This window comes from Corvus kubaryi, unplaced genomic scaffold (genome assembly GCF_017639235.1).
Source record: "Corvus kubaryi isolate FWS band 111438036 unplaced genomic scaffold, C.kubaryi_AGA036_p1.0 37391, whole genome shotgun sequence".
NCBI lineage: Eukaryota > Metazoa > Chordata > Aves > Passeriformes > Corvidae > Corvus > Corvus kubaryi.
In genome coordinates, this window is record NW_024581130.1 from 242892 (window position 1) to 314980 (window position 72089).

Sequence of the window (72089 nt, forward strand, 5' to 3'; positions counted from 1 at the left end):
TGTGCTCCATAAAAATGTTTTGCATTTCTGTCTGGCTTTATTCTAAGGATTTTAACATTAATTTTATCTTCGTAGTGAAAAGGTGCTGACATTAAACAGAAAAGTGTGACAGAGATTAAATCTGATTTGCCTGGTTCCAACAGCTTTATTGAGAAGTGGAATCCACATTTGTGTCCCAAGAAAGACAGTCCTATTAATTTATGTGGAATTTACTTTCTACTAAGTCACTTATTTCCCTGTTTTATTTTTTCCACACGCTATTGCTGAAGTAATTGTTCCTTTCACCCACCGGAGGGCAGCAAGAAGTTTAAAATCCCATATGTTACATACTTTTGCTATAGCAGGGAGCTAGTCAAATTTCCAAGTTACATTGCAAGGAAAATTCCATTCAAAACTCTTCCTCACAAAACATGATGAGAAATTAAAGAATCTTTCTTCCTTAAATTATTTTATTCCTTGAGAAAACTGAATTTAAAATGTTGAAATATTATATTCTGTCTTGGTGCAACATTTTCTCCCTGAAACACAGATGTCATAGTCTGAGCGCTTGGAGTCAGTCTTCCATTTGGAATAGATATTCTGAGTTTTAGTTCCATGGTGTTTATAGGAAAAGAGATGCAACCAATGCAGGTAAGACCATCTCACAGCTACACCATAAAGGCCAACAGAAGCACAGAAACACAGGCCTGCCTATCTCAATGAATTTCATCAGGTAGCACAAAATGGATTATTAAAAAATACCTGAGAATCAAAAATATCTTAGTTCAGTCTGTTCCAACATATCATTAAATATTTTCTTGAGAAGCAATTTCAAAATGGAAGAAAAAGTGTTACTTAAAGAAAGCTTCAATCAGTGAAAAGTGTCCTGCTCATGGAAAAATACAATTATATGAAATTCCTAAAGATGTCCATTAGAGAAGATGGCTTTCACCAATATTAACCTAGCTGAGAGCTTTGCAAAGGCTGAGATCATCGATGTACAGGTTTATTTTAATAAATGTACATTAATAATTCCTATTCATACTGTTGCACTAATGTAAAGGAAGAAATTGAGATATTATGGCATGCAGAGATAAAAGGTTTAATCCACTCGGGATTATAAAATATCCTCAGTTATACATACATGCTTTTTAAGGAAAATTAGACTGACAGAGGGTTGTGAAAATGGCTTAGACTACAGTTTTTATTTGCATCTAATTACTTCAGGGTTATGTGGCATTTTTAATGAAACAGTATTTGCTTTACTGCTTCTGATAAATCAGAAATTATAGATCATGATATAGCTCAGTCAAGGCATAGCTCAGTCTAGCTCAGCTTCCTACCATTGGTGCCTCTTATTTTTGTCAGGAAGTTGAGGCAAAGTAACTTAAGATAAACCTGAAGGAACACTGGTGGCTTTTCAGAATCAAAATCCACGTCATAAGTATTTCAGAGTGCTATCAAATCACTTATTCAGTCAATAAGTACACAAGTTAGAAAGGCTTTGGCTTATATATTCTTCATTATTATCCAAACAAATATTCTGTGAATTCCACTGGAAATGAGATCACTCCTCAAATAAGGATGGTAGAAACTGAGGTACAATTCCTATACCTCTTTAAAAATCTGTTTTTCTGTTTGGTTGCTGAGCTTTAGAAAAGTCACAAACTATATTAATTCATCTGCTTGAACAGGAGGGACTCTTCCTGTTTTTTACAGGTCTTTCTCTCATATAACGTGTTTTAAAGTCCAGTCCTATTCTGGAGTATGGTCAGCACAGCAGAGACCTCACCATGTATTCCAAAATATTGTATGTCCAAGTGTGTCCATATGTGAGTCTACTCCCTTAATATTTCAGCTACACTTTGAACTGCCTCCTCAGCACCTGCACTCAGAGATGTGAAAAACATTTCCATCTATTCATGAGCTCCTCTGTTCACTGTGGAAAGCTGTGATTTGTCCTTCAGCTTGGGCTGACAGCGCAGACTTGGTGGAAGGGTTCTGAAACAAAATGACATTGTTTAGTAGTTCGTTTCTCATTGTGAATTGCTTAATGTGGTGCCTGAAGCCATCCTACAGGACAATACAGTGGCTGTGTGCTTTGTTTTCATTGGAGCAATAGTCCAGTTCCTCACTCTGCCTGATTGCATATCATATTTTGGTGGCAAAACATCTCCTTGTCCTTCTAGCATTTGGGATCAATTTTGTTAAATAATCCAAAGATAAGATTTGGCTTTGGGAACCCATCAGAAGAAAAAGCATTACTACAAGAAGGTCATTGAGGGGCTGGGAGTGTGTTCAGAGAAGGGCAGTGGAGCTCAGGAAAGGTTTGGAGCCCAAGTCCTATGATGAGCAGCTGAGGGAGCTGGGGAATCTCAGCCTGGAGAAAAGGAGGCTGAGGGGGTACCTTATCACTCTCTACAACTCCCTGACAGGAGGCTGGAGCCAGGTGGGAGTCAGGCTCTTCTCCCAGGCAACCAGTGACAAGACAAGAGGACACGGCCTTAGGTTGCAGCAGGGGAGGTTCAGGTTGGACATCAGGAAGAATTTCTTCACTGAAAGGGTTATCAAGCTTTGGCTGCCCCAGGAGGTGGTGGAGTCACCCACCCCTGGAAGTGTTCAAGAAACAACTGGATGTGGCATTTAGTGCCATGGTCTATTTGCCAAAGGTGGTAACCAGTCAGATGTTGGACTCAATGATCTGAGATGTCTTTTCCAACCTCGGTGATTCTCTGATTCTGCTATCTCCTCAGTTTCCCTTGTTATTTATAAACTGACATAGAGGCACCTAAGGGGCACAATTAATTTCTTAGGAGCACGCACATTGCTTATAATTAATTTTGCAGCTGTTGACACAGAATTTTCACTCTGGCAAGCATGGTTGGACTTTTTATGTCTGAACATCTTCCTTATTCACCTCTAGGTTCCATCACTGTGTGTGGGGAATGCCCAGCCCCTGCCCTGGAGGGACATCTGCTGAGATAAGGAGATTGAGCAATCTCCCAGCAGGACTCCCTGGAAAGGCAACCACTTTGGTCACGGCGAGGAAAGGCAGACCCACAATCCTTTGGGAGACACTATGCAGATCATTCTGTAACCCACTGGTGTGTCCCCAGACCCTCTGTAATCCATTGGTCCCTTGCTGATCCCCTGTATCCCTATAAAAGCAAGCTCTATGGGGCCCCTCCCAGAGAGAGGGTTCTCATCCCTGGCTCCCCCCTTCGCTGGAGGGGACACACAATAAAGCTACCTCTGTGTGGAACCAACCACACGGGCCTCTCGTCTCTCTCCCTGGTCTGGCCTGGAGGCTGCCCTGCAGAGCTGAGCTGGAATCACGAGCTGATATCACTAAAGAGCTGACAGCCCCTGCAAGGGCCCCCCTGCCAGCAGCTGAGGGAAGACACCGGGCCTCGGGAAGGCAATTCCTTTCGGGACCATCTCCCCGGACCGGTCATCTCTTCCTGGGTCAGAGCCGCTGACCCCCTCCACCAGCTGTAATAACTGTGTAGTGTTAGATTTCTTTTTTCTATCGTTCTATACCCAAACAAATACATAACATGTTTTTTGACAAGTTTGTCTGTACACTGGAAGAAAAACAGCAGGACATGTGGGGTTTTTTCTGATTGGTAACGACAGCCTGGATCCCCGAATCGCCGCCAAGCAACAAGTGTGGTGGCCAGAGAACCTACGTTACAAATGACAGAGAGTTCTCAGTAAGACAAGTCCCCAGTACCACAAGAACCACTTTATGTTAGGGTGACCAGAAAGGCTTCTCCCAGGATGCTTGTTCTGTTATGTTAATCTGTCCCAGTTTGGATTCCCCAGTTGGCTGTCAGCCTCTACCCCTCATCACTCCCCCAGAGCTTCCCCACTGGGTCCCCGTTCCCTAGTCCTGCCTTTTCCCTGCCCCTGGATAAAACCCCTGAGTTCAGCATTGTTCTCGCTTTTGCCTCTGGACCCTTTCACAGTGGGGAAGCAATAAACTGCTCCTGTGGAATGCCACGCAAAGACCCTTCCCATCTGTTTTGTCACCGACTTTATACTGAAGCTAGCCGAGCGTTTGTGCATGCACACGTGTGAGCCACAGAGCTGGACAGAGCAGTAATAACGAGAACACATATTTGCTGTGCTTGGATCGATATTTCTTAGTTTAGACAGCAGCATTTGAGGCTGCATTGTCAGTGGGAAGTACAAAAAGCTTAACTCAGAAAGTGCTAAGCCCTTTTAATGAGCCCTCAAGGATGTCACACCTTGTTTGTCCAGCTCTCAGACGCACACTCTGACATATCAAAAAGCTGGTACTTTTGTCAAAACAGCCAACTCAAGTCCCCACGGGCCTTTCACGTCACAGTGTCAGTACTTGGCTCCAAGTGTGCAGGAGCTGCCACAGCACATCAAACACGGTCTGTGTGTCTGGTCACACAGCCTGTCCCTGGCACTACCTGGCATTGGTGGCCTTGGAGGAGTCTCTGTGGTGGGCAGTCACCAGGAATCTCTCCAGCAAGGGCGTCTCCTGACCACTTGAGCATGAGGGGCTAACTGTATGGGTCCATATGTCCCAGACACAGAAGGAGTTTGAGGTTTGCCGGTTGTTTTAATCTCCTTTAATGTAACTTGTGGTTCATTTTGTTCTCCTGTTTTTAAATAAGTTGCATAAATGTCTGCACACTACGGTATCTTTTGGCAAGAAGTTCCATATAATGCTCTCTATGTGTGTGATCTGCTTGCTAATTTTAAACCATCATGATTTATTTTAGGGGAGGGGAAGTTTCTATATGCTTTGTATATCCTATATGCCGTTCTTTATTATACATTATGCTTTTGTCCAGCCTTCTCCCATTGTCCTGGGTTGCAGTGTATTCTATTACCATCCTCATGAGCTGTTGAAATCAGGTGGGGCAGTGTTTCCTTGCCTCCTCCCCCCAGACTATCTTTCTGTTAATGGCCCATCATTGTCCTGCCGCATGACTCAGAGATAACTCCCTCCAGACTATCTTCTGTTAATGAGCCTAATCAACACTTGGCCTCATGACTCATTACCCCATTGTGAGATGCTCCACCCAGAGGGAGGAACCAAGCATCCAATCGTGGATATAATCTGAGATTCTGAACACCAGAGACAACCTTTCCACTGGATTCCCAGAGGACAGGAGATACACAGCCACCACTGGACCTTCTGAGGAAGAGCAGACCCCTTTACTACAGGATCACCGCTTCAACAGAACCACATCCATCACTTCAGGAGGACTGCAGCCACCATTTTATTGGACTGCCACCACCACCCTGACTAACAGGGTGTCAGGTTGTATCCTGACTCTGTCAGTTTAACCCAGTGTTTTCTGCCTTTATCTTTTTGATTTCCCTATTAAATTGTTATTCTGACTTGGTGCCTCCCACTGGTTTGTTTTCAAACTAGTACACCCATTTGCTGTGCAGTGTGAAACATCTGACCTATTCTTTCCCTCCCTGAAAAAATTGTCATTAAATAATTAAGCATCTTGATCAATTTTGCTGTAATTCTTCATATTTTTATTTTCAATTTTTCATTTGCTTTTTTTTTTAATTTTGACAATGCGACTAGAAGTCAGAAGAAAACTTGGGATGGCTTAAGCAGAAATGATGAAGACCATGGATCTATATATAGAGCTAACTTACAGATGGAGATAAATTTTATAATTTAGCTGTTCTGAAAGAATAAAAGGCCTAGTCTGTCTTCACTGCTGCTCTTATTCTTGTTCCTCAAATTGATGGCCATTCTTTCTGACTCTTTAGTCCTCATTCTTTCTGCTTCAGAGATAAACTCTCAGCTCTATTAAAACCAAAGGAGTTTTGCAATTCAGCAGAGCGAGGACTTGACACTTAGGATGAAGATGCTGAAGAAACTGGAACATCAACTGTGGCTCAACAGATAGAAGCAGATGTGTTGACACTTAAAGGAAATATTATGTATAAATAAAATATACATTCTCTAGTCAATAGCCTTTTGAAGTACCAAGACACCTAGTTCCAGGGCACCTAAGCCACACCTGGGCCTGCAACTGCCTGAGGTTTGGCAGTATTGTGCAAATAAGCACCCCAGACTAAAGGTGAGCCAGTGACATGCTATTGGGCTACTAAACAAAAGAAACTTAATGTATCTGCCTCCTTACATGCACTTTATATAATAGTCTCCTCTTCATAAAGTAGGGACCTTGGAGAGAGCTGGAAAAGGCAGAATCACACCCATGAAACACAGAATAAATTGTTTAAGGCCAAGATAAGAGCAGACCTGCTCATTTTTCAGTGTTTTCTTTGTCTGTTTCCTGCTCTGCATGCATTGGTATCACCTTGGGTATCTAATTCTTCTCATGCATCACAGAGGAATCCTAAAATCCTAGCCCTGGACTGTGATTTTACTGGGACAGACCAGGTGCCCTCAAGGTTATATGTAGCACTACTCCGCACTGTACAATCAGATGCACATTTCTATTTCTAGCTTTTAACTTGCTTGAAGTCATAATAGTAATAAAAATAGTAACATATAATAATAATTACACATAGAAGAAGCCAGCTTTTATTAAATGAACTTATATGGCTAGGGAAAAAAGGCCAAAATTCCAGATCCATAAGTTCTCCTAGTCTAATGTATTCCTTCTCTTTATAAATATTGATGAATATATTCTTAGCTTTAGTGCATTTTTACCAGGAGAATTGGAATGGATCTAAAAAAAGACATTTATCATTCTCTTTTAAGCAAGCTGGGCACAGACAGGTTCTCCCCTAGCATGCAGCTTTATCACATTCCTGGATGCTGTAACATAGCCCATCTTATGAGGTCTGATACTAGAGAAAAAGCACTTTGCTTTTGCTGTCAGGTATACAATAGTTAATCCTTTCTACAGAGGTCTTGCATTTCTCCCCAGACTAATTACCATCAACTGAAATTTGCTGCAAGGTAACTCGCGGTGCAGAAATAACGTGCCTGAATGGCCGGGACGTAATTTAGTTACGTCTACAGCATGTGAGCAATGCTCAACCCCAAGAGCAGCACGCTCCAAATGTACTGCACAGTACAAAATAATTCTATGGATAGTTTGGATCAAGCTCTGCTTGCATTCGCATCATTTTTGGAATGGTGACATCCTTGCATGAGAACAAGTCAGAGCCGATTCTTCTGTGAGGAGAACGTATCTGCTGTGAGATGATTAGCAATAAACAAACTCAGCCCGGGTATGATCATTATGCTGTCATTCATCAAATGCCTATGAAGGAACATTTGCATTTGAGCCAAGATCTTTACTTGAATGAAAAAGTATCCCCACTGGAATCAAACAAGGCTATTTGACATAAGTACAGAAATCAATTTAGTATCTCTCTCTGCCAAGGGACTCTGGGCCTAAGCCTGCTGCTGTTGAACTCATCAGATAGATAGAGCTCATTATCCTTGTAGGAGATTAAGGACCACTTCTACAGTCCAGCAGAAGGCTTCTCATCAGCATTAAGACTTAAATATCCTCATATGTGACTTTCATTCCTGCACAGGCATAAGGTTGCAAATACTTCTAGTGGTATTTCCAGTGCCAGAGGAAAATCCTGCTCTCAGACTTTCAGACTATAGGGTCATGCTGTGGCTGTATGAGGAGGGTGTAACCTCAGTATGAAATTTTTCTCTTCCCACTGTTTCGGTGAGGAGAAATTGCAATTAATATACTTCAGTTTCAAAAGAGAAAAAAAGTAATTACAAAAATTACAGTAATTGGGGCATTCAGCTGCACTTCAAAGGATATTCATTTCTTTAGCATCCTTGCTGAAATGTACTTTCAGATTTCCTAAAGAAATGTCCTCCCTCCATCATTAGTCTTCTGTAAAAATGAATCCTAAACAAATATTATGGCATGAATATGAGGTCACTGAAATCAAAGCATACAAGTCAATGACTTGTTATATTTAAAAGTCCTTGATCTTAAGGGAAAAAACAGCAAGGGATTACATAAAATTAAATCCATATAGTTGATATTGTAAATGAAAATATGTTTGAGTTTTGGACAATGCTCTCAGGCACATGGTGGGATTCTTGGGCTGTCCTGAGCAGGGCCAGCAGTTGGACTCGTGATCCTGATTGGCCCCTTCCAACTCAGGATATTCTGTGGTTCTACTATCTAGGTAAAATTGCAGTCATACCATACAAAGACAAACAAGGACAAAAAGCATGGGCATAGCCACCTGGTCATTGGAAAGCATGCTGTTACACCTAAAATACATGTAGACTAAGCTTCAGGTAGGCCAAGACAAGTTTAAACTAAAGAAATCTGACAAGTCTTCATCCTGAGGTCTTGCAAAATCTGTACAATTCCTGTGACCAGTTACTAGCAGTAGTTTTTACCAAACTACTACGCTGCAGTACAGTCACTGTAACCTTTTGTCTGTAGAAACCAAGGTAAGATGCAGAAAAGGAAGTAGTTAATTTCCTTTGTGAGTTGTCTTTTTTCTTTACCGTAGTTCTATACATATCTTTCATTTGTGTCTTTCTGTGGGGGAAAAAAAAGCGATTAAAATGTTGGCACAGGTAGGAAGCCAGTCTGAGTACAAAAGAGAAAACAATGTCTAACAGAGGCCTCAGAGGCATGGAAATGAGGCATAGAAATGCCAGAAATCACTGCAGCCCTTCTCCTCAGTTTTCCTTACATTTAGGGTTTGCAGGTTCCCAGTCAGCCACACTCTCCTGTTTCACCTGCAGGTGCTGCTCCCTGGTTTCACAGAGGTGCCACAAAACATCAGAGACTTCCTCTGGGAGCTGCAGAACTTACTGGGCCCCACTCAAGTACCTTCCTAGATCCACACAAGGAGCAGCTGAGGTCTCTTGGTTTGTTCAGCCTGGAGAAGAGGAGATTGAGGGGAGACCTCATTGGGGTCTGCAGCTTTCTCACAAGGAGAAAAGGAGGGGCAGACACTGATCTCTGCTCTGTGCCCAGTGACAGGGCCCAAGGAAATGGCCTGAAGCTGTGTCAGCGGAGGATTAGATTGGATATCAGGAAAAGGTTCTTCACCCAAAGGGAGGTTGGGCCCTAGAACAAGCTCACAGGGAAGTGGTCACAGCACCAAACCTGACTGAGTTCAAGAAGTGTTTGGACAACACTCTCAGGCACATGGTAGGATTCTTGGAGCTGTTCTGTGCAGGGCCAGGAGCTGGACTTTGGTGACCCTTAAGGGTCCCTTCCCACTCAGCATATTCTGTGATTCTGTGTTCCAAATTTTTCACACGTTACTTTATAACCCAGACCACATGGGTCATGTCTGAGCCTGACAAATGATCCACATTCCAGAGAGATGCAGGATGACCAGGGAAGAGACAGCAGGAAAAGCCATGAGCTGTCCCTGGATTGCTTTAGGACTGCGGGCAGGCTACTGCAGCCTAGAAAAGGCTGTGGGGGCTCAGGTGTGCCTAGAGGTGTTTGGAAACACAGCAAAATTCTCCAGCATGTGAGAGCATGTGCATCGCATGATCACGCTCTAAGGAGTCAGTGGGAACAGCAGCCAACCTTCCTCTCCCAGCGTGCCAATCCCCATAACTTCCACTGCCAGTGGGCCTGGCTTTTCTCACACCCAGACACCAGCCAAGATGCCATTGCCTGAGCTGTGTTTAGCCATTCTGTGGCTGATCCATGGCACTCACTGGCTGCTTTCTGCTCCACATCAGGCAGTGGGATCTTCCCTTTGAAACAGAATCATCAAATGGCCTGGGTTGGAAGGGACCTCAAAGACCAGCTAGTTACAACCCCACTGCCATGGGCAGAGACACCTTCCTCTAGACCAGGTTGCTCAGAGCCCCAGGTTGCTCAGAGCCCCATCCAACCTGACCTTGAACACTTGAACCCACAAGGATGGGGCAGCCACAGCTTCTCTGGACAACCTGTGCCGGGGTCTCACCACCGTCACAGGGAAGAATTTCTTCTTCATATCTAATCTAAACCTACTCTCTGTCAGTTTGAAGACATTTCCCCTTGTCCTGTCACTCCAGGCCCTTGTAAATAGTCCCTCTCCTCATGGTCCAGCACCTCGGGTACTACCAGGTGGGTGTTCCAAAGGGAGGCACCACCATGGAAAAGCCATGGGCAAAATGCTCCCCAGAGGCTGAGTCCTTGAAGAGACCTTTGAATTAGGAGGGCATTGCAACTGCATCCTACTGATCCCATTTCCATAATTGAGAGACAGATCTGTTGGCCCTTAATACGGATTTTTATGCTAATCCTTCGCAAAGACTAAGGCAGTTGGACAAACACTTTAGGAAGATGAGGGCAAGGGAACTGCTCTGGGAGAGATCCCTGGCAGAAAAAGGCTGCGTGTTTCCTTGGCATCTATTTCATTCCCTACCTGGATGCGCTGATCTGTTTACCCACTGCTTTTCTGATCCCATATCCACCTTCCTGCTTTCCCCTGCCCCCAGCCCTGGCCACTCCCTCGGACTCTCCCTATTGGTTCCTGTACCCCAACCCCGCCCATGGACCGCCCCTGAGCCCCTGACAAAACCCCCCTGCACCCGGATCACGAGGTCTCTCTGCCTCTGAGGGTTGCCAGGATAAGATATAACTATTAAAGGATCCTCTTAAACCCTTTTGAGAGACCCTTCTCGCCTCCTTCGCCGTCACTGGTTGTAGCGCTGCAAGCTGCCGGAGTGAAACCGCGGAGCCGTCCGAAATGGACTGCGGGAGGGCGACACGGTCACACTGCCCTGAGCAGCTCCACTGAGCTCTCAGGAAAGCTGCAGCCTGCTAAACTAAACCTAGCACTACAACAACTGGAATGTATTTAAGGACTAATAAGAAATAAACATAGTTATGGGAGGGAGCAGTTGACTGTGAAAATGTTTAAAAGTAATAGACACAGGTTTCCATGGCCTTTTGTGAGATGTGAGTAACATTGTTGAGTCTTCCCGCATCCTCAGAAGATCCATTTAGACTAAGAGTGAGCTCCCTGCAGTTTTATGGGCTCAAAAACCTCATCTCTAAAACTAGTGAATTACCAATTAAAAGAGATAGTGGTAACTGCAGCAAAGAAGCCATGACAGATAGTAATAAGATCTTTTGTGTTTAAAGAAGAAAATGAAAAGTGCATTTGCTTTCAAGAAATGGTGATTCTCATAAGGCATTAAGAACAGCTTACCTCAAGCTCCATGTGGAGCAGATGGAAAGAAAAATAATACTTTAGATTTGGGAATGAGTCCCCTGTGGGGCTGGTCAACTGAAAGATCTAGTTCATTATCTGTGGAAATGTAAATGTTATGTCACCACTACCGGGAAAAAAAATGGAGTGGGCTTCTGTTTTAAAAGTCAGAGCCTTGCATTTTATTTAATTTAGCTGCAGTAAGATTATTTGCGATCTTAATTCCCTCTTATAAAGTGGTGCTCCAAAATCTAGGTTTTTATCTAAACCAGCAGATTACATTTCTGCACCGCTGCTGCGAAGAAAGTCTTCAAAATGTCACCTTATCTGAACCAATAGACTATCACTGTCCTTAAGCAGAAAATTATTTGAAAAAACAAAGCCCATTTCCAGTTTTACTGATGTTTTTTCACACTGCTGAGGTGTTGTAAAGGTTCCTCAAAGGGCAAGGACATGGTCTGTGCACAGATGATTTCCTGTTTTGACCTCCGCTGTTTTCTGCCGACTTTGCCTCTGTCACCTGTGTCAGCTGCAGAACTAAAGCACAGTGCGCAACAACAAAGCCACTTCCAGGGGCCCACAGGAATTTCTTTAGCAAATAGGTATCACTAACCACACCACTGTTAACATTTCCTGTACATAGAACATTAATTGAAATAAGATTTGGATGTTCTTGTCTCTTGCTGCAGTTCTTTCCCCCAAAACTGTTTACCACAGTCTGCACTTCAGCAGCTTCAGAACAAAATAAATGATTCCATTGGTCTGTCTACTCTTGTAACTTATGCTACCAATTAACAGGGCAGTTAAGTGGAAGTTAATGACCAATTTTGAAATGTAATAATCACTTCTCCTGTGCTCTTATTTTTATTCACTATATTGTACATAAAATGTCTATATGAATTTGTACATCATTTTCACGGGCAATTTGATGTAAATTTATCACTGTAAAGTAGAAATTGACATATAAAAATTCAGCTCAGAGTTTCCTGATGACCATTTACTTTAAATTCCCTCATAATAAGCTTTCTGTTTAATGACATGTGATGCTGTTTAGGCAATTAATTTTCATTTCTCCAAGAAGGCCATATTCGTAAAAGGATGTTTATTGCGTCCCCAGCCTGGTGCCATGCAGAATTGGAGGAGGACAGTATGAGTGACAATTGTAGTGTTATGCTTACAGGAAAACACTATAAATAGAGCAGCTAAACTTAGGGACACACCTGCTGTGCTCTCAGAATTTAATCCTCACACAAGGTGCTGAGCACCATGAAGCAGAAAGCTTAGAGAAATCACTAGGCATTAAGGTGATCCATCCACTGCAGAGTGGGGCACGGGTGACAGAAATGCAAGTGTTGCTGCAAAACCCCCATAGTGTGTTTTTTCTGAGCATATTGAAACATTGTGTGCAGAACTTTCATGGCATGGATACATGCTAAAACATAAAAGACCAGAGGATGACTAATGAGCCACACCATCATCTCCAGTGTAATGTAAGGGGTGCATAAATGTGAATTTCTCCCATAGTGCTTCCAAAAGTACCAGCTCTTCCCAAGAGTAAGCTCTCTGGGTAACTGCCAGGGAGGAAATTCTCTCAGAACCAACATTTAAAGCCACTGTGTAGATCTTTGTGGGAAAATGCCCATCTAGGTACCTTCAACAGTTTCAAATCTTTTTTTCTTGCATGCCTGTTTTTCAACCAGTGCAGTGCACTCATGCTCTTAACAGGGATTTGTGAGCCTGCCCTTTAGCTAAAAGAAAAATCAATGTCATGTACATTCAGGGAATTGGGAATTAAATAAAAATGTCACATGGTGTGAAAAATTGAGGCTGAAATGTGAAAAACTGGTGAAAGGGAAACATATATTGCCTGCATCATAGCTTCATCTCCATTTGTGTTTTTTATATGTGTACAACATTATCACAGAATCATAGAAGGGCCTGGGCTGGAAGGGACCTCAAAGATCACCTCATTCCAACCCTCCTGCCATGGGCAGGGACGCCTTCCACTAGACCAGGTTGCTCAAAGCTCCTGGCCCTGAACACTTCCAGGGATGGGACATCCACAGCTTCTCTGGGCAACCTGTGCCAGTGCCTCATCACCCTCACAGTAAAGAATTTTTCCTCATATCTGATCTAAACCTACTCTTTGTCAGTTTGAAGCCATTCCCCCTTGTCCTGTCACTCCAGGCCCTTGTCAATAGTCTCTCTCCATCTTTCCTGTGGGCTCCCTTCAGGTACTGAAAGGCCATAATTAGGTCACCCCAGAGCCTTCTCTTTTCCAGGCTGAACAATCCCAGTTCTCTCAGCCTTTCCTCATAGCAGAGCTGTTCCATCTCTCTGATCACCTTGGTGGCCTCATCTGGACTGGCTCCAACAGCTCCATGTCCTTCCATGAGGATATTTAGGACAAAGGACCTCAGAAATAAGACAAGAATGGAAAATTTCAGTCAGTCCAGCATGCTGCTCTCACAGATATTAATATAATTTCTTCCATAAACTTTAGAAACACCCATCTGAAAGCTGTCTAGATTTCTCATCACACTGCTTCAAGAACCTTATTTTTCCTGATTATTAGGACATTTTGCTAGGTTTCAAGATGAACTGTGCCAGCTTATATACATTTGTTTCTATATCCCCACCATTCTTCAGTGTTTGAGCTTTTTCCATCCCATTCATCTTCTCAGTGCACTAAAAAAGAGCAATCATATCCCTTCAGGCCTTCCTGCTACAAGCTGAACAGAACAAAAGCTTACCTTCATACTTTTAGAGAAAGAATGGTATAATTAATAGGAAAAGAGACACATAGGGAAAAATCCCAGTTCTGCCTGGAATAAGGACAAAACTATTGTTCATTTATCCATCACAGACAGAGATGTCCAGAAAACACTTCTAAGTCATATAATCAAAGAGGGACAAGCCAGAGGGAATGTTAAATGCAGAGTAACATCTTATTATGAGGTTGTGATTAGTTGTTTCTAGGTGTATGAAAGGAGAGTTTTCTGCTAAGTCAGAGGCTAAAACCTTTGTGAACCATACAAGATGAGGGGGCTGAGAATGCTTTGTGTGAGTTTTTTCCCAGGATGGAAGCAGGGTTGGGATTTTTCATTTTCAAAAGAAGATAAGGGATGGGTACAGGTGGTTCTGTTTGGAGAATGTGTTACCAACATGTGCGAGGCCCACAACAACCAATTCAGTCATAGATTCTGCTCAAGCTTGAGCTACAGGCAATGTAAATGCACTGAGCTCATCACCAGCTCCAAACATAATCATTTTGCTTTATCTTCTATTATTTTTATTTAAAAAGCACAGAATTTTCAATACCTTATAGTTTTGGTTTGTAAAAAAAAAAAAAGAAGAGCTGAAAAACGTCTTGCATCTGCCATAAACAGAGAGTGGCACGCTCCAAATAGCTGATGAATTATTGCATGCAAATATTCCATAAATAATAATGTCAGCTTTCCAAATCTAGTTTTCTTTTCTTCCATTTCCTCTGATCTTTACTGCAGTAATGGAGATTGCCACTAGGAACTGTAAATTCACTCAGGAGCTAAAGAGTGTCTGAGAGATTTGCAATATTGACTGGAGGGATATTATGTGGCAATCACTAGTATATCAACCCAAACAGCTATTATGCCTTCCATGGGTCCCATGAAGCCTACCTGGAAGTTTGTGGAGTTCTCACTTCCTAAGATGAAAGAAATTGCATTTAGAAGAAACTCACAAGGGACTTCCAAACTCAAGAAAATAGCACAAGTCAGGCAGTTAAGAAATAAAGCCAGAAAAGGTGGCCATAAATAAAAAGCTGCTGGCAGACCTGGGTGCTCCACTGAGAGCTTCCCAGGGAGAGATAATTTTGCATGGCAGGTCAGAGTTGAAGGAGGAAGACAAGGTGGGTTTCTTAGGCTGCCATCCCACGAGTGTGCATGTGTCATCTCGATTTAAAATTAACATCATTTGAGGAGATTAACTTGTAAGTTACACAGTGCTTTATACTAATCAAAATATGTGAAGAAAATTAACACCAAGTCCTCAGTTCTCCTCAAGGGAGACATTTTTTAGCATTGTTTCCAGTTGATTTAGCCTTTAAATGAGTAAGGTTATAATTGGTAATTAAGCTTGCTGCATTTTGGGCATAAAAATGAAGACAAAAAGTGGAGTTGCAGCTTCTAAGGGGAAAATGAGAGTAAGCATAAAGGAAGCTAATGAGGCTAATATGACACAATTCACAGCTTCATTAACATCAGCATGCAAGTCAGGCAGGCTCCCTTGGACGTTAACACTTCACTTGCTGAACTTCAGCATCAGGTGTTCTGTAACAAGCCTAAAGAAAGTAAAGAGGTAAAACAGATATGAGATGAGAAAGTGATGAAACACAAAATATCCTCAGGCCTCACTCATGCTTTTAAGTGTAAAGATAAGCCAGAGTCACACTACTGAGTTGTGGAAGAGGATCTGGAGCTCTCTATAACTTAGAAAATATATCAATCAGGTTTGTCTGCTAAAGATATAAAGCTGCTTTGGATATCACTGTTCATTGCATTTTGTAAAATAAACCATTTCAATTTTTTGGATTTGGCCATATCTTCTGTATTAGCACATTGGTTGAGTATCCAATGGATTTGCAGCAAGAAACAGGAAGTTTCTATACATCCAAGTGACAGAGCATATGGAAAACTGAGAAAGACAACAACTGAATGGACAACTACCCTTTGGGCCAAAACCCACTGAAATGTCTAGGAATCCTTCAATTGAATTAGTGAAGTTTTATGTGAGTGAGCTGTATAACTACATGGTAGCACCAAAATTTGGGATACTCATGATAGAGGTCACTTCCCAATAGCAGACTGTGATTTTCCCTTTCTTCCAGCTGTATATTACTAGTCCTTCCAACTAACAGCTTTGGTTGCTTCTGCCTCTATTCATCCAGGCAGTTCCCTCCAGATTTTGGCATTAATGTCTCTTGGGTGCTTTTCTCAATGTGCGCAGTCAGAAACAGCTGCATTCAGGATCATGCAATGTGCAAAAACTGCTGCAGTTCAAAAGAGAAACATGCTACCTTGGCCTCTCCTACACTCAGCAGTAATTTAATTCTACTTATGAAAGAGCTTTCTAAATACTTGAGCTCCAGAAAACCTCTAGGTCAACAATCTTTCTCTGCTAGGATTTTTATAGCTGGTACAAAAATGTGCCTTTGATAAATATATCAGGAAGGATAGAGAATGAGTGAACCAATTTTTCTTAAAAACAGTAACCAGAAATATTAAAAGCTGACAGAGCATTTGGCAGACTTGTGAAATGTTAGTTCTAAATTCTGTATGTCTTGTGAATGTAAACATCATCTAAGCAAACCTGCACTGAAAAGCAAGTTTCATCCAGACTGCTCAAGATTTCATCAAGACTGTTGTTACCTTTGCCTTCAACAAATGAGTAGCAGTGCTATTTGACGCACCTGTTCACCAGCTTACTTTGCCAAGAAACATCCTAAGGAATAAATTTCTAACAGTTTCTCATAGCAAGACCATTCCTTATGGCCAGAATACATCATTCCACTTTTTTCTTTTCCTTCCCAATGAAGCTATGCTTTAAGGGTTTTTGATGTGTGGGCAGATGGAAGAGAGAAAGAGTAGCAAAGAGAGATGGCAGGTAGAGTGAGGGAGTCGGAGAGTTAATGAAAATACCTCCCCTCTGCAGATATTTGTGTCTGCTTTTTGCAGCCAATGTCCTTGGCTGGCAGAAAATTGGCTTTCAATTAGTAGGCATTGCATCAGTGTGATGTAAGAGGCGGCTTTGTGGGCTGGAGATAAAGTCAGAAGTTAATAACTGCATTGCCAAAAGATATGTCTGGTCATTCAGTGTCTCAAATTACATTCCAGTTTGGGAGGTCACACACTGTTTTGCTGAAATAGAGCCAGAGCTGCATGCTGGTTGCACACAGCGTGCTCAAGTAGGTCAGCACTGCTGTGCTGCCAGGGTGGCGTGTCTGTCCTTTCGCTGCTCTGCTCCATGGATCGTAGCTTTTTTGTACTGAAACACGACTTTATACCTGACACATATTTACAGGTGGAAACCTCCTGTAGTTCCAGCCACTTTTAAGTCTTCTGATAATCATGACAGCCCATCATTTGCAAACTTGTATTCTTTTCTCAATGTTATGAGAAACAATCATATCACAGTATCATAGAGAACTGCTAAGCTTTTGTTTCATCTGTCCAAAAAACATTTTGCCTTTTAGGCTGTTGCACAGAAGAAGGAAGAATCATTCAAACTACATGGAAAAGTAGCAATGATTTGGTATGATGGTAAATACTTTTATGCAAGTCACTGATCCCAAGATGCAAAGCCTGAAATGCATGAAAAATACAAAAATTGGTCTGCTGACAAGTGTGTGGTGAAGTGACTGAATGCACTGGCCTTATTTACCTGATCTTTAGTGTCACAAGCTTCCTATTCATGACATCAGGTCTTATTAGGACATCAGGTATTTTGCAAATATGCTACTGCAAGTATTTTGCTATTGAGGGAATTCTTTGGGCTGACTGTATACATAAATAGGCTGCCCTGGCTTGAAAACTGAACAAATAAACCAACAGAGGATGATGAGAATGTCTAGGCTGAAGAGAATTGAACAAATTATTACTGCAAGCATTCCCTTACGTAGACACCTGTTTATGTATATGTATATGTAGATGTATATGTATATGTACTTTTTAATTAAGGCTCTACCATTTTAACATGTTCTATGTTATTTTAACAAATTTCCAGATATCATCCAAGATAAAGACATTTTGGGGAATGAGGATATTTTTTTCCCCAGGAATTCTGAAGCAGACAGAAAATTAATATAGTCGATGCTGAGAGAATAAACAGTACTAGGATAATAGCTGATGTCTACATTGAATAACAGAATTTACATAAATATACTTTTGTTTCCCCTAATGTCATTATATAGCTATCAGAACAATATCAAGCTAATATTGATAATCAATAGAATTGGGTCACTATTTCTTCATTATCCTGGATTCTGTGTGAGCATTGCTATCAAGGGATATAAACGTTGCTAAATTAAAATGGTACACAACACACTGTCGTGGTTTGATACTCATTCTGCTGACATTGCCTTTGGCACAGGGTAATGAAAAATGCCCCTCCTTAGCCTCTGTTAATAGTTTTTAGACCTTTCTCCAATTTTAGCCTTATTTGGCAGTGAGACAAAAGTGCCAATATTTTTTTTGCAAATTTAATGGAAGTGGGCACATAGGGTGGAGAGATCTTGACAGAGCATCTACACAGGAAAAGAGTGCAGTGTGAGTGTATAAAATATTTATTGAATACTAAAGATGTGTGAAGAGAAAGATGTTTTTAATGTCTCAGCTCAAAGACAATCTCCCATACCTTTATTTCTTCCTACACACCAGAGTTTACTCACAAGGTACAAATCTGTAGGAAATTTCATTAGTACCAGTGCTCACAGGACTCTATGCTAATTCAATTTTCTGTGTATTTTCATATGAATGAAGTTCAGTGTGTGGTTTGGCAGTAAATATGGTAGTTAGCAATCCATCATTGGTCCAGCTATAGAAGCAAATACCTTAACAGAATTGATAAAAAACAAAATAATTTTTTTAAAGCAGAATACTGTTATAGAAATTAAAATATTTTAGGGCTAAAAAAGAAACAGACATAATGCTCATTAAATGGAACCAGCAGGTGTCTGATTTGAAATGGGATTAGTTCTCCAATCCTGCTGTGCTGTTTTCATGTACATGGATGGATTAACAAAACAGGTTGTGTTTGAGCTTTTTTTCTTTTCCCCTTATTTCAGATCAGGACTATCAGCCACTACTTTTTCCTGACTTTGCAGACTAAAACTTTTAATGACTCCATCAATGGAAACTAGGCCACTGTCAATAATGAGCCTAATACTAACTGGCACTCTTCGGAGATTAAGGCTCGGCCAGCACATACAGTGATGTGTCATTTTAATTTTAACTAAGTAAAAAGACACAACTAAACACAGCCTTTGCTTCTCATTAAGTTTATTAGAGACAACATGTATGTTGAGCAGCTGCAGGGGGTACCACCTGCATTTTTCAGAGGCTGATAAATGGAATCAATAAGATAGGAATCTGGTATGTCCAGGGTTAGGGTCAGGAAATCCAACAACCAACGGGTTGCTGTGTCTGGTGAGGGATGTGAAAGGCAAAAAGAGCTCCTACAGGTGCATCAGTAGCAAAAAGAGGACCAGGAAAAATGTGAGCTCACTATTTAACAGCGTAAGGGATCTGGTGACACAGGACATGGAAAAGGCCATGGTATAGGATGCCTTTGATTAAGACTAAAACCAGCCTGCAGAAATCCCAGGCCCATGAGACCTGGGACCTTGTGGAAAAATCTGGAGCAAGGAGGGCTTAACCCTCATTGGGCGAGAACCACTTAGAGAGCATATAAACAACCTGGACATACCCAAAGCCCTGACACCTGATGGGACCCACCTATGACTGCTGAGGGAGCTGCACAATGTCACTGTGAGGCCACTCTCCATCCTGTTTGAAAGGCTGTGGCAATCAGGAGGGGTTTCTGAGGACTGGAAGAAAGCAAACATCACCCCTGGCTTCAAGAAGGGCTATAAGGTGCATGAAGTGTAGGTACAAAAATGCTGCTAGTGAGGATTTTCTTGCTATTTTCTAAGTCCGTGAGAGATTTTTCTCTCTCACAGAAGAGGTAGCAGAGTATGTAAACAACCAAGCCACCTGCAACCTTGAAAAGTCTTGTTTATGGTATAGTAGGAAAATATTTTTACAATGGATGTTTTAGGATTTTGGCTATAAAACAAAAAGGGGGAATTGTAGGTACAAAAATCCTCGCTAGCAGCATTTTTGTACCTACACATGAAGAACTAGAGGCTGGTCAGCTTTCCCTTGATCCCCAGGATGAAGACGTGACATGTCATCCTGGAAATCATTTCCAAACACATGAAGGACAAGAAGGTAACTAGGACTAGCAAGGATTTATGAAAGGAAAATCATGCCTCATGACCTGAAAGCCTTCTTCCAAAAATAACTAGTTCAGAGGATAAGGTACAACCAGTGATGTTCTTTATCTTGAGTTTAACAAGGCGTTCAACATTGTCTCTGATAACATTCTCATAGAGAAATTGGTGTCATATGGACTAGATAAAAGTATGTGAGGTGGACTGAAAACTGATGGAATTGGGCTCAAAGAGTTGTGATCAGTAGCAGTTAGTTCAGCTGGAAACCAATTCCTAAAGGTGGAGCCCAGGGGCTGATGCAGAGCCAAGACTGGTTAACATCTTCAACAGCCACCTGGATGATGGGACAGTGTGTCTTCAGCCAGTCTGCCATTGGCACGAAACTGGGAGGGGTGTGTTCCCCTTCAGATGGTCCTTGTCAGGCTGGAGAAATTGGCTGGTGGGAACCCCACAAACTTCGACACAGAAGTGCAAAGTCCTGAACCCCAGGAGGAATAACCCCATGCACCAGGACAAGCTGGAACCAGCTGGCTGGAAAACAGCTTTGTGGAAAAGGAGCTGAGGCCTCTGGTGGGCAAGAAGTGGGACATAATCCAGCAGAGTGCCCTTGCTGTATAGAAGGCCAACATCCTCCTGAGCTGAATTAAGCAGTGTTGCCAGCAGGTCAAGGGAGGCAATCCTTCCCCTCTGCTCAGCCCTGCTGAGAATATAAACACCCTGCAGGGCTGGGTGAAGCACTGGGCTCTCACTGCAAGAGAGGTGTAGTGTCACTGCAGACAGCCAGTGAGTGCCACAATGATTGATGGTGTTTGTCCTACAGGGAGACGCAGAGAACTGAGAGTGTCCAGCCTGGAGCAGAGAAGGCTCAGAGGGATCTCTTCAGTGTGTAAAAAGACCTGATGAGGGGAATAAAGGGGAGGGATCCAGGCTGTTCATAGTGGTATCCAGCAACAAGACAAGAGGCAACGGGTACTAAGTGAAATATGGGAAATTTCACTGAAACAAGGAAAACCTGTTTACTGTGAGGGTGGTTGGACACAGGCACAGGTGCCCAGAGTGGCCAAGGAGTCTGCAACCTTGAAGGTATTGAAAACCCAGGCAGACACAGCCCTGAGCAACCTGCTCTGGCTGAGCTGCCCTGGGCAGGGGTTGAACCAGGCAATCTCCTGAGGTACCTTCCTGTCTCAGCCAGTCCCCAGCTGCGTGTGTGATTAGAAATATTGCAGAGTGTGTCATGCCCAGGTGATTCTAAAATTGACAGCCCACATTCTCCCTTGTTTTTCATTTTCTCCAATGTTTAGGCATCTAGGCTGGATTAGTAATGGTCACTTTCAACACTATGGTATGGCACTACCTCTTCCTCCTGCTGATGTAGGCAGTTTCTGGATGTACAGTTGGTGCAAATACACCCAAACATATCCACCAGAGCTGGAAGGCAGGACTAAGCTAATAACCTGGACACAGGGATGCCAACAGCCATGCTACAGTGAAACTGTCTCCACATAAACACACAGGAAAAGCCTTTGCAACAGGGAACCTCAGTGGCCCAGAGTATTATGGTGAGTTCACCATCCACAGAGGGGCAAATTCGTATTGCTGGAAAGTGCTGCTTGCTTCTGCAAGTACATCCCCTCTGATGCCCGACTGACGCTTTCCACTGAAGCAGTAACTTTTAAACGTGTGTGTGTGTGTGTGTGTGTATAAATACATAAACAGCGACAGCAACAGGAGGCATAAGTAGCAGCGGTGTCACTGGTTAAATGAGTTTCCAAAGACAATGATTGTGTTGCAGCAGTAACTGGAGTTAGTGTTGCAGTGAAAAATTCACGCACTTCAAGCAGTTTCTTGAGGCAAGCCTTACCATCACAGAGGAATCCTACCACCTGGAGGATTATTATCACCAAAATACAGAGGATATACAGAGGATAGAGAAGAAATAATTCAAAAAATGTCATTGAAAGAGAAGGTGGTACTCATTTTTGACAGCCTTCACTAAAGGTTTTTAGTTTGTCATTACAATTTTACACCAGCATCTGATTTTTTCTTTTTTTTTTTTAATGTATTGAATTTTCACTCTGGGAAATAAATGGGGGAAGGAACCACATAATGGATCAGTCCCTTCTGATATCCTGTTAAAGAACAGTTTAGGATTAAAAAGAAAATGTGAGTTCAGTACTATGAGGATGCTGTTTTCTTTGCATTTGCTGCTACAGAAGACTGTAGTATGAGGACAGCATATTCTGTATTTCAATAGCACAACTGATGCTGCCAGTTCTCTAGGAAAGTACAGAGCATTTGCCAAGATCCTGGAACACCAATATGCTTCAGAAGCCACTCCTTAATCTGTATAGTAGTGATACCCACTTCTCTGCTCTCTTGGACAGGTAACTATATAACTGTGTCCTTTCCATGTCGATATTTCAACATGTGGAAAGCCATTAAAGACCACAGAACTGTCATAATGCTGTAGGTGTATATGGAGTTTCATAACTCTGTGTTGATGCTGTTACAAAATATTATTACAAAGATTCTCTCAAAAATCAACGCTTTCTGTGCTAGTCAAGTGGCCCTCACATTTAAGGCACTCCATCTTTTTCCAAAATTTCTCACATAATGTTATTTACCAGTTAGACAAAACTTTCACAAAACTTTTACTCAAGCAACATGAGACTAGCAGACTACCTAAGATGATTTTCAGAAGACCACAGTTTGGTGGCTTAAGGCTTGTTAAGAACTGCATTAGTATTTGTAATAAAAAGAAGACTAGAATCTGTAGGTTGCAAAACCAGGAGGAGTAGAACTGGTGAAGAGAATGGAGGGTACAGAGCACAACGACTGCATTTTACATGTTCAGCTCTGGGCAACAATGCAGAAATAAGTCTTGGGTGAGATAATAGCATGGATTAATTCCTTTGAAGTTTGCAAGGAACTTCCAGCAAAGGAGGAGGTACTTTGTGAAAAGGCCAGAGGTGGCTGTGTGAGAAACAACTAATGAGACAGCGAAGGCAAGTGTTACTGACAGAGAGCAGCGAGGGCTGTGCTCAGTGCCACAATAACGCTGAGTCATTGCAGAGCCGATTGATCAGAACCTTTGAAGAGGACAATGAGCTTGCCTTTCATGCTGATGAACCAGAAAGCCAGAAGAGAGACATAGACATTATGTCAGCAAGGAAGATAATCCTCACAGTGCAGTTCTGAATGAGCTTTCGGAGAACACGGTGGAAGTCGCAGGAGACACACAGAGAAGTTGGTAATAGCTGAGGTGTGAAGTGACAGGGGCACGGGGACAGTCAACAAGGCTGAATCTCTTAATTGACATGTAGGAAGAAACAAGATACTATAGGCACGTTGTTCATGTATAGCTCCACAGAGACTGCAAGCAGTATTCAATTTAAAGACCTAAATGGCTGGAAGGGCAGTGAGGCATTTACAGTACAAAGAGGGAGAAAGAAAGGTTTGTGACAGAAGAAAAACAGGACCTGAAAGTACTGTGCCAAATATAAGCTGTGGTAGCTACCCTCAAGGAGGTGGCAAAAAGGTACTGATTTTAACTGGGTGTGAAAAGACAGGCCAGCAACAGAGCAGAAGAGCTGTGAATCACCCCAGTAAGATATGAGTCAATGCCAAATTCATGGATAAGAGACCTAGAGACAGGGCTCACAGTCATGAGGACTTCAGGGGATGTATCACAGATCCTGATTAAAAGCTAATTAACAAGAGTCAGCTGCTTGAAGAGAAATAGCCAAGAATTAGAAGTCATACTGGACAAAACGCAAAAGCCAATACGAAATCTTGATTTTGGAAATGATGGAATGACTTGCATTGTCAGACGATACTGAGAGGTCAAGGGAGATTCAGGTGGAATTGGAGGGCTGAGATTTGGGCAGGAGGAAGGCATGCTCAGCTTGGGACAGCACTTTCTGTGACTTGCAGACATCCACAACTTGTGCATTGTTGTGATGATCAAGAAGGAAAATGAAGCTGTGCCAGAAACAAGGCTGTGGAAGTGGACAACACATTCCATTAACCTTGGAAAAAGAAATGTAAAGAGCTTTAAAGAGCACTGTTGATCATTAAAGGGGCAAGAGGCATTGTAAAGGATATCTAAATCTATGGATGAAAAAGGAATGCATAAACACCACTTAGAAATTAAGTGCTATTTCATCATTACAATTAATCAATGAGTTCTTGTTAGGATTAGGAAATCTTGTGCTCTTCTGAATAGAAAATCAGGATAAACTAGTTACCAGAAAGTCTTTTACCAGAGTGTGAAGGCATAGAAGTCACTCCCCTCCTCTGTCTCTCATTCATGACTTGTTTGAATACCCACATACTCATCTATCATGTCTCTGATCCACTGTAGCCAGCAACCTGCTGCAAGCCTTTGTTTAGAAGACACAAATTACTGCTCCACCCTTGTGTGCTGTGACTCACGTGTAATTTTAGGTTGGCTCAGCTTCTTTCATTTTGTGGCCAATAGATGAGTGGCAGATTTGTTTTTCTAACCTCAAAAAATACAGGACATGACTTTCCAAGGAATATTTTTTCACACTAGCTTGGCATTTCATTTCAGAGGCCAATAAATATGAAGCCAAAAACCAATGAGTAACCTATCCTTTTCTCACTGCTTTGCTGAGATGGCATCTGTGAATCAGAACAGTGGTATTATGGAAAGCTTCTGAAATTTTCCCTTGCAGTGTCTCTTCAAGTCCTGAAGTTTACTGAGTGTTCTGAATAGCCCTGTATCTTCTGGCACTGATTAATGAACAAAACTAAACTTCCACAGGAGGAGATCATAAGGAAGGCATGCAGTTCAATGAGCTCGAGAAGAAAAAGAAGAGATAAGGGAGAAAGTCTGGTAGTGTGCCACAGCACAGACAGGGTCTTTTACAGTAGGAGCAGTGGAGAAACTGTGTGGTTTCATATGGCAGAACAGGAGGAAAGGGACAGGAGAAATACAGTCACAAGGAGAAGAGAAAACCAGAAAAAGGCTGGAGAAGAAAGACTTGGGCTGTCTTTACCCAGGTATTCAGGCAGTTGGCTTAAATTGACACTACTACTGCTCTCTTGAGGGTCTGGGCAATCACGCAGGAAACTGGACAGGAATCTGACTGATGCTGATTGCTTTAGAGGATCATGAGATCATGGCCTGGAGGGAAGATGAAGCAAAGGGACTGGATAAAGGAACAGAAGGACTAGGAGCAAGAGATAAACCTAGTGTTTACATCAAGTTTGATGCAATTTCAGGCTGCTCAAAGGTCAGTCACATTCCCACCCCGAAAACCCTTACACCAAATCTACCAGTGATATATATAGCTGAATATAAAGATATTTCAGCGAGCTGATGAAGAAAGGCATTGATTTTTCTTTTTAATTTTGTTTTCTTCCTTTTTGTATCACCTCAGTGACTCATTTCACCTTGCAGCAGCCATGGGATCACCAGATCCAACACAAAGAAAATGGCAGGGACAGGGAATGTGGAACTACCCCTTTTCAATTAGGTTTTATGCCACAGAGTAAGGGGGCAAAGACCAGTCAATAAAGATTTTAAATAGGACATTAGTAAAGGTTGCACACTGAATGAAGTTGAAAGAGGACTGGGAGAATAAGAAGAGATAACAGGTCACAAAATAGAGGAGTGGGTACAGGATAGGGGGTATAGCAAATCATTCCTATCTGTACTTGTCTTCCAGGGGTGAAAGATAAAATAAACTAGGAAAGGTTAAAGAACATAAGAACGAAAGATCTGTAAAAAAAATGGACAGCAACAAGTAAAAGAAATTAGGAAAAATCCACCACAATACAAAAAAAAAAGCAAAACAGAAGAGTTGGAGAAAATGCATGTGTTTATTGTTTGCGGACAGAAATGCCTGAGAAACATGAAGATCTGCCAGAGTGCCTGGAAAAGCCACAGTCACCTGACCTACCAAGTGGAAAAATATCCCCAAGCCCAGGGGACAGCAGAAGGGAGAGAGCAGAGAGGGCAGACAAAAATGTCAGGGAGGCAGACCTACTTCATCTAGTCTGAGCTGAACATTCAAATTTTTTACAAACTTTTCTCATTTCTTGACTCTCTTTTAATATACAAACCTACACAGATACTTTCATTTGGGCAGTGTCAATATTATTGGTGATCTCCACTGGGGATCTCCACTGCAGTATTTTTGATAATGCCCAAGAAACCCCACCTTCCCCTGGACTCCTGTTTAACACTGTATTTTTCAGTAAAAATGCCTTTTAGCTTTAGAACTCCTAAATCTTTGCTCAGGAAACTGGAACTAAGTATGTCTATAAAACGCTGCCACAAGCTTTCATTTCCAACATTTCAGTATTTGGAGGGAAGACCCTGATGAAGCTCAAGCCATGATTTTATGATACAGGGTTTAGAGTACTCATTTTCGTCTATGCATTACCCCTTCAGCTGCCTTCCCCCAGTGTTTGTAGGGCTGCCCTGTGAGCCACAGTGAATCAGCCAGAGGTAGAATTAACCCTCTTCCTTTAAATCAGCGATCCAGTCCCTTGTGTCACCTCACAAACACAGAAATACAGAGAGAAAACAGTGTGGGAACATGACCAAGCAGCTGGGGGAAGGTGAAGCAGTGGGAATTACTGAAACATGATCACTGCCAAAGCCTCCCTGTTAAGAAAATGCAAATTCAGTAGGGAAAAAGAAACATAGAAAGACCAGATTTGTTTCCTACTAAAATGATTTTCCAATGTAAGTAAACTGTTAGCTAGAATTACATGCACTGATAAACCAAGGGAGGAAATACAAATGTGTAATACGTATAAACCACACCATGGGCTGCAGCTATGATTGCACAACCTTCATCTTGGTATTTGCTGTCTTTTTTTCAGAAATTTGTGCCTGAAACATTAGTTCTCCTTCACTACTTTTACTGCAATGACCTCTATATTTTAGAGCAATATTTGACAAGAAAAGCAGCTCAGTTACTGAGAGCCATACTGTCTCCCGCATGTCATTTATTAACAAGATTCATGACTTTTTTGCCCTTGGATTTCACAGCAGCTGCTGCTGCACTGTGGTGATGAGCTGTTGAGACTCAATAGACATCAGATTCTGGAGGGGAAAGTATTTCAATAATTATAGATTTTATAAAGCTCTACCATCATTTGTCCAGTCTCTCCTTTCTGTTTCTAAATCTTCCACCCTGGGCTGATGTGCCTTTTTCTGTCTTAATATTTCTTCTGCAATGAAGTCAAGGTGCTGCTTCTTTGCTACCTTTCATGTATATCAAAAAAGCAGATGACAATGGGAGAAGGAAATGCAGCCCCTCTCCCAGATCCAGTTCTCAGCTTGTGGCAGAAACAATTTCAAGAAGATTCCAATGAGCTGTCATAAAATACGCTTCATCATCCTCCAGCAGAAGCAAATCTAAAGTCAACTCGCTGTCTAAGAGCAGTAAAGGATGGCACTCTAGCACAGTGCGGGACTTCTTTTTTTCAGAAAATCATACAAGCATAGAATGGTTTGGCTTGGAAGGGACTTTAAAGATGTTCTAGTTCCAACCATGGCAAGGACACCTTCCACTGGACCAGGTTGCTCAGAACCCCATCCAACCTGGCCTTGAACACTTCCAGGGATGGAGCAGCCACAACTTCTCTGGACAACCTGTGCCAGGGCCTCATCACCCTCACAGGAAGGAATTTTTCCTAATCTCATCTAAACCTACCATCGTTCAGTTTGAAGCCATTTCCCCTTGTCCTGTCACTCCAGGCCCTTGTCAATAGTCTCCCTCCATCTTTCCTGTGGGCTCCCTTCAGGTGCTGGAAGGCCATAATTAGGTGACCCCAGAGCCTTCTCTTTCCCAGACTGAACAATCCCAGTTCTCTCAGCCTTTCCTCATGGCAGAGCTGCTCCAGCCCTCTGATCACCTTGGTGCCTCCTCTGGACTGGCTCCAACAGGTCCCTGTCCTTCCTGTGCTGGGACCCCAGAGCTGGATGCAGCACTGCAGGTGGGGTCTCAGCAGAGCGGGGCAGAGGGGCAGAATCCCCTCCCTGCCCTGCTGCCCACGGGGCTTTGGATGCAGCCCAGCACACGGGGGGTTCTGGGCTCCCAGAGCACACGGCCGGGGCATGTCCAGCCTCTCACCCACCAGCACCCCCAAGTCCTTCTCCCAGGGCTGCTCTGGATCTGTTCATCCCCAGCCTGGATTTATACCTGGTGTTGCCCTGATCCAGGTGCAGCACCTTAGACTTGGTCTTATCAAACATCATGAGATTCCCATGGGCCACTTCTTGAGCTTGTCCAGATCCCTCTGGATGGCGTCCCATGCATTTGTCTTTTTTTGATAAAATTAAAGAAAACACCCCAAGAAAACACAATGAAAGAAACAATCAAAACTGCAGAGATGTGTTTCAACACAGTAGCTTCTGGAAGATTACTTAGCTCTCCCATAAATAATCCCACTTTGACGTGTAGGAATGTGCTGTACGTAATTTCCGTCAATTGTGGAAATTCCCCAGACGATATGATCGACCTCTTCCCAGTGGTGCCAACCAACAGAAAAACAGGCAACGGGCAAAAAGTGACACTGAGGAACTTCCACCTAAACTTGAGGAAGAACTTCACTGTGCAAATGAACACATACTGGAACAGGGTGCCCAGAGAGGGCGTGAAGTCTCCCTCGCTGCAGATATTCCATACCTGTCTGGATGCAATCCTGTGCCATGTGCTCTGGGATGACCCTGCTTGAGCAGGGAGGTGTGACCGGATGACCCACTGTGGTTCCTTCACACCGCACCCAGAACCTGTGATTCTGTGACGGGTTGTGGCTTCACCTTCGGAGCGCCAGCAGAGCCCTGGCCGGGTTTTAATCCCGGTTCCTGAACGGAATCGATATTCCATCACTGTACACTTGTTTTTTTAGCCCTCACCTCTAACCAAACCTAGTCTCCCCAGAAGCCGGGCTTGCTCTGCATCCCTGCTCTCACCAGGTGCGAAGGCGCTCTGGGTGAGGCACCGCGGGCAGCCCCGGCCGCGGCAGCAGCAGCGCCGCCACAGCGCCCGCCCGCGCGACCGCCTTCCCCGCGCACACCCCGCCCGCGCGGGGCAGACCAACTGCTGCGGGGGGAGCGCGGCCGCTCCCCGCCGCTGTGCCCGCTCGAAGGCCCGGGAAAACCGGAGCTCCTCGCTCATCCCGCCTCGCCGCCCGGTTCTGAGGCGACTCCAGCCGCCCGGGTGCGGCGGGGCTCCGCCTGGGCCCCGCGATACCCCCCGTCCCGCCGTGCCGTGGTGGCGGCCGGAAGCGGCGGGCGGTGCCCGGCGCCGAGAGCTCCGGCGGCGGCGGCGCGGGCGGGCGGACAAAGCGCAGCGGGGCCGGGGCGGGTGGCGGTGAGCGGGGTCGGGATTTGGGATTGCGGTAGGAAATGGGGTAGGAAATGGGGGAGAGCCGGGGATATCGCGGTACTGGTGGTGGCGGGGCGTCCGCGCTGCTGGCGCGCGGAGGGAGGGAGGGGGCAGCGATGATGGAGGTGGTGATGGAGTTGCGGGGGAGCAGGACGGGATGGGACGGGGCAGCCTCCGGGCGAGGGAAGGGGGAAGTCTCGGTCCGTGCCGGCCCCGCTGTGCGGCCTGGCCTCAGTTTCTCTAAAGGGAAAACTTTCCCGGGACGCTCCCGCCCTCGTTCCGCCCCTGCCCTCCCCCTCCGCGGGCGCGGAGCTGCGCCCGAGCGGCTCCCGGAATAACCCTCCCGTCCCTTGTCGCCGCCGTCCCCCTCCCCAGGGCACTATGAACGAGGAGCAGTTCGTGAGCATCGACTTGGACGATGACAACATCTGCAGCGTCTGCAAGCTGGGCACCGAGAAGGAAACCCTCTCCTTCTGCCACGTCTGTTTCGAGCTGAACATCGAAGGTAAGGTGGGAGCAGGAGCCGTCCTGGGCCAGCCGGCCGGGGCCTGAACGCAGAGCCGGCTCCTCTGAAAGCTTCCATCGAGTCGCAGGTTTGGAAACGTGTATCTGTAGAAAGTTTTAAATCAGTTTGTTTTCTAGCTCGTTTCCGGTAAAGGTGGGGTGCTGCTCCTCCAGATGTGAAGGTGAGCCCCCCTTTCCAGAACCTCTGAAATGCCCTGGTGTTTATTCTGTCGCCTGGCATTAGACCTCTGATGTTGAACTCGGGATCTGAATCACGTTCTGCCTTTATTCAGCGGGTTTGCTCAATAATTAGAGAGGGGGTCTATAAAGCAAGCTTAAATTGCAAGTTTTAAAGCGTAATATTTGGGGTTTTTGGAAGCAGATCACGTTGCTTTCACTAGAAGTACTCGGAATTATTTCTTTTTGTTTTCATAAAGTGTTGGTATGTGTAATATCATAAAATGAGGTTCAGTATTAAAGCTTCCTAAGGTCTTCAAATTGTAAAGTAGGAATTTTGGCCATCTCTTAAAAGACTAATCTTGTCAAACCATTTTGGCCTCCAGAATAGTATTTTTAAAATTTTAAACCTGTTTTGGCAAAGAATTTACCCATCTTGTTGCTTTTCTTCATGCATGAATGAGCAGTAGATTATCTTTGTCCCTTTTTTACGTCAAATTGCTTGGCGTTGGAGCAACAAAGTAATTTCTTCCACTTACATAGAGTGCTCTTTGCCAATTATATGTGGATAGGACTACCTAGAGTGATTTCTGTTGCTGTGAGGCTATTGAATATGAAGATCTTAACAGTGTTCTGTGATTAGTCCTGTATCTTGATAACAGATAGTAGACTTTTGTTGCTAGTACAGGCAGTGTATTTCAATCTGAACCATACTTTGGTATTTCAGTAGTAATTGCCATGTTTTATGCTTTTGTTTAGAAGAGACATGCCTGTGTACTTGCACTTCTTGTTAAAACTCAAGAGCAGCTGTCTAAACTAAGGCAACCGGTCAGTCTGTTAGACTTTTCTTATTGATTTTAGACTTCTCAATATGGAGAGAGGCTTTTTCTCTCTCTAGGCTTTAAAAACATACTGACACAATGATAATTAAGTACTTCCATTACATTACTAATCTAGTTTTGTTTTGAAAGTGTTGAAAGTGGTAGAGCACATTAAAAAATTGCTGGATGGTTCCTGTGCGCTGTTGTTTCAGATAAGGTGTGGATTTGTCAAAGCTGCTTGTTATGGCTGTGACTTTACAAAAAGATCATGTGTTTTAAGTGGAATAGCTTTTTTTTTTTGGCTCTAAATAGCCTTGATAGTAGGAAAGACTTAATCTGTGCAAAGCAGACAACTTTGCATAATCTTCTAAATTTTCAGTTAATTTTAAAAGGCGGCTATTTGGAGTAGAATAGTGATGAAAGCTCCCCTGAAGTTATATGAACCATTGCAATTCTTTTATTTTGCATAATAAAAGTATACATATCTTTGATCATTGTAGCGTCAAAATGCCTCCATTTCTGATAGTCCGTCTTTTGTGTGCCACTTTGAAAAGATGTACTGTTACTGCTTATAGGGAGGGGAAGCTTAAAGGTGGCAGAGGCTGTGTCAGTGACTTTTTATGAAGAGCCATTTTAAGACTTTTTAGCTTAACTACTGCATGAGTCAGCTCTTTACCATACCTATGGTCACACTCATCCTACTTTGGACATATCTCTACATTCCTGTATTTTTTTGTGACAAAGACTGATTTTTACACATCTAAAATAAGTCTTTTGGCAGCTCTGGGTGCAGCATGAATTGGATAATTCACTAAAGCACAATGTTATACTGGATATTTTCATACTGACCTTCTGGTTATGTTTTAATGGAGTTCAGATGCATTATAACTTGTTGAACAGAATCAGCTGCAAGTTGAATCAACTCTTGTAGATGTGTTATCCCACACTTACAAATAGGTGTCGATCTCACTGATAGTTTGTCTTTTTATTTAGCATCATATTTAAAACTGCCAGCAATTAAAACCCATACATATATATTAAGTATTTCAGGAAGTGAACTAGGCATTTCTAAAAAGATATTCATGCAACAGCTAGGACAGGCTTGCTCATTTTCGGTGTTGATGTGCATGTGGAACTGCTCCCTCAGAGAAGCAGGAAATAGCTGCTGGTGGAGAGCAGGCAGGCTATTAGTCACAGCTCAGCATCTTGCAGGATGCTTGAGTACTCCCACTGTTTGCAGCACCCTGTTAACTTCCATGTGTTAAGTGCTGTCTGACTTAATTGGAATGTATGGCACCTCTTCCATCTTTCCTGACCGAGCAGTCTGCACTAGGAGCTGGGTCAGGATAGAAAGGAACATTACAGATGGATGTGCTTGGCAATCTTAGGTTTGCAGTTGGACTCAATGATCTTAAAGGTCTTTTCCAACCTAAATACTTATGGTTTGTAAGTTTAGGTATGAAATTCTGGAAGTAGGTTTCCCAGTTTTCTTTTTTTAGTAGGGCATCATGTTCTAATGCTTTAACAAAACTGATGAGGACAATTGTGTTTCCCCTCCTGCCAGCAGCGTCTGACTGCTTAAAGCTGGACATGGCAAATCCATGCACTGGGAACTAATGCAGCTGAACCCACCTTGAAACAGACTTTCTCAGGTGTATATGAGCAAAACACTACAGAAATGTAATTTACTTAGCTGCACTTAATTACAGTGTAATCTAGTGATGGTGAGTCTTTGCATCTCCTGGCATCTGTGAGTTCAGCAGCTGTACAGGTTTGCCTGTCTCTCGATGGTGGTGTTGTTGATTCGCTTGGGTCAGTAAGAGGAGGAATTAGAAATGGGTGACTTGGAGACCATCCCCATCTGTAATAATGACTTCTGTCTGGATTAATGTTGTGGCATGGCTCAGCCCTTACTTGCCTGACACTGGGGTGTTTATTTGTAACCTTTATTATATTTGCACTGTAGCTTGGTAACGTTACATAACTGGGAAAAATTTAGTTTCTCTTATAGCTCTGTAAAGGATACTGCTATACAGAAAGCTTAATCTGTGGACAGTCGTGATTAAATAACTGTTGAATTTCTGAATAAGGAAGTCATTTACTGTATCATAAAACCTTTGCTTTTATCAGATATCAGGTCTCCATGATATTTTTAATAGTAGATTTTTAGTCTTTGTGAAGTAAAATGAGCTTAACCTAAATTGTGATTATGCTTCTTTACCAAGTTCAGTGAAGTCACAGAAACTGCTGGTTTGAGTGCAGTTGGGAGATCAGCTGTGGTGTCTGTCCCAGAATTTATTCAGGAGTGATATATATGGATTATAGGATCTATTTCTCTGAAGCTGTCTGAAGGAGTGGTAGCAAGGGGAGAAGAAAGGAGAACATGGGCGTTGGAATAACTAAACCCAATATGCAGGTTTAAACTTAACCCTATTAAATGTCATCAACCTTTCTTGAACGAGGCAAGAGCAACGCACCTCAGGAGAGTTTAGTAGTTCTGGTCTTCAGTCTAAAAGGGGTAGGAGCAATGTTTCGTTTTCCCTGGAAAGGACTGTATTTTTTTTCCTGTTGCACTGGCTCATCCAGCTCACTTAGAGGATTCACACGCAGGGAAGCTGAGTGGACTAAGACACACATAAATACTTCTGTTGCCAAACTAGCTTTTGTGTCTGAAGGATCGTTGTCAGGTGATTTAACACAACAGAATGCTAATGTGCTTCTTAAAGTTTAAAATACGCAAAGTATTTACGTGTGAAATACTAAACATTTTGAGAAATGAAGCTGATTCTGGACAGCGTTTGTAAAGTTCTAGATGGGGTTTAGAATATCCTGGTAGGGTGGATCTGCTGGAGTTTGATGTTGGCTTTTGTTTGCTTTGTGCAGATGAAGTGAACATCAGAGATCGTGCATTGTTTGTTTTTCTGAGTAGGTGTCACAGTAGTAATCAGGGGATTGAAACAGGAAATGTTTTAAATTCATACGTGACTGGTTTTGCTTCAGGCAGGAAATCACGTGTTGGGTGTTAGTTGAAACAAAGTTCTTCTTTTTAATTTCATCAGAATATGAGAAAGTGATTAACTGAGCTCTGCTAGCAGAGATACAGTACTAACAACAGATCTGCAGTGATACCTCGCGGGTGAGGAGAACGCATGAACACTCCAAAATACACATGTGTACATGTATATAAACTGTCTGTAAATGTATACATCAACAAAACAAAATCCTCTGCCTGAATATGGTGTTTTGAAGCTCCACTTGTAGTATTTCCAAGTTGTGTATGCTCCATCCCTAGAAGTGTTTTAAGGACAGGTAAGATGGAGCTCTGAGCAGCCTGGTCTAGTGGAAGGTGCCCCTGCCCAGGGTAGGAGGTTGGAATGAGATGATCTTTAAGGTCCTTCCCAATCCAAACCAGTCTGTGGCTCTGTATCCCATGTCTCACCCCTCACCCAGCAGCAGCCAGAGGGTCCTGTCCTGTGCTGCTTAGAGGTGTTCAGGTTTCTTCCCATGGGAAGGCATTGCACACAGCAATGTGTCCTGGGATCCTCTGGACACCTGTGGAAATCCCAGCTTCAACATCTTAATACTTAAATGTTTTTGTTCAAACATCACACTTGAAAGTCTGCAATAATTATGACTTACACTATGAAAAATAATGTAAAGGTATCTGTCTTTAGCTGGGTTTATGCTGGTATTTCTTAATGCAGAATTATTTAAAAACCTGATGATTCCTCACATTCAAGGGTCATAGTGGAGACAAACAGTAATAGAAGTGGAAAATCTGATTGTTTGAGATGATTTTTTTACTCTTTTGCTTATCTGGTGCTGCCAACTACAGTACCATCTTGGAGAATGCTGGCTGACAAGCAAACTGGCTCACTTCCATTTCTGTTTAGAGCTGAGCAGCTGAATAGCAAATGACAGTTCCCATCTCAGGTCTTGTAATACAAGAGACAATGTGTAAGTACTGGGCATCCATTCCCCTGATTTATGTTGAGATAGTTAGGTTTCCATGGTCCTTCGAAGTGCTGATAGACTCAGCTTTTCAGGCAATTTCAGCATCAGGTTAGTGCATCTCAGTTTCCAGGCTGACCAAGGATGCTATAAATAAGTCTGTCTTACCACATAGCTTTTTTCCTGTTAAGGTCTATAAAATCTTGTATAATATCCTCATTCTGTGTTCATTTAAAATAAAAAAAAAAAAATAAAAGGAGGGAGTGGGTTTAGTTGTTGCAAACTGTGAACTCGAATTTCACTTTTTTCCTTTTTACACCCTACAGAAGAATATCTCACTGCAATAAAATGTGTTGTAAGGTGTAGTTGAAAGAATTGGAAATTGCTGTGTAATTTAATTCTGTTCCAGAATATTACACATCCTTATTTTTTCAGTGTTAATGAAAAGATAAACAGTAAAATAGATTATTCTGGTGATAAAAGCTAAAGATTTCCATCATTGCCCTTTAGATTAGACAGATGAGAACTTGTTTCAAGGTAGCATTTGCAGGCCAGGGGTATGACTCATTTCTGCAAACTTGAATGGACCTGTGAAATTAGCTGCAGTTTCCACTAAAGCTCAACTACGTATTCAAGTCTGAACATGATTGGAGATGCTGTTCTTGCTCTGAAAGCTTAATGGGCACCACTGAGTAATGTCAACCTGTGGGTCTGGTTCGATAAGTACATTTTTGCATTCTTAATGTGTAAATCTGGGAGGTTTGCCCATGCAAACAAGATAATTGAGTATTTATGTTACCTGGCATCATCCAGACTACAGAAATACTGGCTCATGACTTCCACTCTCTTCTAGGTCTGTTTAACTGATTTTTCTTACAAAGTATGTGACATAATATTTTCTGTAGTAAAGTTTTCATCAGAATGCATTGCTTTGCTTGATACAGGAGCGAAATCTCTTAGTGAAGTAGTTTATAAGGAACATGACTCTTGAAAATATATTTAAGGGGCCAGCTGGATCTCTGTTCTGTCTAATATAGTATGTCTTTGCTCTGTGCTAAAATATAAATGAGCTGATAGAAATTAAGTGGGAGGTGATTTGTGTGCACACTTGATGTATGGAAAGTACTGGCATTATCATATGAAAGCAAGGAGAGAACTTCAATTTATGAACAAGATAATATCTAGTCTTTACAAAGTGTCTGGTTTTAGAAGTTAATGAATGGCACTGGCATTTTTCTTCTAGCCAGTCTAATAAATCATAAGATTTAAGTCTCAAATGAGATTGCATATAAACCCTTAAAAATAGCAGTTGGTTTTACGTCTTGTCAGGCAGATGTACTGGAGATACACATCGCTAATGATCCTGCTTTTCAGTGTTGGCAGAATTGTACAGCTGAAGGATATCAGTTTTCCCCGCCCTTGTCATTTAGACATGTGGATAACTTGTTGTCTTAGGTTATCATGGACTGCTTTTGTTTCATGTATTTTGAGCAGGTCTTGGGATATGCTTTTCTGGGACCTCCCCCTCCCCCCCTTCAGCACTCTTGGTAAACAGCCTATACAGCAGTGGCTTAAAATAGACAGACAAGAACGTTTAATGTCATGTGAGGCATTTCTGTGTGCTGCAGCTCTTGGCCCTGCACACTAGGTAAACCACACTTGAGCTCATCTGAGCGTTGTGTTCCTTGTGGACACTTGCAGATGTCTGGGAGCTGTTCCATGAGCTGGCTGAACTTCTCTGTTTACACAGTGAGGTGGACAGCTGAGGGGAGCAGCAACTGGAACATTTCAGAACACACAGTGAAGACCAGGGTTCTTAAAGCGGGCAGGCACAGGCAAGGGCTCTTGCTTACTCTAGGATTAAAGGGGAAGAGCAGACGTGTCTGTCACAAATCTCTCTGGAGGTCACTATTTCAGATGAGGTGAATTGTGCCTGAGAGGCATTTCTTCACTGGCTGTGAAGGCAGGTCTCCACAGCCAACTCAAACTGGAGACAGAAGAGATGGTCAGGTATAAATCTTACCCATAAGTATTTGTAAATTCTTTTAAGGGGTTTTATGTAAGTAATGGCATAGTACAAACTTGTCATCGACTATTCATGTGTCTAGAAGTATTCTTGTTCATCTTATATTCAGGGGGGATTTTCCACTTCAGCTGCTATTCACCATTGCAAAAACCAATTAGTTTCCAGCATTACATTAGAAATTGCTAAGAAGGCAATGCAGGTTTTCTTTAATGTTATTTCCAACTGATTGAGCTGAAAGACCAAATAAGAAGTTTGGTTGTTTTTTTAAAAAGAGAACAGCAAACAAATGAAAAAAACCCACTGTTGAAGATAAACAAGTAGGCTAATGATCACTGATATATTTTTTCTGTGCAAACATTTGTGAAGGAATGTGAAATAATCTTGGTATTCAAGAACATTCATTTTGAAAAGGACTTGTTGATTACTATTATAATCTCCAAATAAGACTATTCTAGCCAGCTTTATGTAAACTTGAGCAAACATTTCAATTTAGTTCTGTATCTTTATAATGAAGAAGAGTTATACATAGCTCTCAGTGAATCAGTTGCAAAGGCAGAAATAAGGTCTTTGTAGGTTTCTTACCCTCAAAAAAACCAGAAAGCAAAAAACCTTATTATGACAGAAACTCATTTACTTTCAAGTACAAATGCCTTAAAATGGGGTAGGATTTGTTGAGAGGTGATTGCACACCTGGTTATCTGGTAAATATTCTCCCTGTTCTCTACTACTTTACAGTTATGAATAAGTAGAAGTTACAAAAACGTGTATTAAACTGCCTGATCCCTGGTCATGCATTTACAAAAGCATTTTGTAGGAGTGGATTAGGAGTCATGTTGACTGCCTGCCTTGCATAGCTTAGAAATTGAAATAGTCGGGGTTCAGGTTAAGGTGTTTTTTGCCTAAGCATTAGGCACTTATGTAGGAAGTCCTGTTCTTCAAGTCAGTATACAAAGATATTGTTGAGTGAAGTGATACATTCATATTTCGTATAGGACACATGAGTTACTAGAGTCAGAAACAAATAATGGATTGTAAGCACTTACACCGTTTCATGATTTGTTTGGAGGTTTGGCATTAGCCTGTGAATCAGGTGCACTTGAGGAATGATTTCTGGCATGAGCTTGTTTCCTAATAGCATCTGTGCTGTCTTAAGTTTTTAAGTTTGTTAGATGTGGTCTTCTAGATATTAGTAAATTTTGAGGGATTTTTTTCCCCTACAGATTAAACTTTTCTACTCTGGGTGGTTGTGGGCTTTTTTTTTGCTTTTTGAGGGTTTTTTTCTTTCTCTGAAAAAATAAATATGAAGCCTAGGACATACTTGGACATAGTCTGCAATCCTGTTCTTGGAAAGTAAGACAAGGGGCAAATGTACACATACCTGCTGATGGGGGGGAGGAGGAGGGAAATTGATGGGTTTATGATTGCAGACTTGAAGAACCAGACAAAAAGTAAGAAAGATTGACGTTGATATTGGCAAACAGAAATGTGGAGACAGAACTGAAACCCTGTGAAAGTCCCCGAAACTCACAACAGCTGTTAACCAAAATTACACTGTTGCTTCTTGTTTTGTACAGAAATCTTGCCGTGCTTTATTCGTTTCTTTGTGTAGTGTTGAATAAAGTAACGTGTGTTCTAAAACTGCATCATCTTTATGGTTCACTCCAGCTCACCAGATTGTAGCTTTTTCTGCAGTTGTGATGAAGGGAAAAATATGAAGTAATCTGAGTGAAGTATGAAGTCTTCCCGACAAGAAATGGACATCTTTTCTGCCTCATAAAGCTGATGGTATTGCCCTCAACAGAAGGATTTGTTCCAAAGAACCATACCCTTACTTGCGGTAATTCTGGTGTGTGATTGCTAGTTTGTGCTGGCACAGCAGCTGCTGTCCCTGCTCAGCTCTTCCAGAAGGTTATGGCTGATGTTCTCTGCGTAGGAAGGTACTAATTGTCACCTTAGGACAAAAGAGAGATTGATGGTTGTTTTAGTTTTGTGTGTGTTTGTTACAGTAAAAATCCAAGGCAATTACGTGAAAGCTGAAGCAGTTCTGTAGCAGTTCTGTACAAAAGTGGTTTGGTTTTGCACATTTTCAGTTCCTTACTTTATTCAAGATTCCTTAGGTAAGACCCCTTTTGTTTTTTTTCAGCGGAGTAAGAGAAGGGGTAGGATGTAAATTCTGGTCTTGTGTACTGGAAGTGTTTTGCAATAACATGCCCTAAGCTCAGAAAGAGGGACATTGCAGCCGATATGTGGCATATAAATAGCAAAGCTTAAACTCTTGAAGTAATGTGGTTTTTTCTTCTGTAATAATTGCTCATTTCAGGCACTCTATTACTGAGTTCAGATAAAACAGATTTCTTTGCGCAGCATGCCTCTAGAATGGGGAAGTTAGCAATATTCAGAACTCTTAAAAGATAAATTCATCAGAAGGAAAGACTTGAATAACCTTGAACTTAAGACTTGGACATAATTCAGTTGGGGCTTCATAAAGTCACGCTGCACTTGTTCTTTTTTTGTGTAACAGTTTGTGTGTTGGCTGTTTTGTGTGGTCTCATGCTCCTCTCCTACTGGACAAGTCATATTTATTCTCCTTAAAATAATGAAGCAGCCTCAAAGGAATTCCCTTAAGTGATTCTGTCAGTATTCTGTCACTTGCTGTGCAGGTGTGTTTGTTAGGTGGGTTCCTGAGCATTATTGTATGGAAAATTGCGCAAAACGTGTTTTTCAGCCCATTGACTGTTTTCTGTAAGTAAAAGAAAGCACTACAAGCAGCAGCAAAGTAGAATGTTGAAGAATCACTTGGGTAAAGCAAATAACATTGAACAAATCACTCTGGTTTTCTAGGGTTTGTAGTGTTGTGAATATATTTGCCTTAAAATTTCAGTTGACAGTGTTTGCTTTCCGTTGATGGCTTAAAGATTTAAGGTTTCCTTTGTGCTACTTGAGTTGAGCAGGCTTGCTCTATTTAAAGAGTGCTGATAAGTCATGAAAACAAATGAGTTGTCTTTCCTTGTTTTCACTAGAAATGGTTGTTGGGGTTTTTTAAGTCTCTGTAGAGACAGAGAGGGAAAACAGCATTGCAAGTAGGCAGCAGAGCATGCAGCGCTTAAGAAAAATTGGTGAATATCTGTTTGCTGAAAGAGGTTGAAAGGTATTTTGAAGAGTGGAGTGAGAATCTTGACTGCCCTCTGAAAGGGGGCACAGAGTGTACTTTACTCCAGAACTTTGTTCTTAAAAGGTGCCTCTGGTTAGTTATGTGAGTTTTGTTTCTTCTAATAGTTATCTCAGGAACAGAAGGAACATCTGTTTTCATGACTTTACCTTTTTCCCCCTGCTGCTAAGAACAAAATAAATTCCACTGCTGTTTTCTTTTATTTTCCACTTTTTTTAGACAGTTTGACCCATAAATTGTGTGTACTCTCAGAAACTCAACCAGAAGATAATGGACTTAAGTTTCAGTGCTGCCCAAAGAGTGGAAAATCAACAATTTATAATGGCTACTCTTAGTGTTTGAACTCCCCAGCTTCAAACAGCAGTTACCAGCAAGGAGATAATCAAAATGAAGTTCTTGGATTTGTTTTCACCGGATTCATGTTAAGAATTTTACTTTTCAGATTAGTTTTGAGAGTAGTGTGTGATTTTGTGGTATTCCGTAACTTAAAAAAACACTGTATCATTTGTTAATCGTTTAGGGTGGGGAGATTAACCTTTACCACAAGAATTTAAGAGGTAAATTAGGAACTGAGAATTGTAACATGTAGCTCTCTGCTAATTGTCGGCTAATGTCTCTATTTCCAGATTTTGTTACCTGTTGCATTTCATGGTTTTTCTTTTACTTTAGTCACTTTGAGTAGCTAAAAGGTAAGATGGCTGCAGCTTGGTTCACGTTGCCTAGATTCAGACGTCCAATTACACTGTTTGTTGGTTTAAATACTTTGGCATTGAGCACTGTCAACCAGTGGGTCACAGGTATATTATTGTTATTTTCAGTGACTAACTTGTTAGACAGGATTGTTTTTCATTGTATTGGGAACCTCCCAAGTAGTATAGGGGGTGTTGAGATAAATGGCTAACTGTTCATTACTCTGGGCTTGGGTTCTGAATTTACTGTGTAGGTGAATCTGAAGAAAAATAAATATCCCCTGAAGTTGCAGAAAGTAATTTTGTACTAGGGCACTATTAACTTTCTGGAATAGTCATTTCTCATACCATCTGTGTTCACTCACCAACTGTAGATCTTCACAGATTGTGTTCCTTTTTAACCTGTCAATCACTAGCAGTTACTTAGAGGTTTAAGTTACCTGCTGTAGCTATTTGAACAGTCTTTGAGGGAGGATGAGCAAAGAGGAGAATAAACATCTTGTGTGATGTCATGGTTTAACCCCAGTGGGATGGGGAGAGAATCTCAGCTCGTGGGTTGAGACAAAGAGAGTTTCAAAGGGAGAGCAAAAGCTCCCCATAGAAGCAAAGCAAAATAAGGAATCCATTCACTGCTTCCCATGGTTGGGCAGGTGTTCAGCATCCCCAAGAGAGCAGGGCTCTGTCACACATAGCGGTGGCTTGGGAAGACAAATGCCATCACTCCAAACATTCCTCCCCTCCACCTTCTTCCCCCAGCTTTATACACTGAGCATGATGCCATATGGTGTGGAATATCTCTTGGGTCAGTTGGGATCAGCTGTTCCAGCTGTGTCCTTTCCCAGCTCCTTGTGTGCCCCCTGCCCACTCGCTCTCAGGGTGGTGAGAGAGGCAGAAAGGGCCTTGACTGTGTGTAAGCCCTGCTCAGTGATAATGAAAACACTGCAGCACAAATCCAAAACACAGCCCCATATCAGACTGTGATAAAAATTAACTCCATCCCAGCCAAAGCCAGCACACCTCAAATGAATTTCAGGGCCGTTTAATGTTGGCAAGCATCGACAGTATTAGAGCTTGCTTCCCTAGTTAAGCTGCAGGCTTGTATTAGTGCAAAATAATAAACTATGACTGAAATCTGAGTTACATTTGACCACTTGAATGAGATAGGCCTGCACCCTGCAGTATTTGAACAGATGGCTCATAACATTTTGCATACAAGATGGGAGCTTATATGAGTGCTGTCAAAATGCTCCTCAGGATCGTTCTATAGAACTTGCTGATACACATTTGGGTTTATTTTACTTCTGCAGCTTATACTCTTGTGTGTAGGGGTGCTGCAATGTGTGTGGAGTTGTCAATTTGCTTCATCTCTGTCACCATCCAAGAGGCACACGCTGAAGTCCTGCACTAGAGATTATGGTGTGCAAAACGCTTTGCATGCCAAGGACTCCAGCCTGAGGGAAACTACACAAATTTTGGACTGTGAGGTACCCTTGTTTGCTTCAGTGAAAAGACTGTTAGTAGGAAAGCATCACTGAAGTTTTTGTTTTCTTGGTTGCTTGTGAGTAAAGATTTAAAAAAATTAGCAGTAAGTGAACTTCTTTCTATTGTGTCTTTACAGGAGTACCAAAGTCGGATCTTCTACATACAAGGTCTTTAAGGGGGCACAGAGACTGCTTTGAAAAATTCCACTTAATAGCCAATCAGGACTGTCCACGATCAAAGCTCTCTAAAAGTCCTTATGCAGAAGTAAAAAATATCTTGAGCAAAAAAATTAACTGGATCATACAGTACGCACAGAACAAGGATTTAGACTCTGATTCTGAAAGCTCAAAACCATCCCAACACCAGCTTTTTAGCTTCAGACATCAGACTGATAGAAAATTACTCCCCCAGTTTGACTCCCCAGTACCTAGATATTCTGCAAAATGGATAGATGGGAAATCTGGAGGCATCTCAAGCTGCTCACAGACTCTGCTGGAACGAAGAGAATCCACTGATTTCAGACTTGGTGCTACCTTCTGCTGCAGCAGTGTTTTGTGGTCCAACCGCAACCAAGTCCAGAAAGCTGAAAAAGCTGAAGGTGATTCACCTGCCAGTGTTCATAGGAGACATCCTCAGCACAGCAGGGAGGAACGTGAGTATACATCTATTTACACACAGCCTAGCAAGCATGGGCATTCTTTCAAATACCTATTGACCACTTCACGTCCCCACAGGGCCTTAATGCTCATCCTGAAGTCCAGAGTGTAAAATCTGTGAGGAAAAAGGCTACATGGCTGAGCAAATAGGGTGGTTTGGCTGGTGGGATTTTTTGAATTCTAGTCTTAGCTATAGCCCAATGTGATACAGGACATGCCTAATTTATGCAAAAAAAAAGTCGTTTCAATATCTCATTCATGGAAGTTGTACAGCCCTGCCTGTGAAGGTGGAGGTTACTCAGATCCTGCAAATCTCTCTCTTCTTGGATTTGCATAGTGCCCTGAGTTACATTTTACAGAGAGCTGCCCTAAGCAACAGGGGAAATTGGATGTCACGTAGCAGAGCAAACTTGTGGAACAATCTTAATAGTAGCAGACTTTGCTTGTGCATTTTACTGGATTTGTTTTTTCCTTGTGTTTGTTGAGCATAAGAAAATGAGAAGCCCCTTATGCCATCATGTCCTCTTAAAGGCTGTAGCAGAAGACCTGAGCCATATTTTGATGACTGGGACGATAGTGAAAATAACAGAAAATTAGTTTTCCTGTTGTTTAAGATCACTAGAATCTTTAGAAAAATCTAGGATGTTCTAGCGTCTCTGGAATCAGGCTGCATGAAATAGGTTCCTAGAGGTACATGCTGTTACCATCCTGCTTTTAGGCAGTACTTGGTCCTGAACTGGTGTATGTCCACTCTTACTTTTGTAGATGAGGAAAGTAGTTGGAGAGGGTTTCTGAATTTCAAAAGACCCAAGAAAGAAAGCAAAAATACTGCTAAAAACTGTTAAACACTGTTCCAGGGAAAAACAAGTGATGAAAACCAAGGTAATAATGAAATTCAAATGTCAGAAGAGTCAAGAGAAAGAGGTACTGTAAAAAGTTGGAATTGGCTTCTTTAGGCTCCCATTTTTTTTAACAAACTGACAACTCTGTCCTCGCAAAGCTGAGTCATTTCTCATTCTCTATAAAAGGATTTTACTTAACTGCTGCATGATGTGTCATGTTGCATTTGTAGTGAATTAGTAGCCTTAAAGCCATAAATCAAAACAGATACACTGGACTGTTTGACCACCTGTCCGCTGGAGTCATAAACTGGGATTACATAAATCAGGACAGCAGTTAACAGAGGAATTATGAAAGCTTGACCTGGTTTATGGGGTGGTCTAACTGAAGTTAGTGACTTGGAATTTATCTCCAATCTTTGGTTTCAGGACAGGAACATGAAGCTGCATTGAGCACAATAACAGGTTTTTTCTTCTGTTTTGACTACATAATGCGGCTTTGAGGCATTTTTGCGTGTATTTTGCAGTATTTACCTTTAAAAGACATTCATTTGGAGGCTCTGTGATTGTATAAAGCTTGTATTTTAGATGAAAACTTAGACTGCCAGAATTAGGTACCTTCTTACTGCAGTACTTTCACTCTTAACAACGTACCTGTCTACCAAAAAAAGTATTAATGGAACTGTAAATAGCTTGGCCAATATTTCTTTAGAATTTACCTCAGCTGTGGATAGAATAATATTTTACCATTTAAATTCAGTGCTTGGCCTGTCTGCCAGATGTCAAAATGTTAATGAAAATACTGAAGAAAGGGGAAGTAACATCTTTCCACTGGGTATAAAAGAGGGAAAAAAATCTTGTCCCTTTTATTAAATTAAATATTAAATTTGGTCGGGGTTTTCACAGTGTTTAAAGGGTGTTAAAATGTGAGAAGGGACTTTTCAGGTGTATTGATAGCTGAAGGTAGGAAGGAGCACCATTTTACCTGGCTGATGGAGGGGAAAGGTGAATCTATTTCTCTCTTAACTGGGATTATGTCTTGAGTACCAAGTCTTAGCTATTGCCAGCTTCTTTGGTTTGGCAGTACTGTCAGCAATTTAACATCCCACAACTGCCAGCTGTGAAAAAGTTTGAAAGGGAAGGATTAGGATAATCAAATAATCCAGTGGGTAGGTAAAACCCATCTTTGTCAGAACTCTGGACTTTAAATTTGCCATGTAGAAACCTTTTGCACAGAGAAATCGCTGAAAAAAGCTGCACCATCGTTTTTTCTCAAGTATGAAGTGAGAGCTTTGCTAAGCTGCAGCAGAAACAGCTTAGCTAAAGTTTAAAAACAGTATTTTAAAATTGCAAGGTCTTAAAGCTTGTGCCTGTGCCCTGTACCCCCTGTGGTGTTCAGATTGATGCTTTTCACCGTGGTGACAAGGGCATCTCAGCAGCAGGCATGGCACCATGCGTGTCCAGTGCAGGGTTCAGGGAATCTTAGGAAGCAGGCCAGTGCTTCCCTGCTGTTGATCAAGGGCAGTGAAGAATACGTTCACAGTTCCCTCCTTTGAGGTTTAACGTGTGTGTTCTGTGAGGATGATCAGTACACACAACCTGAGATACAGAAGGGATTTTGAATGATACAGAGGATCTTTGAGTTCTCACCAGGAGCACAGAAGGAAACCTGTTTTTACATGCTGGTCTTCATATCAAACCAGGATTGTCCTTCATCATTTGTCACTGAGATACTCAGTGGAAACTGTAAGTTATTCCTGTGTGCATAAAGCACAAACCTTGATAACCAAAACAGGGAGCCTCATGGTAAAAATTCTGTCAGGAAGTTGCTTCTTGGAGGCTGGGAAACAGGGCAGGACTTAACTCAGAATTGTCCCCTTGCCCACAATTAAACAGATGTGCTCGCAGGGGTTACACTGGGGAAATCATGTTTTGCAGTCAGAGGAGGGTGTAGTATTTAAATGTGCCAAGCAGTTCTGATTCTGGATGCTGCTGTTTTCAGGGGTTGATTTTCCACCTTTTTGTCATTGAAGAGAGGTCTTTCCAATGGAGTAAATCCTTGTCTGTGTCAACGTTAAGAAGAGAATTTTCAAACTTTCCTCAAATAACTGATAAATACTGTTGTCTCTGGCTTACTGCCATGCATCTGTTGATTATTAGGATGCAAATAGGAGAAATCTTGAGAAAATAGGAGTCTGCTTAGGGATGCTTATGTGACTTTGGTAGTAGTAATAACAGATTTTATTGTTGCAGTGACTACAATGACTCTAGGAGAGTTAAAGCAACTTAATGAAAAACTGCTCAAGCAAATCCAGGGTGAGACTTTTTCAATACTCTTTGTTTTGTGTTTGTTGTGCTTTGTAATAACAAAAGGTCTGTTTATAAAAAAGAAATTTTGATTGCTGTTCTGTCAGTTAAGTTTTTTACTAAAGTCTCTTGTTTTACATGGAAATACATGATATAGAGAGATTTCTAGGTGCTTTCATGATGTAATCTGCTTTGGTGCTGCAAACTGGCACAGTATTTTCTTTAAGAATTTGACTAGAACCATAGAATTCTTAAGGTTGAAAATGACCCTTAAGGCCATCAAGTCCAACCATTAACCCAGCACTGCTAAGTCCCCCACAAAACCAAGTGGTTCCTAAATGCCACATCTCCATGTCTGTTAAATCCCTCCATGGGTGGTGACTCCACCATGTCACTGGGGAGCTTGTTTCAGTGCATGGCAACACTTTCCATGAAGAAATATTTCCTAATATCCAATCTAACTTTACCTGGTGCAACCTAAGGCCGTTTCCTCTTGTCCTGTCACTTGTTATCTGAGAGAAGAGCCTGATCCCACCTGGCTCCACCCTCCTGTCAGGCACTTACAGAGAATGATAAGATCCCCTATGAGCCTCCTCTTCTCCAGGCTGAGGCCCCTCGGCTGCTCCTCATCACACTTGTGCTCCAGAGCCTTCCCCAGCTCCACTGCCCTTCTCTGGACTTGCTCCAGCACTTCCATGTCCTTGCTGTGAGGGGCCCAAAACTGAATGAACAGGATTTGAGGTGTGGCCTCAGCAGTGCCCAGCACGGGGATGATGGGATGATCTCTGCCCTGCTCCTGCTGCCACACTGTGACTGATACAGGCCAGAGTCAGCTTTGTTCTGAGTTCTAAACTGATCCACCTTGGCTCAGGTTGCCCATAACTAGAAACTAAGTGATCCTGTTCCGTTTGCAATGCATACAAAGCTGGGCTGGAACCAGGAGAAGCAGAGTTCCTGGGCGTGCTCCCACTTAAATGCCCTGCCTCTTCCCTAGTGTTGTTTGTCCCTGCTCCCGAAGCCTGTGTCGGCGCAGGGAGCGAGTGCATTGACCCGCTGCTGTTGTTGCAGACGTGTTTGAGGAGCTGACACAGCAAGTGCAGGAGAAGGACTCCCTGGCCTCTGAGCTCAACGTGCGCCACATCGCCATCGAGCAGCTGCTGAAGAACTGCTCCAAACTGCCCTGTCTGCAGATGGGAAGAGCGGGGATGAAATCCAACGTCCCCATATGAAGGGAGACAGCTTCCAGCCCCCCCAGAGAAACTGTCCCTAACAGCATTGACGACCATTAAGTACAGCTGCACCCATATTTAGAAGCTTTTAAGAAAACTTGGGCAGCTTTCTCTTTGTATTCATAATTTGCGGGAAGTCTTATTCCACTTTGGGTTTAACAAAAAGGGCAAATATTTTGGGTATTAAAATCTACTGTAATAAGGTTTATTCACACTTGGGGATTTTTTTTCCCATAATTACGCATGAGACTTGAAATGAATTCTGTGTTTTGTTTATAATAAAATTGTTTCTAGCAAAGAATGACCTGAAGCCTGTAAACCTGCCTCCTTCGTACAGAGGACAAAATAAACATTTGACTTTTGATCAGGTCAGATCCTGTTACATCCAAGAGAGCTTTAAGAGGAGAACAGTATTAATGAAACTCATGTTTTCTTATTTATTATGAGCAATATTTTATTATTGAAATTTTATACTAAATAAATATCACTATTTTAGGTACTTTTCCAGATCTCTTTATAAAAATGTCTGAATTACTCTGTGTAACGTTTATGCCTTGTGTATGATTGTTTATCCTTTTTCAGGTCTGTATCTTTCATGATACAATTTTAGAAAGTATTGTTTCCCAAAGAGATGAATTTCACATGTTGAAGAAAAAAACTCTAGTGGTGTATCACTTATTTTTATCAGCTTTATAACTGAAGGATTTGGTTCATGAGATGTTTAAAAAAAGCACAGCACTTGCTTTAAATTAAGAAAAGAACCCATACTTTGGTTTTAATGCATAGAAGTTGAAGTTGTTTTATATGTGTGAAATTTTCAATGCTGAAAAATAACTTTGATGAAACTCAATAAATTTGTAATACTGCAGTGCTTTGTTATGATTTCTTTATAAAGTTGCATCAGGCTGATAAAGTGGTTTAATTCTGAAATGCAAGTAGTAATGATACATTATAAATCAGAACAGCCTTTGCATTTTTTAAACCTACATCAGTCTACCATGACAAGAAATCTCAGTCTTCGCCAAAAATTATGCAGGGCTGCATTTGAGTAGCTGAAAGTTGCTGAGTTGCACTGAAAAAATCAGGGGGAGGATGGGATGAGTGGAAAATACAGGCATACACACAAAAAAGTTAAAAGTCTCTGCTTTCAGCTCTTTAAGTAAAAATGGAGTAACTTTTGTAGCTGAGCTGAAGGCATGAGTAGCATGAAGAAAGGTTTAGGTTTGATTTTAAACTGAAGCTGAGAAATAAGCCAAATTTCAGAGTAGGTTTATTGATTGGCCTTTGTATGGTGATAACTGGGTCACATAGGACAGGTTGGTTTGTGTTTTTATTATTTTTTATTGTTTTCTTCCATATCCTCCAGCTGTTCCAAAGCCCCCCCACAAATGCATGAGAAGGTCTTGAGTTTGTCTGTGTATTTTGTGTTTCAGGAGGGGAAAAAGTCAGTAGCATCATTGCTTGTGTATGCAAGTGGACTTAGGAGTAAGTAGGCACTAGAAAATCCCTAATTGTAATTGTCAGAAGATGGATTAGTCTCCATGTCCAAGTCTGTTTGTAAACCTTGTTGATTCAGTACCAAGGTAAGGATCAGGTGAGAGAAGTATCACTGAGAAGGACCTGAGCGTCCTGGTGAAGAACAAACTCTGAGCCAGCAGCGCCCTTGTGGCCAAGGAGGCCAGTGGAATCCAGGGATGCATTAGGAAGAGCATTGCCAGCAGATCAGAGAGTGATCCTGCCCCTCTGATCAGCCCTGGTAAGGCACATCTGGAGTGCTGTGACCAGTTCTGGGCTCCTCAGGACAAGAGAGGCATGGAGCTCCTGGAGCAGCTCCAGTGGAGGTTACAGAGATGATGGAGGGATGGAGCATCTCTCTTATGAGGAAAGGCTGAGGGAGCTGGGGCTGTTCAGCCTCGAGAAGAGATGACTGAGAGGGGACCCCATCCATGTCTGTCAGTGTCTGCAGGGAGGGGTCAGAGCATGGACCAGGCTCTGCTCAGTGGTGCCCAACAATGGCACAAGAGGCAATGGGAGAAACTGATGCCCAGGAAGTTCCACCTGAACATGAGGAAGAAATTCACTGTGCAGTGACCGAGCACTGGAACAGATCACCCAGAGAGGGTGTGGAGGCCCTCACTGGAGATATTCCAGAAGTTTCTGGATGCAATCCTGTGCCATGTGCTCTGGGATGGCCCTGCTTGAGCAGGGAGGTGGGACCTGATGACCCACTGTGGTTCCTTCCCACCCAACCCATTGGGGGATTCTGTTACTCCTACCTGTGAAGTGGCCATCGTGCAGTCTGAGGGAGGCTGGATTTAGCATTCCCCAGATGTCTGATCAGACTGATGAGGGTCAATTTCAGTTCAGCTGGATAGTGAGGAGAATTAAGTTATACTTAACACTTCTAGTGTTTGCTTTTGTGGGAATTAAATGTGGAATATCTACATTTTGAAGTCCTTACTATGATTTGAAGCATTTTATTTTTGTTACATTAGATAGGTTATTGATCCAGGCAAGGTTGAGGGGGGATTCTTTTGTTTTTAAGAGGAATTATAATTAGGAATGTTGACTGTGGGGACACGTAAGCCATGGAGAAGCAATTTTTTTTGTGCTTTGCCGCAGTAAGATTGTGACTTGGGGGAAAGCTAAGCGTACACCTGGCACACATGGTGAAAAATTAACTGTATAGCTTTTTTTTTTCTCAGGCTCAAGTTCGAGAGGGGGTCAACACATACCCCAGTGTCTGTCAGCTCTGAACTGCATTTGCTGCAGCACACCTCTGTAGCCCAGAGGATTTCAAGAGGACAGGCATGGCTATAAGAAAATGTGCAAACCATCACATGTGTGGAGGGTTTCTTTCCTCATTGCTTTCCTGACTTTCACTGGAAAATATGTGTGGTGTAAATATAGAGTTAAATGCGAGCTGTTTACCTAGATCTTGCATTAAATTTGAGTTGCTTCTGTATATGAAATGTTGAATCTCCAGTATTCAGTATTCAGTTCAGAGATGGATGCATTTTGAGAGCAAGTAGTGAACAGTCTTTAAAGAGGCCAAGGGGAGAAGGTTTGGATTTGTGAAATTGGTGTTTGAGGCCATGAACACCTGTCAAATCGACCTGTTGGAGAGAGGACAACAAGATCATCAGAGGGATGGAGCACCTCTCCTATGAGGAAAGGCTGAGAACTGGGACTGTTCAGCCTGGAAAAGGGAAGGCTTTGGAGTGGCCTAATTGTGGCCTTCCAGTACCTGAAGGGAGCCTACAGGAAAGATGGAGAGAGACTATTGACAAGAGCCTGGAGTGACAGGACAAGGGGGAATGGCTTCAAACTGACAGAGAGTAGGTTTAGATCAGATATTAGGAAAAATTCTTTCCTGTGAGGGTGATGAGGCCCTAGCACAGGTTGCCCAGAGAAGCTGTGGATGTCCCATCCCTGGAAGTTTTCAAGGCCGGGTTGGGTGGAGCTCTGAGCAACCTGGTCTGGTGGAAGGTGTCCCTGCCCATGGCAGGGGCATTGGAACAAGATGATCTTTAAGGTCCCTTCCAATGCAGGCCATTATGTGACTATGATTATAAGATTCAAATACAATCCAATCTGAGAGTCTAACAGTTAAAGTTTACCAGTTTTCGTTTGCATTACAAGCTACTGCTTCTTAAAATGGTAGCAAGAACTGGCCAGAAACTGGCACTTAACAGAAGGATATTAATTAATAGTCTCTGAAAACAGGTAGAATTGCTACAGTTTTGGGGGTTGTTTGTTTTGGGTTTCTTTGCAGTTGCTAGTGGTAAAGGGTAGAAACTAATTCCTTTAACAGAGGAATATATTACAAATCAAATATTCACTGAAACTGAATTTCGAAACCTTTTGTGACTTTATTTGTATTGCAGTGCCTGGAGACCCCAGCAGTGAAAACACAGCTGCATCTGGGGCTGGGTTAGGTAATAATTAAATTCACAAGGAGGCATCTTGATGGGAATGAGATCCATGTGATAGAGCACACCACAGTTAGATCCGTTTAAGATCTTAATCTATTATTTTCATGCAGAATCTTCGTTTTTAGGAGCAACTTGGTAACTGCACTAGAAAAATGTTGCTCTCCCTGTTTCCCAGTTTGGGAATTCATCTTGGGCAGGTGTATTCTACTAGCAGCATGGATAATGCCTGTGCTGGTTTCCATGCCAGGAGGCCATGTCCAGAAAGTGGGAACTTGGGGCTTATTGCTGTTTTTTAATTAATCAAACCCTCAGAACAAAATTGATTTTTTTGTTTGGTTGGTCAGGATTATTTTTTTTTATTACAAATATTTCTGCTATATAAGAGAGTAGGTTTAGATGAGATATTAGGAAAAAATTCTTTACTGTGAGTGTGGTGAGGCCTCGGTACAGGTTGCCCAGAGAAGCTGTGGCTGCCGCATCCCTGGAAGTGTTCAAGGCCAGGCTGGATGGGGCTCTGAGCAACCTGGTCTAGTGGAAGGTGTCCCTGCCCATGGCAGGGGGTTTGAACAAGATGAGTTCTGAGGTCCCTTCCCAACCCAAAGCTTTCTAGGATTCTGTGATAACACTGTCTAGGTAATGCAACTGTTTCTGTCAAAATGGGAAGCGCTAATTCCATGTGGCAGACGTAGTAGATTGCAGGGGCATTTACATTTGTTTTGCAGCTACATGGTCTAGATACACATATTTAAATATTGGAGTTAATTTTGAGGGAAAAGTAATAAAGCAATCTGCTACTTTCTTTTTTTCAGATTAGCAGATTTCTTATTTTATTTTTTCCCCAGGATTTTGAGTTCTAAGAAATAATAAAATGTTGTTTCTGGTTTTTACTGGATATAAAATTGATGACATGTAACTGCAACTACACTAAGGAAGCTGTACCTGTAGAAATAGCATTGAGGCTATTAAAGTTGGTTGGGTTTTATGTTAAGGGAACTTCCACACAATAGCTGTGGTTCCAAAACATCTTGAAATCATGATGCTTCTGGCTAAAGAAAGTCAGGGTTTAAATTCATAAAGTCTGCAAGGAAGTCTGTTTTATAAAAAGTCCTTTTTTATTGTGTTGTGTGAAACAGCCCTGTGTTCATTTTTTTTTTTTTTCCAATATTAAATGTGTTAGCATTGCCTGGCTTCAAGTTCTAAAAAATTATTTCATAAGGATGGTATGTTAAGACAGTGTGTTGGAATAAAGGGAAGTAGGAATGCCAGTGGCCATAGCTCTCAAAGTAGATTAAATTCTGCAGTAGAGTGGAAAAAACAAAGATGCTACTAAACTACTATTGTTTGGTAGTGTAATAATATCACAAGTCAGTGGCGGATCCTGTGGTGAAATGAAAGATGGAACTTTACTGGGTTTTTCACCTTCATTTAATTTGTATCCCATAGGGTACCCATTGCCATAAAGTCCTTAAACCTGCAGGAGTGTCTTGCAATCACTTCTTTATCTACCATCTGCTTAAATGTTTATTTAAAGGACTGTTTTTCTCAATTACTGAGAACAAATTAATTTGCTGGTTTTAGTTATGCAGTTAATTCTTTTCCATAGGCCTTTCCAAAGGTAGCCACATCAGACACCTCCCAGTCCTTGCCTGCAGGAGCATCCTGCTCTGTTTGCTGTCATCTGCAGTCCTGAGTCACCATGAAAAGCCTGACAAATGCCATTGCTCTTCCGTTGGCATGAACGACAACAGTGAGCTCATGGTTCACTTCTCAGTACTGGTAACACCTGAACATTTACTCTCTTCCCCTGCAACACCCTTGGTAACCCCCAAGTTCCTTCCTCACTCAGCCCCTCACCTTCCATGGTTCTGGGCACAGCTGCTTAACCCCAGCTCAGGTGTCAGAAAAGGCACTGCCACGTGAGACTGTGCCGTGACAAAGAGAGGCAAAATTGCAGGCTGAAGTCGGGTTGTTGACAGAGCAATTTATTGGTGGCTCAAGGATTCAGGAGTAGAGCATAAATATGAAAAGGTAGAAAATCAGGAAGAAATTGGGTGTCAAGCCCAGAGCTGGCTGAAAAAGTGGCTACCTGCATACTAAGAAAATGTTCAAAATATGTTTTTTTGAGGAAGATGTTACTTAGCGCTGATGAAAAATGTGCATGATTATTTATAATCACCTAATGGCTAACAAGGGAAGGCTTATGCTGTTCTGTCCTGTTCTCTCCATCTACCTCAGTAACTCAGGAATCAAACAGGGCCTTTTTCAGTTCTTAAAAGTGTAGTTTTGGCATTAGGCTAGCATTAAAAAAAACACATTGTAGCATTTAGTTTTACTCACAACAACAAAGAAATGAATGCAAGTACCTTATTTACTGAGGTGCTGGATTGACTCCACATCAAGATGCCTCTGAGCAAAACCCTCTGCAGTAACAAAAGGCCTACAGAGACTGATCCTGGAGCAGCTCATATGTGAACCTCTACTGCAACAACTTCAGGATCTTCATCATCATCTTCATCCTCATTTCAAAAGTGTGCAGTGCTGAGATGAAGCAGAAATAGACTATGGGATAGAGGTGGCCTTTGCAGTCTAAGTCACATCGGGCATCTGTGTGGCCATACTCACAAAATTGATGAGGTACATTCACATCTATCTATAATGAGAACTTGGGTAAGAATTTTTCCTGCCTCTTATTTGAAAATTTATTGTGTTTTTTTGTGTATTCTGAATACTTTCGAGCCAGTGTGTTGGTTCTGTGGTCCAAGCACATAGCAGCCTTCACTGACTTCTGTTAAGGAGAAAAAATATCTCTGTGTATAACATAAATACAAGAGTGTATGTTACAAAGCATGGATTACTGTACCACATGAGTGAAGAAACATGGCTGAAGATTATTAGCCAACGGTGGCCTAACTTCTTTTCTTATTTACTAACACCAGTCTGGTCCAGGGTCCTGAGCAGAATACTTCCAGTAGTTCCTCTTTAAAGTATTTTTTCTTCCTGATAAAGCAGAAAAAATAAGTGCTCTGTGAAGCCAAATACCAGCTTTAAATGATAGGACTTCTTTAATCCACCTAAAGCAAGATGAAATTATCAAAAAATAGTTTCAGGGTTTTCACCATTTCAATGATTTTTGCTAATCTGCTAAAAAAAAAAATACTGTGGGTAGCCAGTTTAAGGGGATTGGGGCAGGAGAAGCAGTGGTTTTGTGGCTTCCAGTAAATAAAGTAATTAGAATTCAAAATCCAAGGCAGCCAGCCTTCAAAGTAAAAAAATCATAGATGGCAAATTATTCTGTCTAGAGCTGTGAATTGAAATAAACAATTATGGACTTCTCTCCCCAGATGGCTTTAAAAGGAAATCCTGAATAGATGTTTATGAAAGGTGCACTTTTGAGAATCACTTGTGCTCCTTTCTGCCTAGAGGTTTGTTTGAAGTGCCATCACTTTAAGCTCTTTGTGTAGTTAATCTTTAACAAGGCCTTTTTACAGGTGGCTATAGTTGGTCCTTCAGTGTGGAGGTAAGTGAAGGGATAATACAGTGTCAATCCGTAAATAACTTTGGAACATGCAGTATTTCCCCTCCCTCACCAGAGTACAGGCTTCAAGCAACAGCACCCTCCAAAACTGCATCCAAAGCCCCGTGGGCAGCAGGGCAGGGAGGGGATTCTGCCCCTCTGCCCCGCTCTGCTGAGACCCCACCTGCAGTGCTGCATCCAGCTCTGGGGTCCCAGCACAGGAAGGACAGGGACCTGTTGGAGCCAGCCCAGAGGAGGCACCGAGGTGATCAGGGCAGCTCTGCTCTGAAGGAAGGCTGTGAGAATTGGGATTGCTCTGCCTGGAATAGGGAAGGCTCTGGGGTGACCTAATTGTGGCCTTCCAGTACCTGAAGGGTAAGGAAAGGAAGGCAAGACAAGGCAAGGCAAGGCCTTTAAAAAGTGCTCAATGCAGTCATGGGACAAATGCACTCACCTGCACCACTAATGAGCAGGCAGGTCAACCTCGTCTTCATTAGCCTGAAATCCTCTTGTAAATGTTTTTCCCAGCAGCAAATGAGCACTTGTTTTTTTATTACTGTATGTACTCAGAGCAGTTTCATCCAAACTGGCTAGTTCTAAAAAACTGTATTTTTTCTTCATAATCAGCTCTTGAGAAGGGAAAGAGGTTAATTTTTGAAGGCAAGGTGCTGGTGCATTATACTGAGAGGCAAAGGAACAGGAAGGAGAAGGCATGGCCTTCTTTCTCTTTTTTTAGCTTTTTAAAAAAAGATAATGAGATTTCTCACAGCAGTAACTAACAGGATCCTACCCTTGGAGGAGGCAGTCAGCATCCACCCAAGGATTTCAGTGAGTCTCAGCATCAGCTACCTCTGCAGCTGACTCCACAGAGAATTCACCCTGAGATCTGGGGGACGACGATGAGTGGGAGGAAACCACTTCTTTCCAGCCCTCCCCAAATGAAGCTGTAATTCTGTGGTTTGAGATAGCCCCACGCTGACCCCAAGAGCTGGGTTTCTGCCAGCAGGCATAGGACTGTTTCCCTCCAGCCTCTGCTCCCACAGGAGCAGGGCTGAGCTGGCCTTGTCCTTGTGCTGTCTCCCAGCACCCACCACCCACTCTTGGGCTTGCAGGGAGGGGGCTGGGGGTGAAGCACAGCCTGTCCCGAGGCTGTGTTTTTCTGCTGGGTGACCGTGGCCCACAGCAGAGCTGCCAGAAGGCCTTGGCTCAGTCACAGAGACAAGCCCGGCCTGTTGCTCGTGAACAATTGCCATTGTTTTCTTTCAGTGTGACAAATGGCCAAGGTCGTTGGCTTGTGCTTGTTTTTGTACATGTTAAAATAACACAGCACTTAGACAAGCTTTCCAGTTTTGGTGTGTGGGTCAAAGAAAGACATTGATCCAACAGGAAAAGCAGACCAGTTTTTCTCCCAGTAATTGCAATGGTGTCTTTCAGTGCCAGAAAAATAAAACTAGTGGCCAGATGCTTTCATCCATTCCCGTATTTCTGTGCCATCCTATTCACAACAAATCTGCTAATTAACTGCATTGATCAAAATTAAGTGCCTAACGTTTAAATTCAACATTTTAGTGCTCGGTGCCACATCATGGTCAGTGTAATCTCTTTGCTAGCTCTGGTTTTGTGCTGCATGTTGTTTAGCAGCTGAGGTTTTCCACAGAGGAAAAATCAGATGACAAAAATATTCTTCTGAAAGCAGATGACTTACACACAGTAATAGTTAGCATTTATTTGTAAATACAACACTCCTGTGTCTGCAAATCTCAATCAGAAGTATATTCATTGTTCTATCTGGCCAAAGGGCTTTAAAACAGACCCAGCAGTGACAGTGAGACACCTGGTTCAGTGTCTTGGAATCACGGAATGGTTTGGGTTGGAAGGGACATTAAAGCTCATCTTGTTCCACCACCCCTGCCAAGGGCAGTGACACCTTCACTAGACCGGGTTGCTCAGCACCCCATCCAACCTGGTCTTGAATGTTTCCAGGGATGGGGCACCTACTTTCTTCCTGGGCAATCTATTCCAGTGTCTCATCACCCTCATTGTAAAAGAGTTCTTTCTGATAGCTAATCTGACTAGGGCCTGGTTTAGTTTAAAACCATTACTCCTTGTCCTATCAAAACAAGCACAGCTAAAAGATTTGTCCCCATAGTTTGTCATCTTCAACAAGACCTGAGCAGGCCCTGCCAAAGGAAGTCATCATGGAGAAGTTACTTCATGGTGAAGGTCAGCTCAAGGCTTTGCCAATTTAGCTTTGATATTCTTCATGTTGTTGTCAGAGAGGCAGATCCTAGACACTGTGTAGCTAACTGTGAAATGCAGCTTTTCACCCTGCTGAAAGCACACGGCTTAGTCATCATTTATATTATTTATATTAACCTTCTACTTCAATGCATCAATTCTTCAGCACAGTGCCATTTCCTATAGGGCTTTGTGAACATTTCAGTTTCATTTGCTGATCATAGGCTTTTTTAAAGGTGTGATTGAGGCAAGAGTAATCTTTTCTGAAAACTTGTTTTTAGCTGCGTATTATCTCTTGAGAAAAAATTACACATTTTACACAGCTGATATAAGCAGGGAAAGAAAGCATTGCCCAGCAATGCAGATTTCAGACTCCACTGATCACAACACGATCCCTCAGTTGCTAGTTTGGCATTGCTGGTGTACACTCCTCAAGACGAGGTGTCTGCTTCCTTTCACACTGCTGGTAGCTGCAGCTCTAATGAGCTCCTGTGCCTATGTACATTGGCATAAGGTCTTGGAACTCTCCCTGGAAGGATGCCCTCTCCTGCCCCTGTGAGTCTGTGTCCAAAGCTGACTGAACTACAGACCTCTGAGACATCCCTTGTGCTGTGATAGTCACTTAAGAGATTGTGCTTCCAAGCCTGGCTGGCAGGGCTGTCCATGCCAGGCTAAGTCCTCAATCCAAGCCAGCTGTCCTGTGGGATGTAACTGGCCACGAACTCCACCTTCTGCTGGCTCAGTGCTGGGTCTGGTGAGGCAAAGGCACCTCTTGGTCACCAAGGGGGCAGATGAGGGAAGTCTGTTCCCATCCCTTTCATAGCTGTTCCACAACAGAAACATAATTCATGGTGTTAAATGAAGTCAGAACTAACCTGGCTCATGCTGAAAGAGAGCGAGTCAGAGACCAGCTCTTGCCCTACAAAGCCGAGGAGGGTGCAAGGGCCTGACGGTGCTGGAGATGGGCTGGGACCAACAGCTGCTTCTTGCTGCTCTGGTAAAGCCCCCAGCCCTGCTGTCAGGTCATTGTGCTTCCATCCCTGAAGCACTCTCAGGCCACCAGCTGACCCTGCTTGGTGCGAGTGGGAGCCCTTGGCACCAGCTCCCTGAGAACCCTGCCAATGGATCCAGCTTCCCTGAGAGGCTCATGCTGGCAAAACCCTTCCCCTGAGCAGCCAAGCGTGATGAGCCCTGGAGTCAGGCTGAGGGGGAACCACAGATGGGGAATTACCCCCAAACAAGGCTGGAAGCTGGTCAGGATGAACAGAGCTTGTTGGGCACCCGTGTGTCCATGTTGTTTCTCAGTGCACGAGCAGACAGACTGGTCGAACACTGAGCAAGGTTAAAAGACAGTATCTCAGGCTGCTCATTCAGTGAGTTCCATCTATTGTGGGAATGAGGGGGAGGAGGAGGAAAGCATAGAGAAAAACCATATGTGATGGTCTGAGCAAAGACTTTCTCATCATGACTAACCACAAAGGGACAAACCACACTGTGCTGCTAACTTTAACTGCGGCGTGGCAAACCAGAACGCTCATTTTGCAGACTTAGCTCCACATGCTGCTAAGAGCCTTTTCACTGGATTTAAGACACCTTTCACAATTTTGAACTAAAACTGGAAAAACTAAAGATATTTCCTTCTTGCGTCATATTCAGACACAAGATCAGATCTGTCCAGAAACACATATCATGTTAATACCTTTGCTTACACTTGAGGGAAAGGTGAATTCATGGTGCTCTGGCAGAGCTCTCATTCCCAAGGCAGGCTTGAGGTTTGCCCAGCAAGCAGGGACTAAATGACAATCTGGTGATAAGCAGCATGCACTGGCTGCAGGCCACTGAGCAGCTCTTGCACTCGCTGTTGCTCTCTTGCAGGCAGACACACACCGTCACTCACTATCAGGGATCAGCTGAGGCAGGAATGTGCCTTGGGAGATCACCTGGTCCAAACCCTGCCCAAAGCAGGACCAGCCAGAGCAGGTTGCTCAGGGCCGTGTCCAGACAGGTTTTCAATATCTCAAAGACTGGATAATCCACATCTTCTCTGAGTATCCTCCTCCAGAATTTAAACACCATTACAGGTGAAAATTACAGAAAAAAAGTACAGCTGCCTGCATTGCAGTGCCACTAGTGCCACTAGTCTCTGCTTCTTCTCTTTTTGGGAGGATTAATCCTTCCAAAAGTTCTCTGAAATTGACTGCAGGGTCCTTTGGACTTGCTGAAAAAATGTAGGGCCCAAAATACAAACAGAAAGTGTTTTGTGCACTACAGTCCTTGCTCTGGTAAATTTGAAATTGCCTGAGATCCACTGGGAACTACTTCCTTTCCCATGGTTTAAAGCAGTCTTGCCTGGCAAGTCACTGGTAAGCAAGTGTGGTGCCAGGTCACCTGTAATAGGGTGGCTTTCTCACTGCCTTACAGAGCCTGCTTGTGTTGCCCCTGTAGACAGTGATAACCACCGTCTCCCTCTGCAACTGCTGCATGAAAATAGTTGCAAATATTCCTTATTCCTTTATTTTCCCTTTGATATGAATCAGCTGTTCTATATCACAAGGCTGTATGCCACTTCCATTTAGAACTGTTGTGCTTTGGAGCCAGTTTTTACCTCGTGGTATTGTCCTGTGCTAAGAAATATACTGAAATTGGAAGCTTTGGCCCAAGCATTGGTAGAAGAGGAAGACAGGTAATATTTGCAGTCCCTTGTTTCAAAAATCCAGTATAAACTCTCAGCCTAGCACTGGAATTTATGAAAGCAGCACAGAGCAACTCATCTGTTTTGTCACTTTCTCTTTATAAACTTTGCAAAGGTACACTTGGAAAGGAAAAAGGAGGCATTTGCAGGGAAAAGTGTTGAGATCTGTCAAGACAGGTCAGGCACAATGGGGGTGACAGTGCAATGGAAAAGACATCCTGAGACTGGAGTCCCTGTTGTTCTCATGGCTTTTCTTCAAATGGAAGATGCTTGACCCCACCCAGAGTACTGCATCCAGCTCTGGGGTCCTCAGCACAAGAAAGACATGGAACCTGTTGGAGTAACTCCAAGAGAGATGGAACACCTCTCCTATGAGGAAAGGCTGAGAGAATTGGGATTGTTCAGCCTGGAGAAGAGAAGGCTTTGGGGTGTCCTAATTGTGGCCTTCCAGCACCTGAAAGGAGCCCACAGGAAAGTCAGAGAAGGACTTTTTACAGGGACCTGGAGTGACAGGACAAGTGGTATGGATTCAAACTGACAGAAAGAAGGTTTAGATTAGATATTAGGGTATTAGGAAAGAATGCTTCCCTGTGAGAGTGATGAGTCCCTGGCACAGGCTTCCTAGAGAAGCTGTGGATGCCCCATCCTTGGAAGTGTTCAGGGCCAGGCTGGATGGAACTCTGATCAATCTGGTCTAATGGAAGGTGTCCCCATCCATGTCAGGGGGCTGGAATGAGATGATCTTTAAGGTCCTTCCAATCCAGGCCATTCTACTGTTGTTGCTCAAGTCTAGAAGCCTTCAGTCAGCAGTGATGGAACTCCACCAATACCTGCTCTCTGGGCAAACCAGGAGTCTCCAGGTGCAGCAGCTTTTGAAGGGGGCTGCCTTGTGCTGGTGCAGTGCTTTCCCTGCCAGCTGAGCCAAGCAAAGGCATCCCCACTGCCCCATCTCCCCTCCTTCAGTACCAGAGTGCTCTGTCTCTCCACTGCAACCACTGAGCCAGCCCTGGCGTTTTCCAGACCCTTCTGGAAGTTGGTCCTTAAAGAGGCACAAAACCAGCTGCAGCCTTTGCTGAGTCCCACTGGCTCACGAGGAGCACCCACAGCTGGGCAGGGAGGAAGGTCAGGCAGGACAGGGATGAGTGGGCGTGTTGGTGCAGCTGTTCGGCATGAGGTGGGCTGAGGAGGTTTGTGCTGCCAGCTCACACCCTTGCCCACCCTATGTGGAGAAGAGAAAGAGCCATAACCTCGTTCATACCGAGGCACAGTGTAACCAGAGGGTTGGAGTGTTCTCACTGGCTTTGTGCCTTCCTTTCTCCACATCCCTTTCCTTATGCAGCCTCCTTTGCTTTTGCAGGTGGGCAGGCACAGAGTGTACATTGTGTTCTGGTGGCTTGTTTTCACCCAAAGCAGTTCCCTGAGCTGATTCACAGCGTGGTCTGAGAAATGGCTGAGTTGATGCTGCTTCACAGGCCATGGCAGGGCTGGTCCTGGGAACAGTGCTGGGCAGAGGGAGGGCCCTTGCTCTAGGCAGTGCCCTGCTCCAGTATCACACCTTACCCTTCATGTGGGGGAATAGGTTGTAGAGCAACAGCAAAAGAGCCAAACTGCATCCACAGACACAGCCAAGCACTCAGTTTAAAGTTTTAAAATCAGAATCACAGAATCATTTCAGATTGAAAAGACCTTTAAGATGATCAAGTCCAACCATTAACCCAGCACTGCCAAGTACACCATTAAACCATATCCCTCAGTGCCACATCTACACATCTTTTACATACCTCCAGGGATGGTGATTTCAGCAATTCCCTGGGCAGCCTATTCTGATGCCTTTAGGGGAAGAAATTTTCCCTAATGTAAAATCTAGACTTGCCCTGGTGCAGCCTAGGGACGTTTCGTTGTGTCCTGTCACTTGTTACCTGGGAGAAGAGCCCAATCCCACCTGGCTCCACCCTCCTGTCAGGCAGTTGTAGAGAATGAAAAGGTTCCCCCTGAGTCTCCTTTTCTCCAGATCAAACTCCCCCAGCTCCCTCAGCTGTTCACCAGATTTGTGCTCCAGACCCTTCCCCAGCTCCACTGCCCTTCTCTGGACACTCTCCAGCCCTTCAATGTCCTTCTTGTAGTGAGGGGCCCAGAACTGGACACAGGATTTGAGGTGTGACCTCACCAGTGCCCAGCACAGGGGACAGTCGCTGCCCTGGTCCTGCTGCCACACTATTGCTGATACAGGCCAGGTGCCATTGGCCCTCCTGGCCACCTGGGCACTGCTGGCTCATGTTCAGTCCTTTTCCCCAGGGCAGCTTTCCAGCCACTCTGCCCCACCCCATAGCACTGTTGTGACCCAAGGCCAGGACCTGGCACTTGGCCTTGTTGAACCTCAGACCACTGCCCTCAGCCCATCAGTCCAGCCTGTCCAAAGATTAATTCTACTATTATTAACTCTGAAGGATGAAGGTGGCTAAGAGGAGAGTTTCACATATTACCAAAGGCACACGATGCCTTTCAGGGTCAAATCCTGTATTGTTTATGACAAGTTTTCACCTTTTCTTTAAAGTACAGTCTCAAACTGTAGCAACTCTAAAACCTCACTTGGAGATGATGAATTTTTAATATGATCAGCTCTGACTGCATACCTGGTCAGTCAAGTAGTGCAGCATTGTGTCTGTCCTCATTGATGTAGAGGCCTGGAATACCACAGGATTCTCAGCAAGCATCCAGTGCAACGATCACAAATAAAGAGCTCACAGTGGGGTGAAAATTAGGGTGGAATAAATTTAAGAATTCCATTTTTGTTAAAATAAATTTTTGAAAACTACATTGGAATACATCTACTGCCACAATGATTTTTTTGAGCACAGAAATAAACTAGAGCCTGCTTCTGTACTAGGATACTTGAGCATAGTCACCCATTCCTAGCAGGAACCACTGAAGTTTGAAGTCTTGTCTATATGAATCCCAAACCGACATGAATAGCTTAGCTTTTTTAGGACTTCACAAAAGCTTAGGCTGTCAGTGTTGTTATTTATTTAGTGACACACACACACACTAAACAAAAGCCGTGAACATGGCATTAAAGACAGCCTATAATTAAGCTGGCTTGATATAACATGCCAGAATAATCCATGTGACCTGTGGTATGGTCTTTTTCTCCAGGGCTTCTTGATGTTCATGTCTACATACAATTAGATTGTGTGGAGTTTGGTCATGTGTCTGGCTCACTTGGAGGGTATGTGTTGCTTTGGTGGCTATTTAATATGCTCTTTGATCTCTTCCCGCAAAAAAAAAAAAAAAAAAGAAAAAATTTGAGTGCAGTGGGACATATTAATGAGGAGCATTTAAGACACTAAGAAATTACTAGGTCAGGCATTCCTAGGACTAGATGGTTTCTGGAAGAGAACAGAGCCAGCTGCAATTATTCTACCTGCAGTGAGAACTGCTTCTTTACAGGCCTGAACATGCCTGTTCCCCAGCAGTCCCTGAAGGTTTAGTGTGGGAAGGACTGGCGTGGCGTGGTTAAGGGAAAGAACCGAACGATAAAAATCGTCTTCCTGTGAGAATGAAGGACATGGTTGCCTCAGGGAAGGTTTCCATCTGCTTTCACACAGGTCTCAGGAGGCTCGCACGATGATGGTATTGTTCACCTTCAAAACTGCAAACACACTTCTGCAATAAAATTGGAGAAGGGATATTGGAGGTGGGAGGGCAGGGAGGGGGATGCTTCCTTTCAAACCACAAGGCTGGTGGAGATGCTGGATCACAGTTATCGTCCATTTTGCCTGGTATCCCCTTTGGAACACTGAAAGCCCAGGAAAGAAGCTGGGAAACCTGGAAACATGTCCTGACACTTCCCAGAAACAGCTTCAGAGCTTTGACCTACCTCATTCTGTTCCTGAGCCAAGGCTGGTATTTTGCCACAAACAATACCAGATAAAATACATTCCAGACTCTACCACACAGACAAATGAAGAGTGAAACAAAAGTTTCATACAAGTGAAGTTGCATGCATTTCATGGAAGCTGTTTTTCTCCACTTAAGAAATCCAGAGTGATAAAAAAGTATTTCAAATCTCTATGAAGGCGTGATTGCACACATTTGACAAATATTTTGCAATTGTGTAACGTGTCAGTTGTGGAAACCAAAAGTTATGCCTGAGCTTGATTGGTCAAATGTTGGATTTGATGCTCTCGGAGATCTTTTCCAACCTACGTGATTCTCTGGTGCTATGAATCTATGATTCCATGGCAAAGGACAGATGTGCAGCACAGGCCCCCACTCAATTCCAAGGGAAGTCCCATCACTCCCAGAGTGCCCCACACTTTCTAGATTACACCAGCCAAAATCAGAGGAACCAGCACCAGGCCAGGGCCTTTGTAGGTAGGAGACATTCAGCTTACAGCAGCTTTTCCCTGGCTGACATCAGTTGAACCAGCTGTCCTGATCACTTCAAAGGATCAAGGGTGCAGTTAAAATTACTTGACTCGTGCACACACACAGAGCATTTCTATTTCCTATCAGTGCTGTGAATTTCGATTCTTACTCTCCACCTGATAATTCAACACTTACAAAAACTTCCATTGCGAGCTGAGAGCTGCAGTACAGCCGTGTGCAGTGTCCCTAATAAAGCCAGCAAGACAAAAGCTCTCTCTGGTGGTACATTTCAGTCGTTGCACTTTCCTTTCCCTCCCATTCCAAGCACGCCGAGCAGCCCGGTGCTGTCCCTCCTTTCCTGATGAACCCACCCCGAGCTAGACCAGGATTAGTGACAGCACTGGAGCTGACAGTGAGCAGGACATCATTCTGTTCAAACAGAGCTGAACACACTTGGCATAAGACAAGACTATGGACGGTGAGCTGAAAACTGTATCTAAAGCTTTGAGGTCAGAAAATTCCCATGTCTTGGCATTTATGAGTGCTTCAAACATATCATGAAGCCCAAACACATCCACGAGCTCAGGAAACAGAATCTACCTCAGGTTTTACTGATTTACTTATTCTTACAGGTACAATTTCTTACCACAGCAAAATGTAACCTGCCTTTTCAGCCCCAGGAGACAGCTTGGAGCAGCAGATGTGCTTACGTTCAAGTCCACTTTCTGTGCGTAGCACTGACTGCTGAGCAGCTATCAGTCTAAATTCACTTGCTGCTTCCAGGGTGGAAACATAACAAGTAAGTTAATGCCCTGGGAATGAAAGGAGGCAGAATAGCCATAGCTTGTATAATTTGCTGCTGATTTCTCCGAGTATAGTTCACATCAGTGGAAGACTTGTATTTAATATGGATAGGGTTAGTGCATCTAGCAATAAATTGTAAGACAATGTGCCTTCCCATCCTTTCACATAATGCCATTATTCACCTTTTTTGGGGGAATGTGTTCCAAATAAAAACAACTTCTACAAGATAAAAAATTCATGATACCAAGGAATCCTTCAGTCTCCAAGTCAAAAGCTAAGGCACAGAGTGTGTTGTTTCTTCACATGCATATAATATTCACTTGTCTGTCAACTACAGCCCAGTTACGTTTGAACACTAGAATAAAATCAGATGTCACACAGTCATATTATGGCTGTCTCCTTATTAGGCATTTATGTGTATTCAGCACAGGTTTGCCACTCACCATATCATGTGAACGATGGATTTCAGTGAATTGCCTTCTCTTTCCAATGACCTATTTGTACCTTTTGGCACACACATCTAAGGAAGGCAGGAGAGTCTGGAGTCCAGATCCTCTGGGTAATGCTCAAAACCTCATCTGATTGCTATTAGGCTGTTGTATACAGCATTGTATTTTGTACAGATAGATTCGTATGTATGTGTACACATGTATATATACATATGTGTATGTAGATTGAATTTCTGCTTTCTATATAATGGACTAACACATGACTGGGGACATCAAATGCAGAATTTCAGACCTGTGACTTCAGTAGAACTGTTCATAGGTACAAATGAAACTTCTGTTTAGGTACTTGGTTAGGGTTAAGGTCAGGGTTGGGTTTATACTGGTACCTAGGCATTTTGAAATGATGTGCAGGGGGAGGAAGATTTCCTAAGCAAATTTTTAATTTCCTAAGAAATAATTACACATGCTAAGATTAAAGTGCCTTTAGCGCTTTGTCTTGTTTTGGAAGAATTTTAAGACAAAGAAACATATTTGATAAAAATCTGATGTTGATTCTGTTTCCATCATGGACACATAGACAGGTTTCCAGTCTGCCACATGAAGAAAACTCATTAAGTTTTATTTGTTATCCCTCTAAAGTTTGGCATTCCTGTTAAGTAACAATGCATTCTAAGCACAGGTGGACTTAGAACACCCCTAAAGCAACCAAGAAACTTGTGTCCTGTATCATAGTCCTAACAATTCTTGTGAGCCTGCATTTCCATGTGTTTGAAGAAATATTTCTTGATTAAAAAGATAGGTTCTGATGTTTGCTTTATGGCAGAGGAGCAGCATGCTGTAGATGACTGAGAGCACGCAGAGCTGTATTACAAATATACATTAAAAATAGTGTGTATTTATACTGCTTCTTGCAGAAACATACCTGAACATCTTTGTCACAGCCCAGGTGGACAAAGAGGCTTTCAGTGGTGGTTTTGCACAGGCAGGGTAGAACATGTATCTGGCATGGCTGGCAAGGGCTGTCTTTTAAAGGAGGATTCCTCCAGCTGATGTAAGGCACTGTGCCGAACTTGACCTCATTCCATCCCAGCAGTTTAGAGGTGTAAGTCTCCCTGTCACTTTTCATAGTACTTAGTTCACTGCTGAAACTGGTGTCTCACCTAGGACAGTGGGCACCAGGGAAAAAACCTTTTCATCCATTTCAAAAGAAGATTCAAGAGTAATTGTGTATTTTCTTCTTCTGGCTTACTTCTAGCCTGCTGCAGAGCCCAGAGGAGAGAGCAAGCTGATGACACAGAGGAGGAAGCCTCTGACAGAACAACCAGTTTGGGACTGAATCAGAAGCAATGTGCTGACCTTTGTCTGGAGCAGGCACCATGCTTGCCAGCACTTGTTCAGGCTTGCTGTGAACACAAAAACAATGGTGCAAAATCACTGTTCACCAGTAACTCCTGAAATTTTAGCTTGCTCACACCTCTCCCCAGTGTGTCAAGGGGTGGGGGTGATGCCATCTTGGTTTTTGCCTTTTTTTCTTTTATATGTTCTCCGTATTCTTCGCACATATATTTGGAGTTCTGTAGCCTATTGTTGTATTTTAGCTAGTTTTCCCAGTACTTTTCCATGCCCTTTCCCTAAGGCAGGAAGACAAAACAAATTTCAGAGCTCCAAGCCCCTGAGGGTACAAGGTTCCTATTTTATCTTGGTTCTCCCTGGCTACCAAAGTTGAGAACAACTCTTCGAGATACATTTCATGGACAATGTACAGCTAGTGCCAAGCAGTGGGGCTCCAGAGAAGGGGCTTGACCTGGGGGGGAATTGCATCACCACTTGTCCTCCTAATTGGTGCTTTTTATCAATTATGCTAATTTCCTAAAACCTATGAACACTGTATTCACCCCGTGTGGGTGGGCTTTTGTGGATATTCACCATAAACTGCCCCTAGAGGCCTCCAAATAAACATCCACTTTTATATTACCTCCTACACTAAAAATTATCTTGAGTTTCATTTTTAGGTTGATAAAGGCCACAGGGGCAAATCTGGGACTATGAGCTGGAGCTGTTACTGTCTAAACAGAGGAGAAAATAATGCTGCTGGTTCTGGACTTGCCTTAATGTAAAGCTGCCTGAATCTCAAGCTTTAACATGTTTTTTTCCGCCATCACAGTAAGAGTTGGCTACTTCTGCTCTTCTTCCACAGGGATTTTATACTGCCCAGGAAATTTGAGCTTTCTATCAGACTACTTTCCATGCATACTGAAACAGATGCCATTTCACACACAGAATATGCACAATTTTCCTCTTTAATACAGGATGTCCAAGTGAGTTCTTGTCCTTCACTTCTTTTTCAATCCCTTTACAGCCACTCCAGAGACTGGTTCTGGATAGATGGTGCTTCTTAAGCCAATAAGCCAACTTTGTGACATGGGAAATGCAGCCAAGAATGGTTTTATCTTTATTAATAAATGACCAGAACCCAGGTAAACAGAGAGGTGGCAAAACAATTGATTGTGTACAATACTGACCTCACAGCTACACCATGATGGAGTAAAACATTAACCTGAAGAAATGAGATATTGTGTTCATAAATAGATAGGTGGTGTTTATGATCACCTTGTTGCTTACACCAGTCCCATGAAACAGAAAAGCAGATTAATTTAGCAATGTATACTCTCAGTAAAATAGTATTAAAGCTTTTCTTCAAGAGCAGCCCTGGGAGAAGGATTTGGGGGTGCTGGTGGGTGAGAGGCTGGACATGCCCCGGCCGTGTGCTCTGGGAGCCCAGAACCCCCCGTGTGCTGGGCTGCATCCAAAGCCCCGTGGGCAGCAGGGCAGGGAGGGGATTCTGCCCCTCTGCCCCGCTCTGCTGAGACCCCACCTGCAGTGCTGCATCCAGCTCTGGGGTCCCAGCACAGCAAGGACAGGGACCTGTTGGAGCCAGTCCAGAGGAGGCACCAAGGTGATCAGAGGGCTGGAGCAGCTCTGCCATGAGGAAAGGCTGAGAGAGTTGGGGTTGTTCAGCCTGGGAAAGAGAAGGCTCTGGGGTGACCTGATTGTGGCCTTTCAGTACCTGAAGGGAGCCCACAGGAAAGATGGAGGGAGACTATTGACAAGGGCCTGGAGTGACAGGACAAGGGGAAATGGCTTCAAACTGAACGATGGTGGGTTTAGACGAGATTAGGAAAAATTCTTTACTGTGAGGGTGATGAGGCCCTGGCACAGGTTGCCCAGAGAAGTTGCTGCTGCTCCATCCCTAGAGGTGTTCAAGGCCAGGTTGGATGGGGCTCTGAGCAACCTGGTCCAGTGGAAGGTGTCTCTATCCCTGGCTAGGGGTTGGAATGAGGTGATCTTTAAGGTCCCTTCCAACCCAGGCCATTCTATGATTTTATGACTCAAGCAGCACTAAAACATGACATCCTTAAACTAGAGAAGCAGTAGGATGAACCATGACCAGACAGAATTGTCTCCTCCCTGTCTCAAAAATCAAGCTCTAAGCTGAAATGGACATTCTAGACAGAACCTCCAAACCAGTGTTTAAACCTGCACCTGCTGTCAACCAAAATGCAGCTTGGGCTGCTTCCTACCAAGCCTCCTCCCTCTCCTGAAAGTCTGGCCATTAAGTTTTAGTTGCTTAGTCTTATGTCACATAATCAGTCTTCTAGGCACAAACGCTGTCAAAATACTGTTAATTAGTGTATGAGAATCCATTTGGTAATGTTCCTTTAAAAAAAAAGAAAGGAAAAAACAAATAATGAATTGGCTCATGTTGGAGCTGTCTGCTGCATTGTACAAAGTGCCTGCTTCACTGGACAACTAATCCAAAGTAATCCTCTTTTGAGATCACCGATTCACCATCTGATTTGTACTCTGATTTGCACTGGGAATGCCTGCTGTGGCAAATTATTCCAAAGTGGCAGATTAGATTATTTTTCACTGCCTAACTTTGATCTCCAGAAACTAAGACAGCACAGTCTTTCCAACAGCTGATGAAATAAAATGGAAAAAAATACGATCCACACATTTTTATAAAGTCTCCTACTGGGAATAAACCTAAAATAAACATTATATTTTGGCAGTCATACCTCAACTATCTGTGAAGAGAAGGTTCATAGATTAAAAGCTTTGCTTTTAGCTTTTCCATAATCCTATCCTGCAGCTTCCCATTTCCTCTTTTTACCTAATGACTCACAATTCTGTCAACTTTTCCAACTACTGCTTAGGTATACTTTCTCTTCTTTTGCTCCCACAGCTCTCATTGCTGGAAGAATTCTGACGTGGTGAATGCTGTGGACTTTGATACAGGAAACCTGGTTTGGGGTTATCTTTCTGTTGCAGGGCCCCTGTTCGATCTGTGGTATCTCACTGAACTAATTGCTGACTTGGTTCCCCCTCTGTGAAATAAAGACAACCATCTGCCCACTCCTTTACCTCTCAGCCTTTGGTTGTATTTATTATTTAGATTACAGGATCTATGTTGTAGGACAGGTTTGCCTGCTGTTTGCCTGTAGTGTCTAACACAGCAAGGCCAGTCTGGGTCAGAACATTGGACTCAAGCCTACCACAAAAATAGCAATATGCTATTATTTGCTAGTGATAAGAGTGTGTTTAATATTTTAACCAAACTAACACCTGAAAGAACATTATTAGGTTTCTGTCTTACTACATTCCTATTTCCTACCTACACCATAAAAGATAACAACAATGCACATGTTAATATGTGTGTGTGGTGGGTTTTTGTATATAAAATACTATGGGAGGTTTTGGGTTTTATGGGATTTTGTTTACTTTTGTGTGATTGTTCCATATTCTTAATCAATTATTTCCCCCCAAAAATTGCCCTTTCATTAAATAATTCCCGCAGTTCAAGACTAAAGTGAAACAAAATCAAGTGTCATGAGATACAGTAAGAGTGCAGAATCTAGTACTTTCTTCATAGTTGTATGTGCCACTTCATTATCATGAATGTATAATATCAAGTCATTAATGCAGGAATTTTTGCCATGTGATTTTTTCTCTTCAGTTACATAGATTAACATTAACTAAAACCATAAGATAAATCAGGATTACAGGAATAGAAGAGTACAGAGGAGACGGAAGGACAGAAATACGTTCAGATTTCAGAAAGTTTTGGATTCATGGCTATGACACTTTGCCATATCTTATGAATACACAGGGTGATGGTCCCTGGATGAGGTACAGCAATCATATCAACACTCATTTAAAAAACATTGACATTACTAATTAGCTTGAGGCTGACTTTATGAAGCCTGTCATATTTCTTAGGTAGCTGTATGATATATCCAGCAGAACTGATAATTGGCAAGAAGCAAAATTAACCACATTTCTCTCTTAGGTGCCTGCCAAAAATATTTTAACTTCCAAATAGCAACAGTTCCAATGAATATAAACAAATGCAAACTTCTCATGGCAGGTTGAGCTGCTTATGTAGTGAATTTGACAGAAATTGATGTTTTCATAATGCACCCAGGTTTGATTGACAGAAATTTCCACAGCACATCCTTTGCACCACTTTTAATGAAGCTGCAGTTTTCATTCTCAGCTACATCTTGTTGCCTGAGCAACAATGGTTTGGACTTGGCTTTCTTTGTTTCACAATTCTAGTCAAATTAAACAGGGGAAAAAAAAAAACCAAGCAGCATGGAACTCAGCAAAAAAAGTTCTGTGCTTTTCTAGCCACATCTCCCACAGATTCACTGCCTACCCAAATTGTGCCCCAACAGAAACAAAAAAGAAACAAAAAGGTTCTTGCTGCACAAGTTTAAAGGCACAGAGCTTCAGCAGCATCTCTAAGTTATGGCATATGTTGGCTCTAACAGTGAAGTTGCTTGACAGGGAAAATTGAAAAAAAAAGAGAAAGGCAGGAAGGTAAAGAGGGGAAAGTGGCCAGCAGGAAAGCAGCAGCAGGGTCCAGGAGGCTTGGGAGGCTCCCTCTCATGCAGCAGTTGGCTGTGATGAGGATGATGAGGCCTTTTTGCCATGCTCTTCCAATAGCACAACACTCCAGTTCTTATCAGCCCAGCAGCCCTGGCCACCAATCACGTCTGCAGTGCATGGTGAGGTTACCTGGCTGGGGGGACTGAAATGAGTGGCATGAACAAGTTTCACACAGGGTTTCCAAGCAGTTCTCCAGTGGCCAGAGCCTTTCCTCTGCTCAGACAGAAGTCAAACTAACAAGCTAAAGACAACCCCAGCATGAGTTGTGGTTTTGCTTTATAAATCTTATTTTTCAGGGCTTGTATACCAGGACCATGTTGTCATGCCTCAGTTGTTCACAATGAAGACAAGAACCGGAATCTAAGCAAAAGAGCTGTTTCATTTTTGGGGTTTTTTTCCCCCCTTTTCTGGAGGGGAGAGTTCAAATGCAGATTTTCTGAAAGTGCTGTTTAACATAACATGCTGTTTGGAAATTAGGCACTTATACCCCAATGAAAGCCTTTCAGAGAAAGCTCTTTACTGAGAAATATGTTAAGCTTGATATTATCTTTCCCATCAGAATAAATTAATAGCACAGAGAGAAAATCAGCCACACTCAAATGCACAGCTTGTTATATCCTATGAATTTCCATTGTGCCTTAAAAACAAGTAACAAAAACAAAGTGCATTTCCTGCAGTGCTCATTGCTGGATAGAATTCATGCCAATTACAGGGTTATGTTAACATCTCTGGGAAAGTATGAATAATATAAAAGTTGGGAAACACTTTTTTTGCTAAATATTAGCTTACGTCCTTCACATTTTAGATAA

At 42.8% G+C, this 72089-nt stretch overlaps 1 protein-coding gene and 1 long non-coding RNA gene across 2 annotated transcripts in view; both read left to right on the top strand.

Annotated features, from left to right (window-relative positions):
- Positions 1–447, top strand: part of LOC121669352 — a 4715-nt gene extending 4268 nt beyond the window's left edge. Inside the window, exon 2 of the long non-coding RNA XR_006017736.1 lies at positions 1–447. This exon is cut by the window's left edge and continues 563 nt beyond it. This is a non-coding gene — a long non-coding RNA (uncharacterized LOC121669352).
- Positions 448–29429: 28982 nt separating this feature from the next.
- CUNH21orf91 (chromosome unknown C21orf91 homolog) lies at positions 29430–48196 on the top strand. The gene is made up of 5 exons (XM_042037957.1): positions 29430–29463; positions 29854–29983; positions 42434–42949; positions 46046–46108; positions 47168–48196. Exons 2-5 carry the CDS (start codon positions 29860–29862, stop codon positions 47326–47328), a joined length of 864 nt encoding a protein of 287 aa, XP_041893891.1. The 5' UTR covers positions 29430–29463; positions 29854–29859; the 3' UTR covers positions 47329–48196.
- Positions 48197–72089: the final 23893 nt, after the last annotated feature.

Excerpts from the sequence above, each read along its gene's own strand:
- CUNH21orf91 (XM_042037957.1), top strand. The coding sequence starts at position 29,860 with ATGAACGAGGAGCAGTTCGTGAGCATCGACTTGGACGATGACAACATC. Across the intron at positions 42,950-46,045 it reads TCAGCACAGCAGGGAGGAAC|TGACTACAATGACTCTAGGA; the intron begins GTGAGTATACAT and ends TTATTGTTGCAG. Across the intron at positions 46,109-47,167 it reads ACTGCTCAAGCAAATCCAGG|ACGTGTTTGAGGAGCTGACA; the intron begins GTGAGACTTTTT and ends CTGTTGTTGCAG.